The following is a 69,316-nucleotide window of genomic DNA, read 5'->3' as shown; positions in this document are numbered from 1 at the left end:
TGTGTTGTGTGTGTGTGCATGTGTATTCATAAGTGGAGAGACGTGGTGGGATGGGGATCGCGCCGCCCTCCCCGGCGTGGGTCCTCATCCCCTTGTGCGAGTGTAGGCGGCCTCGGTCCGGGGTGTCGGAGTTCCCGGGATTGACCGGGGCCGCCATGGCCGCAGGTGTCATGGGCGGGGGCCCATGGCACCATTGCACGCGGCCAGGTGTGTGGAGACGACGGCGGGCGTGATGACGTCGTCGGCTCCGATAAGGGCGGGGTGGGACTTAGTATTGTTGTGGGGAGGCTTCACCTCCCCACGAGATGGGCGATTCTTTTGTCGCATGGCGGCATTTTGGCGGGCCGTGGCGACGAATATGGCACGACCCCATAGCCCGCCATGCCGCCGAGGGTGGGCATCACCGAGGGGTTTTAGTGGGTACGAATCCCACACTACCCCCGCTCCTCCCCCGGGGAGTGGGGGCGTCTTTCGAAGATTTCCCCTCGTAAAAAAAAAAAAAAAAAAAAGGTTAGGTTAGGTGGCGGACGAAGTGGTGGCGGACGAACTGGTGCCGGGGTGGCACAAGTCGGATCTCCCACCTCCACGTGGTGTTCGCTGGGATAGAGGCACTCTACGCTCTTCGGAAGTCAATTGCTTCGGCGATTGGCTTCCCAAGGGTGAGGGCCTCTATGCTAACGGGAGAACGGCGGGTCCCCACTGGGGGGCCTATGCTCACACCGTAAGCCTGTAGTCATGTTTTGCAGGAACGGGGAGCTTGCCTTAACCGGCTGGCTCGCGAGGAGTAAACCTCTATAAAAAATCCGCTGTGTGGTTCGCGGGGCGGAATACGGCCACGGTATCCCCTGCCTTGCGGTATGAGTCCGCATAAAAGGGGTGCTCCCGTCGTCTTCAAGTAGGCCCGATGAAGCGCGAGGCGATGCCGGCGGGGTCTCCGGACCCTGGTAGGGCCTCCCAAGCCGGCAAGGCTCAAGCTGAGGGGTGAAAACGGGGGCGGCGGGGGCGAGTGAGGACGCCTGAAATTAAGGTGTACAGGCAACCGTGCCGAGAATTGCGTGGCCGCCCAGGCGTAAAACAGGGCGGTCTCGAACGGTTCCCTCGGGGGTACCTGCCGGCCCCCCCGAGTATTCAACGGCTTCCCCGGGTATGGCGGCTCTGCCCGGGGTGACCTCCCTTCCGACCCCTCTCGTGGGACTCGATATGGATTGTCTACAAAAACTCAAAACACAAGCTGTGGCAGACAGCGTTAAAAACGGCCAAAAAGGAGAAGCTGTGAAGGGAGAGGCTAAAGGCAATGAGAAGTGCGCGGCGGTTACCACCAACCTGCCAGTAGTGCGTTGCACCGATATTTTGAAGACACCGGTGAAAATTGTAAGAAGTGTGTCCTTGCCTAGGATTGAAGCAGAGGCGGGCACGACACAAGGGCCCCCAACATCGGAGAATACTCCCCGCAACTCGGGTGGAGAGTCGTCTGGGTCCGAGTGGAGGACCACAAGGCGTGCCAGTGCGATCACCCGGAGGCTGGAGAGAGGTGCGCGGGAGAGGTCCGCAGTAAGGATCGGAGACGGCGTGGAGGTGTCTGTCGTCCCGAAGATTAAGGCGCGATCCGCGAGGAGGAGCAGGAATGACGATGAAGAAGAGGATTCGGGCTCCGACTCGTCGATCATCTCGGTGGATACGACGCCCACCACCAGGGTCCGAGTCGAAAGAAGGGGAAGACCCCCCACGACGGGGGAGTATGTGGGGATGGCGCAGGCGCAAGAGCGCCTCAACGAGGCCAAGAGGAGGTCGCTGGAGCTCGACAGGGAGCTCAGGGCGTTTGACACGTCCGTCCCACCACCGGAGCCCAGCAAGGGTAGCAAACCCATAGTTGAGGTGGTGGAGTTGTCGCGGGAGGCTCGTCGCCTGCCGTCTGCGGACCTCTACGCCGAGATGCTCAAACGGGCTGATGAGATCAGAAGAGTGGCCGCGCATTCGCAGCACTTGAAGGGGACATCCGTCCGGTGTCTGCGTGTAGCGACGAATGTGATCGAGGCGTACGCGACCGAGCTCGCGAAGCGGCCTACGTCCAGTGAGGCGGACCAGCGCACGGACGGGGACGTAGTGATGGAGGCCCTCAGGAGGCAGCTGCGCGAAGCTGAGGAGCAGCGGAAACAGATGGCCGCGGAATTGGCTGCTCTGAAGAAGCAGATCGCGGAGTTGCGGAAGGAGTCGCTTGGTCCCGCGGCACCGACGCTCAGAAGGAGGGCGGGAACTAGAAGGCGTCTGTCGTCGTCTTCCTCGGAGCGTGAGGACGCGAAGAGGCGGCAAATAAGCGCCGTAGGAGCGGAAGCGCCCACACCGACGGCTTCTGATGCTGTGCCGGCGGAGGAACACCCACCAACGCCGCCGCCACCCCCGACTGAAATCGAGATGGGGGAACAATCGACGGAGAAGCAGCGGGAGCCACTGGAGGCGACTATAGCGGCGGAGCCGAAGATGGTCGAAAGGAGGCCAGTGGCGGCCGACGGACCCACAAGGAAGATGCCAGAAGCGGGCCTGGAAACGGTGGTGGCCACCCTCATCCAAAGGGTAGAGGAGCTGACCGCGGAAGTCAGAGGAGGAAAGGCCGGTAAGGCCCAGCTCGCCGCGGGCAGGGAAGGCCAAGCCAAACAAGCAAAACCACCATCGAGAAGATCTTCGGTGGCGCGTAAGTCCGCGACGCGCTCCAGCCAGGAGGAGGGCCCGGCAAAACCGCCTCCCGCACCAGCCCCAACAGCGGATACGTGGGCGACGGTGGTGGGGAGAAAAGTAAGGCGAAAAGAGAGTAAGGCACAAGCTGCCGGAAAAGAGGGGCCAAAGAAAGGATCGGCACAACAGACCGCTGGCAAGACGGCGGGAAAGAACGTGGGAGGAGCATCTGCCAGGCCGGCAGCAGCGGCGAAGAATGGCAAACCCAAACTGCCAAGGTCGCCGAGGGCAGCCGCCGTAACCCTAACTGTGATGCCTGGAGGCGACACAACATACGCCCAGGTAATCAAAAAGGCCATGGAAACGGTCGATAGGAAGCAGCTGGAAGAGCTACAGATCAAGGAGTTCCGTATACGTAAAGCGGCGACAGGAGGATTGATACTGGGAATACCCGGCGAGGAGTCGAAGACAAAGGCACAAAAACTGGCCAACAAATTAAGGGGAGCCTTTGATGAGGCGAAAGTCAGGGTGGCCAACCCAGTTCAAATGGCAGAAATTCGCCTGCTTGGGCTCGACGATTCGATTGAGCCCGGCAATGTCGCGGAGGCGTTGGCCACACTGGGAGGAGTTGGACCAGAAGAAGTAAAGGTTGGAAACATCAAGAGGTCCCCTAGGGCTATGGGGACTGTGTGGGTGAAATGCCCTGTTGCAGTGGCCAGGAAGGCCGAAGCCTCTAAAAGAATCACCATTGGCTGGTCATCTGCGAGAGTCGACGTGCTGGAGGCGAGGCCGAAGCATTGCTTCCGGTGTCTACAAAAAGGACACGTTGCGGCCCAGTGCGACAGCGAAGTCGTCAGGAAAGGGCGGTGTTTTGCATGTGGGGCCACGGACCACATTGCAGCGCTGTGTACGGCCAAACTTAATTGCCCGCTTTGCTCGGACCTGGGCAGGCCGGCGGCGCACAGGTTGGGCACGGCGGACTGTGCGCCCGCCCCGACTAAAAAGAAGAAGGGAGGCGGTAACAACGCACAAGAAAAGGGGGGAGCTTCCGGTAATGCTCCGACGGGGGCGATCAACGCGAACCCGGACGTGGAAAGGGCTCAACCTGAGCCGCAGCAAGAGGACGCCATGGAGGTGGCTGGGGAGGTTGTCGCGTGATGGGGCCACTGAGCCCCGTATTACAAGCTAATGTGAACCACTCGGCGGGGGCGCAGGACCTACTGCTCCACACCCTCGCCGAGTGGGATTGTCCGTTGGGGGTGGTAGCGGAGCCCTACCGTGTCCCGGACCAGCCTTACTGGTTCGCGGATGCGGGGGGCTCCGACGCGACTATCGCGATAGTGGTGAGGGCTAAGCCGGGGTCACCCCCCTGTTCCGCAATAGCCGCGGGGCGGGGGGCTGTGGCCGTTAAGTGGGGTGAAACAGCGGTGGTGGGCGTCTATGCACCGCCTCGTTGGCCTCTCGCCGAGTTCGAGGAAGTTTTGGAGAGGGTGGGACAAATAGTCTCGCAATGTCCCTCCCAACGCGTACTCATTATGGGGGATTTTAATGCGCATGCGCGCGAATGGGGGTCCTCCAGAACGGACGCGAGAGGCGAGGCGACCCTGGATTGGGCGGCGGCATACGGCCTCCTGTTGGTTAACAGGGGCCAGGTGAGCACGTGCGTGCGGCCCCAGGGGGAGTCCATTGTGGATCTCACGTGGGCTTCCCCTGCGGTCGCGCGTACCGTCGCGAGCTGGCGGGTGGCGGAGGAAGTAGAGACATTGAGCGACCACCTTTACATTAGAGTAGATTTCTCCTCCGACACCCGGTGCCGCCGGAGTAGACGCCCACCGCCGTGCAGGTGGGCGCTGAGGAGGCTCGACACGGATTATTTGGAGGCTGCTGCCCGCGTGGCTTGCTGGCCGGCTTCTCCGGTCAGGGAGGTCGCGGACGTCGAGGGTGAAGCTGAGTGGCTCCGGGACACAGTGCAGGGAATCTGCGACGTGGCGATGCCCCGGGCCACTCCTCACCCGCGTCGGGCCGCATACTGGTGGACGCCGGAGATAGCCTCGCTCCGCGATGCGTGTCTCCCTAGGCGCCGCCAGTATCAGCGTGCCCGACGTAGACGCAACCGCGACCCTGCGCGGGAGCAGCACCTCTGGGATGAGTATAGAGGCGCGGTGATCGCCTACCGTACGGCGATTCGGGAGTCCAAGGACCGGTCCTGGGACGAGTTCCTCGGCTCTCTGGAGCGGGATCGGTGGGGGCGCCCATACAAATTAGTTATGGGCAAGTTACGACCGTGGGCCCCCCCGATAACCGAGAGCCTCGATCCCCAGACACTGGAGCGCGTCGTGGAGCGACTTTTTCCGGGAGATGACAATCCCCCGGCGCGCTCTGGGTCGTCGGCCCACCTTCAGTGGACCGACGATATGGGGGTCTCCGAGGGGGAGCTCGTCGATGCCGTCAGGCGGGCTAGTGCCCGGAATACGGCTCCGGGTCCTGACGGCATACCGGGCCGGGTCTGGTCCTTGGTGCTGCCATTTTTAGGGGACAGGGTGTTGAGCCTCTTTAGCGCCTGCCTGCGAGAGGGAAAATTTCCAAGGATTTGGAAATCGGGGCGGCTGGTCCTCTTGAAGAAAGAGGGCAAGAAGGATGGGGATCCTTCTGCGTACCGGCCGATCGTGTTGCTCGATGTCATCGGAAAGGTCTTTGAACGTATAATTGCGTCACGTTTGGTAGGGCACCTCTCCGGAGATGGTCCGGACGTGGCCGACTGCCAATTCGGTTTTCGACAGGGGAGAAGTACGGTGGATGCGATCAACAGAGTCCGCACCATCGCGCAGTCGGTCACGTCCAGGGGCGGGGTGGCGATCGCGATATCTCTGGATATCGTGAACGCCTTTAACACCCTGCCCCACCGAGTGATTTTAGAGGGGTTAGAGAGGCTTAACGTGCCTCCTTTGTTAACAAGGATACTCGGGGACTATCTCCGCGAGAGGTCCATTCACTGCACCGATCGGTCGGGCGCTTTGAGGACTTGGGGGGTTCAGCGGGGCGTGCCCCAGGGATCGGCAGTCGGGCCGTTCCTGTGGCTCGTGGGGTACGACCCCGCTCTGTGCGCCCCGTTGCCGCCGGGGGTGTTTATTACTTGTTTTGCTGACGATACGCACATACTGGCAACGGGGCGTACATGGGAGAGGACCAGCCGCCTCGCGGAGTTGGCAGCCTCGGTGGTTGTTTCCGCGATCCGGGGGCTCGGGTTGGAGGTGGCTCCCCACAAAACCGAGGTGATGGCCTTCTGCCACACACGTGGGGACCCGCCTCCGGCCGGATCTCTGATCCGGGTAGACGGGGTCGAGGTCCAGATCGGGTCCGAGATGCGCTATCTCGGACTCCGACTGGACAGCCACTGGAAGTTCGATGGCCACTTCGACGCGTTGGCCCCCAGGTTGGAGCGGGTTGCGGGCGCGTTGGCGCGCCTATTGCCCAACCTGAGGGGTCCGAGCGAGAAGGTGCGTCGACTCTATATGGGGGTCGTGCGGAGTATGGCCCTGTACGGCGCCCCTGTTTGGGCTGCCGACCTGGCCGTCAGCCGCCACTCGCAGGGTGTTCTGCGAAGAGTGGAACGGCGGCTGGCGATCAGGGTGGCGATGGGCTACCGCACGATCTCGTATGAGTCGGCGATGGTCCTGGCAGGTGTAATTCCCTGGAAGTTCCAGGCGGAGGTGGAGGCGGACGTGCACCGGCACCGAAGCGCCCTCCGTCGGGTCGGGGATGTAGAGGGTATCCTGTCAGGGCCCAGCGTCGAAGAGGTCAGGCTCCAGGCCCGACGCGTTGCTGTCTCCCGCTGGCGCGCGGAACTCTATGCCAGCGGGGCCGCGGGGAAGCGCGCGGTCGGGGCGATCCTTCCACACCTGGAACAGTGGATGGATCGCGGCCACGGGCGACTCTCGTTCCGGCTCACACAGGTGCTGACTGGGCATGGGTGTTTTGCCCAGTACCTGTGCCGGATCGGCAGGGAGCAGTCGCCGGGCTGCCACCACTGCGGTGTAGGGCCGGATACGGTGGAACACACCGTCGAGGAATGCCCAGCGTGGGCATGGCCTCGGCACTATTTGGAGTGCGAGGTCGGTGTGAACGTGAGCGTGAATGTGCTTGTTGAGAGAATGTTACATAGTGAGAACGAGTGGAAGGCCGTCGTCTCCTTCAGTGAGACAGTTATGTCCCTGAAGGAGGCGGCGGAGCGTGAACGGCAGCGTCGCGCTGGGGTGACTGATAGTCGTGTGTTGAGGAGGAGAAGGCGACCGGGGAATCCGGACCCGGTTTCCCGGGCGCCCTCCTGAGTGTAGTGGGGCGGCGCGGCTTCTCCGCGTCGCCCGCGTGTGAATGAGTGACTGAGTGAATGGGAATGTATGGGTGTGTGCGTGTGATGGGTGTGCATGTTTAGATTTAAGTCGTGGGTTGTGGAGCTGCGGGGCGGCGTCGACCTCCTCGACGCCGGTTAGCCGCCCTCCAGATTTTGGGGTATGACCGCTCTGGGGTGGGTTTTCCGGACTTACTTACCTCGGGGTGGGTCATGGCCGCAGGGGTCATGGGCGGGGGCCCATGACTCCATTGCACGCGGCCGCGGGGTCGAGTCGACGGCGGGCGTGATGACGTCGTCGACTCGGAAATTTGGGGGTTGGTTTTTATTCTGGTGGTGTGGGGGGCTTCTCCCCCCACACGAGTTGTGCGCTAATAGCGCAAATCGGCTGGCGGGTGGTGGCGCCGTTTTGTGCGTCGGGTCCCATCACCCGTCAAAGCCGTAGAGGGTGGGCATCACCGAGGGGTTTTAGTCAGTAGGAATCTGACACTACCCCCGCTCCTCCCCCGGGGAGTGGGGGTGTCTATGAAGATTTCCCCTCGTAAAAAAAAAAAAAAAAAAAAAAAAAAAAAAAAAGCGGACGAAGTGGTGCCGGGGTGGCACAAGTCGGATCTCCCACCTCCACGTGGTGTTCGCTGGGATAGAGGCACTCTACGCTCTTCGGAAGTCAATTGCTTCAGCGATTGGCTTCCCAAGGGTGAGGGCCTCTATGCTAACGGGAGAACGGCGGGTCCCCAGTGGGGGGCCTATGCTCACACCGTAAGCCTGTGGTCATGTTTTGCAGGAACGGGGAGCTTGCCTTAACCGGCTGGCTCGCGAGGAGTAAACCTCTATAAAAAATCCGCTGTGTGGTTCGCGGGGCGGAATACGGCCACGGTATCCCCTGCCTTGCGGTATGAGTCCGCATAAAAGGGGTGCTCCCGTCGTCTTCAAGTAGGCCCGATGAAGCGCGAGGCGATGCCGGCGGGGTCTTCGGACCCTGGTAGGGCCTCCCAAGCCGGCAAGGCTCAAGCTGAGGGGTGAAAACGGGGGCGGCGGGGGCGAGTGAGGACGCCTGAAATTAAGGTGTACAGGCAACCGTGCCGAGAATTGCGTGGCCGCCCAGGCGTAAAACAGGGCGGTCTCGAACGGTTCCCTCGGGGGTACCTGCCGGCCCCCCCGAGTATTCAACGGCTTCCCCGGGTATGGCGGCTCTGCCCGGGGCGACTTCCCTTCCGACCCCTCTCGTGGGATCAAGTATGTATTGTTCTTCTTTCACAAAAAACTCAGCTGTGGCCGACAGCTTTAAAAACGGCCACAAAAACGAGCAGAGCGAGGAGAAGAGGAGAGAGGCGGAGGACAAGGGGAGGAATTCGGCGGTGACCACCAATCTGCCGATAGTGCGCTGTACCGACATATTAAAAACGCCGGTAAAGATAATAAGAAGCGTGTCCTTGCCTCGCATGGAGGCCGGAGATTCGGGCGAAACACCCAAGCCCACAGCCGAGGAGAAGACCCCTTGCAACTCCGGCGGCGAGTCCAGTGGCTCCGAATGGAGAACCACCAGGCGCACGAGGGAAACCGGTCTACGGGCCGAGAGAGGGGCTAGAGAGAGGTCAGCGGTGCGGATAGGAGATGGCGTTGAGATGACTGCCGTCCCCAAGACCAAAGCACGAGCCGTGAGAAGACGCCGGAGAGACGAAGAGGACGAGGATTCGGGGTCCGACTCGTCGGTCATGTCGGTGGATACGACGCCGATGACCAGTGGCCGGATTGAAAGGAGGGGAAGACCCCCCACGACGGGGGAGTATGTGCGTCTCGCAGAAGCACAAGAGCGCCTCAACGAGGCTAAGAGGAGGTCGCTGGAGCTCGACACGGAGCTCAGGGCGTTTGATGCGTCTGTCCCACCACCGGGGCCCAGCAAGGGAAGTAAACCCATTGTTGAGGTGGTGGATTTGTCGCGGGAAGCACGTCGGCTGCCGTCTGCGGACCTCTACGCCGAGATGCTCAAACGGGCAGATGAGATCAGGAGAGTGGCCGCGCATTCGCAGCACTTGAAGGGGACATCCGTCCGGTGTCTGCGTGTAGCGACGAATGTTATCGAGGCGTACGCGACCGAGCTCGCGAAGCGGCCTACGTCGAGTGAGGCGGACCAGCGCACGGACGGAGACGTAGTGATGGAGGCCCTCAGGAGGCAGCTGCGCGAAGCTGAAGAGCAGCGGAAGCAGATGGCCGCGGAGTTGGCTGCTTTGAAGAGGCAGATCGTGGAGTTGCAGAAGGAGTCTCTTGGTCCCGCTGCACCGGCGCTCAGAAGGAGGGCGGGAACCAGAAGGCGTCTGTCGTCGTCTTCCTCGGAGCGCGAGGACGCGAAGAGGCGGCAAATAAGCGCCGTAGGAGCGGGTGCGCCCACGCCGACGGCTGCCGATGCTGTGCCGGCGGGGGAACGCCCACCAACGCCGCCGCCACCCCCGACTGAAATCGAGATGGGGGAACAATCGACGGAGAAGCAGAGGGAGCCACTGGAGCCGACTATAGCGGCGGAGCCGAAGATGGTCGAAAGGAGGCCAGTGGCGGCCGACGGACCCACAAGAAAGAGGCCAGAAGCGGGCCTGGAAACGGTGGTCGCCACCCTCATCCAAAGGGTAGAGGAGCTGACCGCGGAAGTAAGAGGAGTTAAGGCCGGTAAGGCCCAGGCTGCGCCGGGCAAGGAGATACATGCCAAACAGGCCAAACCACCCTCGAGGAGGTCTTCCGCAGCGCGTAAGCCCGCGACGCGCCCCAGCCAGGAAGGGGCACCGACCAACCCGCCTCCCCCACCAGCACCAGCCCCGGCAGCTGAGACTTGGGCGACTGTTGTGGGCCGCAAGGCAAGGAGAGAGGCGCGGAAACCACAAGCTGCCGAAAAGGGGAAGCCAGCCAGCGGACTGACGCAACCGTCCGCCGGTAGGACAGCAAAGAGGAATGCCGGAACTGCGCCAGCCAAGTCGGCAGCGGCAACGAAGCCAAGAGTGCCTCGACCGCCGAGGACGGCGGCCGTCACTTTGACGGTGTTGCCTGGAGGCGAGACAACATACTCGCAAGTAATTAAAACGGCGATGCAGGCAGTCAACAAGGAGGAGCTGAAGAAGTTGGAGATCAACGAGTTCAGAATCCGCAAAGCAGCTACAGGTGGATTGATCCTCGGCATCCCCGGGGAACAATCGAGAGGAAAGGCCGAGAAGTTGGCGGAAAAGTTGAAGTCCGCTTTCGACGAGAAAGAGGTGAAAGTAGCCAGCCCGGTCCAGACGGCGGAAATACGCTTACTTGGGCTCGACGATTCCATCGAGTCCAAGGACGTGGCGGAGGCACTGGCCACATTGGGAGCAGTTAGACCCGAAGATGTTAAAGTGGGTAATATCAAGAGGTCTCCTAGGGCTATGGGCACCGTGTGGGTGAAATGCCCGGTTGCAGTGGCCAGGAAGGCCGAAGCCTCCAGAAGAATCACCATTGGCTGGTCATCCGCGAGAGTCGACGTGCTGGAGGCGAGGCCGAAACATTGTTTCCGTTGCCTGCAGAGGGGACATGTGGCGGCACAATGCGATAGTGACGTCATAAGGAAGGGGCGGTGCTTCGCATGCGGAGGCACAGATCATATTGCGGCGGCGTGCTCGGCAAAACTCAACTGCCCACTCTGCTCGGACCTGGGTAGGCCGGCGGCGCACAGGTTGGGCACAGCGGATTGCGCGCCGGCCCCATCCAAGAAGAAGAAGAAGGAGAGCGGAAACGTTCGAATCGCAGGGGAAGCTTCGGGGATTACACAAACGAAAACGGCTGACGCGAGCGCGGACGCGAGCGCGAACACGGAGACGCCTCAACCTGAGGCGCAACGCGAAGACGCCATGGAGGTGGCTGGGGAAGTTACTGCGTGATGGGGCCATTGAGCCCTATACTCCAGGCAAATGTGAACCACTCGGCGGGGGCGCAGGACCTACTGCTCCACACCCTCGCCGAGTGGGATTGTCCGCTTGGGGTGGTAGCGGAGCCCTACCGTGTCCCGGACCGGCCTCACTGGTTCGCGGATGCGGGGGGCTCCGACGCGACTATCGCGATAGTGGTGCGGGCTAAACCGGGGTCACCCCCCTGTTCCGCAATAGCCGCGGGGCGGGGGGCTGTGGCCGTGAAGTGGGGTGAAACAGCGGTGGTGGGTGTCTACGCACCGCCTCGTTGGCCTCTCGCCGAGTTCGAGGATGTTTTGGAGAGGGTGGGGCAAATTGTTTCACAATGCCCCTCCCGACGCGTTCTAATTATGGGGGATTTCAATGCGCATGCGCGCGAATGGGGGTCCTCCAGAACGGACGCGAGAGGCGAGGCGACCCTGGATTGGGCGGCGGCACACGGCCTCCTGTTGGTTAACAGGGGCCAGGTGAGCGCGTGCGTGCGGCCCCAGGGGGAATCCATTGTGGATCTCACGTGGGCTTCCCCTGCGGTCGCGCGTACCGTCGCGAGCTGGCGGGTGGCGGAGGAGGTTGAAACATTAAGCGATCACCTCTACATTAGATTAGATTTCTCCTCCGACACCCGGTGCCGCCGGAGTAGACGCCCACCGCCGTGCAGGTGGGCGTTGAAGAGGCTCGACACGGATTATTTGGAGGCTGCTGCCCGCGTGGCTTGCTGGCCGGCTTCTCCGGTCAGGGAGGTCGCGGACGTCGAGGGTGAAGCTGAGTGGCTCCGGGACACAGTGCAGGGCATCTGCGACGTGGCGATGCCCCGGGCCACTCCTCACCCGCGCCGGGCCGCATACTGGTGGACGCCGGAGATCGCATCGCTTCGCGATGCGTGTCTCCCTAGGCGCCGCCAGTATCAGCGTGCCCGACGTAGACGCAACCGCGACCCTGCGCGGGAGCAGCACCTCTGGGAGGAATACCGGGGGGCTGTGGTCGCCTACCGTACGGCGATTCGGGAGTCCAAGGACCGGTCCTGGGACGAGTTCCTCGGCTCTCTGGAGCGGGATCGGTGGGGGCGCCCATATAAATTAGTTATGGGCAAGTTACGGCCGTGGGCCCCCCCGATAACCGAGAGCCTCGATCCCCAGACACTGGAGCGCGTCGTGGAGCGACTTTTTCCGGGAGATGACAATCCCCCGGCGCGCTCTGGGTCGTCGGCCCACCTTCAGTGGACCGACGATATGGGGGTCTCCGAGGGGGAGCTCGTCGATGCCGTCAGGCGGGCTAGTGCCCGGAATACGGCTCCGGGTCCTGACGGCATACCGGGCCGGGTCTGGTCCTTGGTGCTGCCATTTTTAGGGGACAGAGTGTTGAGCCTCTTTAGCGCCTGCCTGCGAGAGGGAAAATTTCCATCTATATGGAAGTCGGGGCGGCTGGTCCTCCTTAAGAAAGAGGGGAAGAAGGATGGGGATCCTTCGGCGTACCGGCCGATCGTGCTGCTCGATGTCATCGGAAAGGTCTTTGAACGTATAATTGCGTCACGTTTGGTAGGGCACCTCTCCGGAGATGGTCCGGACGTGGCCGACTGCCAGTTCGGTTTTCGACGGGGCAGAAGTACGGTGGACGCGATCAACAGGGTCCGCGCAATCGCGCAGTCGGTCACGTCCAGGGGCGGGGTGGCGATTGCGATATCTCTGGATATCGTGAACGCCTTCAACACCCTGCCCCACCGAGTGATAATGGAGGGTCTCGAGAGGCTTAACGTGCCTCCTTTGTTAACGCGGATACTCGGGGACTATCTCCGGGAGAGGTCCATTCATTGCACGGATCGGTCGGGCGCTTTGCGCACGTGGGGAGTTGAGCGGGGCGTGCCCCAGGGATCGGCAGTCGGGCCGTTCCTGTGGCTCGTGGGGTACGACCCCGCTCTGTGCGCCTCGTTGCCACCGGGAGTGTTTCTTACTTGTTTCGCCGACGATACCCATATATTGGCAACGGGGCGTACATGGGAGAGGACCAGCCGCCTCGCGGAGTTGGCAGCCTCGGTGGTTGTTTCCGCGATCCGGGGGCTCGGGTTGGAGGTGGCTCCCCACAAAACCGAGGTGATGGCCTTCTGCCACACACGTGGGGACCCGCCTCCGGCCGGATCTCTGATCCGGGTAGACGGGGTCGATGTCCAGATCGGGTCCGAGATGCGCTATCTCGGACTCCGACTGGACAGCCACTGGAAGTTCGATGGCCACTTCGACGCGTTGGCCCCCAGGTTGGAGCGGGTTGCGGGCGCGTTGGCGCGCCTATTGCCCAACCTGAGGGGTCCGAGCGAGAAGGTGCGTCGACTCTATATGGGGGTCGTGCGGAGTATGGCCCTGTACGGCGCCCCAGTTTGGGCTGCCGACCTGGCCGTCAGCCGCCACTCGCAGGGTGTTCTGCGAAGAGTGGAACGGCGGCTGGCGATCAGGGTGGTGATGGGCTACCGCACGATCTCGTATGAGTCGGCGATGGTCCTGGCAGGTGTAATTCCCTGGAAGTTCCAGGCGGAGGTGGAGGCGGACGTGTACCGGCACCGAAGCGCCCTCCGTCGGGTCGGGGATGTAGAGGGTATCCTGTCAGGGCCCAGCGTCGAAGAGGTCAGGCTCCAGGCCCGACGCGTTGCTGTCTCCCGCTGGCGCGCGGAACTTTATGCCAGCGGGGCCGCGGAGAAGCGCGCTGTCGGGGCGATCCTTCCACACCTGGAACAGTGGATGGGTCGCGGCCACGGGCGACTCTCGTTCCGGCTCACACAGGTGCTGACTGGGCATGGGTGTTTTGCCCAGTACCTGTGCCGGATCGGCAGGGAGCGGTCATCGGGCTGCCACCATTGTGGGGTGGGCCCAGATACCGTAGAACATACGGTAGAGGAGTGTCCGGCCTGGGCGTGGCCGCGACACTACCTCGTGTGCGAGGTGGGTGTGAATGTTAGCGTGAACGTGCTTGTTGAGAGAATGTTGAGTAGTGAGAACGAGTGGAAGGCCGTCGTCTCCTTCAGCGAGACGGTTATGTCCCTGAAGGAGGCGGCGGAGCGTGAACGGCAGCGTCGCGCTGGGGTGCCTGATAGCCGTGTGTTGAGGAGGAGAAGGCGACCGGGGAATCCGGACCCGGTTTCCCGGGCGCCCTCCTGAGTGTAGTGGGGCGGCGCGGCTTCTCCGCGTCGCCCGCGTGTGAATGAGTGACTGAGTGAATGTGTATGTATGTGTGTGGGTGCGTGTGATGAGTGCATATATTTAGAGTTAAGTCGCGAGTGGTGGAGCGGCGGGGCGGCGTCGACCTCCTCGACGCCGGTTAGCCGCCCTCCAGATTTTAGGGGAATGACCGCTCTGGGGTGGGTTTTCCGGATTTACTTACCTCGGGGTGGGTCATGGCCGCAGGGGTCATGGGCGGGGGCCCATGACTCCATTGCACGCGGCCGCGGGGTCGAGTCGACGGCGGGCGTGATGACGTCGTCGACTCGGATAATGGGGGTTGGGTATTATTCTTGTGGTGTGGGGGGCTTCTCCTCCCACACGAGAGGTGCACGATAACGTGCAAGTCGGCTGGCGGGTGGTGGCGCCGTTTTGTGCGTCGGGTCCCATCACCCGTCAAAGCCGTAGAGGGTGGGCATCACCGAGGGGTTTTAGTGAGTAGGAATCTCACACTACCCCCGCTCCTCCCCCGGGGAGTGGGGGTGTCTATGAAGATTTCCCCTCGTAAAAAAAAAAAAAAAAAAAAAAAGGTTAGGTTAGGTTGACGCCTGAAATTAAGGTGTACAGGCAACCGTGCCGAGAATTGCGTGGCCGCCCAGGCGTAAAACAGGGCGGTCTCGAACGGTTCCCTCGGGGGTACCTGCCGGCCCCCCCGAGTATTCAACGGCTTCCCCGGGTAAGGCGGCTCTGCCCGGGGCGACCTTCCTTCCGACCACTCTCGTGGGACTTAGTATGGAGTGTTCATTTTCTTTTTCTAAAGCTGTGGGGGGCAGCTTAAAACCCAGCCAAACGCATGACGAGGAGAGGCAAGAGGAGAAGGCCCGTAACACCGGGAAGGAGGGTGCTATCGGAACGAACTTACCGGTAGTCAGATGTGTGGACATACTGGCTCCGCCCAAAACGGCCAGTATGACAAACCTGAGCGCAAGTACCAGCTCAGAGGCGCCAGGGACGTCGCGATCGGAGGACGCGGCACAAGAGACGGGATGGATGACGACGAGGAGATCGAGTCGCCTAAGCAGGGCATCGTCGGACGCCAGCGATGTGGGTCGCGAACGGTTAGGCACCACGGAGACACAGCCGATAGCGAAGGAGAGGATACCCATCCCGAGGAGGAGAGTCCTGAATGAAGAGGGGGACAGTGATTCGGACTCCTCAGTCATATCGGTAGATAGTACGCCGATCATGAATGACAGCAGGAGCTCTCGCGGAAGAGGTCGGCCGCCTACGACTGGCGATTACGTTCGCCTGGCCGAGGCCAAGGAGCGCCTGGCGGAAGCCAAGAGAAGGGAACTTGAGCTGGACAAGGAGCTCGGGGCTTATGACACGTCCCGACCTGTGCCACCGCCAAGCAAGGGCAGCAAACCCATCCCTGAGGTGGAGGATGTAATGAGGGAGGTGAGGCACCTGACGACGGTCGACCTGCAGGCCGAGCTACTCAGGTACACTGACCTCATACGTAGAGTCGCCAGGGGCTCTACAAATTTAAAGGGCACGAGCGTCCGCCAGCTGCGGATATCGTCAAACTACATAGAGGGATTGACGACCGAGCTGGCGAAGCGGCGAGATGTGGGGGAGGGCAGGACCGAAGAGGCTGCTCTGGAGCCCCCAATAACACGCACGTCAGCGGCGCTCACGCGCACTACAGAAGAGGATGAGAAAGAGCAGCTCAAAAGGCAACTGAGAGCTGCTCAAGAGGAGAGAACGAAAATGGCCGAAGACCTGGCGGCGCTCCGACTTGAGGTGGAGCGACTTAAGGGGACAACGCCTAGCGTAGCACCACCCCAGGAAGAAAGGAGGACCGGAGCTGTGAGGAGGACGCGCAGGAGGCTTCTTTCGTCCTCCGAATCAGAGAGAGAAGATGCGAAGAGGAGGTTGGTGGTAGAAACCAACAGTCCGCCACGGGTTTTAATGAGCCCGACGGAGGCGGTTGAAGGAGCTCCAGCGATGGAGATAGAGCAGCCGCAATCTATGAGTGAGGCTGAACCGTTGGACACGGTGGCGGACCCGGTTCGCGAGGAGGCGAGGCCGGTGGAGCCTCCACGAGAGAGGAAGCCGTCAATTGAAGAGACGGCCGCCATTATAGCTAGGGAGGCGGAGAGGAGCGACGACCGAGGATCGGGGCTGGAGTTGGTCGTAGCTCAACTGATGAAGAAGGTGGAGGAGTTGTCGGCAGAGCTGAAGGCAGCAGCGAGGAGGCCGACCAGTACCAGCGCACAACGCAGGGCCCAGCCCAAGCCGGCGCCGCGGCCAAAGGCGGCACCAAGGACGGCCAACGTTGGAGCAGAGGCGACGAGAAGAGCGGCACCGCGCGTACAGGCTGCTGCCCCCCACCCAAAGGCCACTACGCAGGGGGAGCTATGGACCACGGTCCTGGGCCGGAAGGCCAGACAGCAGGCCAAAAAGGAGGGGCAGCAAGGGAAAGCTTCCGCTCCCACAGCGAGGAAGCCAACCAACCGGCCTCCGGCGGCTCCGGGGGCGACGGGGGTTAGAGCAGTGCAACCAGTGCCCAAGAAGAGGGTCAGGGTTCCGCGCCCGCCGAGAACAGCTGCCGTAACGTTGACAGTGGCACCTGGGGGTCAAACCACGTACTCCCAGGTGCTAAAGAAGGCGAGGGAATCAGTCGCCCCCAAGGAGCTTGCAGAAATGGGGATCGACGAGATTAAAATAAGAAAGGCGGCCACAGGGGGATTAGTATTAGGAATCCCTGGGGAAGAAGGAAAGACCAAGGCCGCGAACTTGGCAGGAAGATTAAGGGAAGTCTTCGGGGAGTCAGATGTGAAGGTGGCAAACCCGATCAAGACAACTGAGTTGCGTCTACTGAATTTAGACGACTCAATAGAGAGAGAGGAGGTCGCAGAAGTTTTGGCCAGGCTAGGGGACTGCTCGCCCCAAGAAATTAAAGTCGGGGAGATAAGGAGGTCCCGAAACTCCATGGGGACCGTGTGGGTCAGATGCCCGCTGCAGACAGCGAAGAAGGCGGAGGCAGCGGGACGTATCAGGATCGGGTGGACGTCGGCGCGGGTCGAGATATTAGCGGCCCGCCCGATGCACTGTTTCCGCTGCCTCCAGAAGGGGCACACGGCGGCGCAGTGCGGCGAGGCGGTCATCCGTTCCGGACGCTGCTACGCATGCGGAGAGGGGGGGCACAAAGCCGCAGAGTGCGGTAACAAGCTAAAGTGCCCCCTCTGTAGCGACCTCGGGAGGCCGGACGCGCATCGTCTAGGAGCGGCTGGGTGTGCCCCCAAACCGCCGAGAAGGAAGAACGCAGCTGCACCAGAAAAAGAGAAGGCGAAAGCTGCTAGTACAGCAAGAGAAGAGAGAAGGGATATCGAGCCTGGAAGAGAAGAGGGGAGGGCGCAAATAGCCACCGGGGAAGCCACAACAAAAGAGGCCATACAGGCTGATGGAAGCGCCATGGAGGTGGCTGTTGAAGGACATCAGTGATGGGGCCATTGAGCCCCATTCTGCAAGGAAACGCGAACCACTCGGCGAGGGCCCAGGACGTCTTCCTGCACACCCTCGCCGAGTGGAATTGTTCGATCGGGATCGTGGCGGAGCCCTACCGCGTCCCGGACCAGCCTAACTGGTTCGCGGACGCGGAGGGCCGCGGAGCACTTGTCGCGATAGTGTCGCGTGGGGCATCCGGCTCCCCCCCCTGTACCGCGATTGCAGCGGGTAGGGGAGCCGTCGCGGTTCGATGGGGGGATGTAGCGGTGGTGGGCGTTTACGCGCCACCCAGCTGGCCTCTCGCAGAGTACGAGGAGTTGTTGGACAGGGTGGGGCAGTTAGCGTCGCGTTGCCCCACCCAGCGCGTTCTGGTCCTCGGGGACTTCAACGCGAAGGCTCGCGAATGGGGTTCCCCGAGGACCGACGCGAGAGGGCAGGTAACCCTGGATTGGGCGGCGGCGCAAGGGCTCCTGTTGCTCAACAGGGGCTCGGCGAGCACATGCGTGCGGCCTCAGGGAGAGTCTGTGGTGGACTTGTCCTGGGGCTCCCCTGCGGTCGCGCGCATGGTTGCGAGCTGGCGGGTGGAGGAGGAGACTGAAACATTAAGCGATCATCTCTTTATTAGGATAAAGTTCTCCTCCGAAATCCGGCGCCGCCGGGGTGGACGCCCACCGCCGAAAAGATGGGCGCTGGGGAGGCTAGATCAGGATATGATGGTGGCTGCGGCCCTCGCGGTTAGCTGGCCGGCTTCTCCGGCTGGGGAGGTCGCGGACGTCGAGGGCGAGGCTCAGTGGTTCCGGGGCACCATGCAGGATATCTGCGACGTAGCGATGCCCCGGGCCACCCCTTGCCCGCGTCGGGCGGCGTACTGGTGGACGGGGGAGATAGCGCAATTGCGCGAAGCATGTCTCCCATTGCGTCGCCAGTATTTGCGCGCCCGACGGAGACGCAACCGCGACCCCGCGAGGGAGCAGCAACTTTGGGGCTGCTACCGGGAGGGGGTAGCGGCTTACAAGAAAGCCATCAGGGAGTCCAAGGATCGAGCCTGGGACGAGTTCCTCGGCTCTCTTGAGCGGGACCGGTGGGGGCGGCCATATAAGTTAGTTATGGGTAAACTTGGGCCATACGCCCCGCCGGTTACGGAGAGCCTCGACCCCCAGCTACTGGAGCGCGTCGTGGAAACTTTATTTCCGCGCGACGAAAATCCACCGACGCGCTCCGGGTCGTCGGCCCACCTTCAGTGGACCGACGATATGGGGGTTTCGGACGAGGAGCTCGTTTATGCCGTCAAGAGGGTCAGTGCTCGCAACACTGCACCAGGCCCTGACGGCATCCCGGGCCGGGCTTGGGCCTTGGCACTCCCATTTTTGGGAGATAGATTGAGATGCCTCTTCAGCGCCTGTCTGAAGTTAGGGAAGTTTCCGGATTTGTGGAAGCGGGGACGGCTGGTCCTCTTAAAAAAGGAGGGGCGACCCGAAGGGGAGCCCTCGGCGTACCGGCCGATCGTTTTGTTGGATGTAGTGGGTAAGATCCTAGAAACGATAATCGCAAAGAGATTGACGGATCACCTCTCCCGGGATGGTCCTGACGTGGCCGACTGGCAGTTTGGTTTTCGACAAGGGAGGAGCACTATAGATGCCATTCAGAGGGTTAGGAACATCGCCCAGTCGGCCACGTCAAGGGGCGGGGTGGCGATCGCTATATCGTTAGATATAGTGAACGCGTTCAACACCCTGCCCCATAGGACGATAATGGAAGGCCTTGAAAGGCACCGGGTCCCCCCGGTAGTTAGTAATATCATAGGGGACTATCTCCGGGAGAGGTCGATCGAGTGTGTAGATCGGTCGGGCGCCATTAGGGTTTGGAAAGTCGAGCGGGGCGTGCCCCAGGGTGCGGTACTCGGACCGCACCTGTGGATCGTGGGGTACGACCCCGCTCTGAGGGCCCCACTGCCACCTGGTTTATTCATTACTTGCTTTGCGGACGACACGCATATCTTGGCAGTGGGGCGAGACTGGTCGAGGACCAGCCGTCTCGCCGAGTTGGGTGCAGCGGTGGTCGTTGCCGAGATTCGGGCGCTCGGGCTGGAGGTGGCTCCCCACAAAACAGAGGCCATGGCCTTCTGCCATAGGCGTGGGGACCGCCCTCCGCCCGGAGCGTTGGTCCGGGTAGGCGGGGCCGATGTCCAGATCGGGTCCGAGATGAGATATCTCGGGCTCCGGCTGGACAGCCACTGGAGCTTCGTGCCCCACTTCGACGCGTTGGCCCCCAGGTTGGAGCGTGTTGCGGGCGCGTTGGCGCGCCTATTGCCCAACCTGCGGGGTCCTAGTGAGAAGGTGCGCCGGCTCTATATGGGGGTCGTGCGGAGTATGGCCCTATACGGCGCCCCTGTTTGGGCTGCCGACCTGGCTGCCAGTCGCCACTCGCAAGGTGTTTTGCGCAAAGTGGAACGGCGGCTGGCGGTCAGGGTGGTGATGGGTTACCGCACGGTCTCCTACGAGTCGGCTATGGTTCTGGCTGGGGTAATTCCCTGGCGATATCAGGCCGAGGTAGAGGCAGCGGTGTACAGATACCGCTGCACCCTCCGAGAGGAGGGCATAGTAGAGGGTGCCCAGCCAGGACCCAGCGTCGAAGAGGTGCGGCTCCAGGCCCGACGCGCTGCTGTCTCCCGCTGGAAGGATGAGTTATCCTCCAGCGGGGCCGTGGGGAAGCGCGCTGTCGGGGCGGTCCATCCGCGGCTAGAGCAGTGGATGGACCGCGGTCACGGGCGGCTTTCGTTCCGGATCACGCAGGTGCTCACCGGGCATGGTTGCTTCGGGGAGTACCTGTGCCGGATCGGAAGGCAACGATCACCGGAGTGTTTCGAGTGTGGAGCGGGGCGAGACGACGCCCAGCATGTGTTGGGGAGGTGTCCTGCCTTTGCGCTGCAGAGGCACCTCCTGGAGTGCGAGTTAGAATGCGACGCTGCGTGCATGGGTGATGTGATAGAGAAAATGTTAAAGAGTGACGAGGCGTGGAAGGCCGTCGCCTCCTTCTGCGAGACGGTGATCTCGCGGAAGGAGGAGGCGGAGCGTGAGAGAGAGAGACGTGGTATGGCAGTGAGAAGAGTGAGAGGGAGAGGGCGACCCGCTTCTCGGGCGCCCTCCTGAGGGTAGTGGGCGGCGTGGCTTCTCCGCGTCGCCCGCACGGTGTGAACGGTGGGGTGATTGAGTGTGCGTGAGTGGGTGTGAGTGTGTGTTGTGTGTTGTGTGTGTGTGCATGTGTATTTATTTATAAGTGGAGAGACGTGGTGGGATGGGGATCGCGCCGCCCTCCCCGGCGTCGGCCCTCATCCCCTTGTGCGAGTGTAGGCGGTCTCGGTCCGGGGTGTCGGAGTTCCCGGGATTGACCGAGGCCGCCATGGCCGCAGGTGTCATGGGCGGGGGCCCATGGCACCATTGCACGCGGCCAGGTGTGTGGAGACGACGGCGGGCGTGATGACGTCGTCGGCTCCGATAAGGGTGGGGTGGGACTTATTGTTGTGGGGAGGCTTCTCCTCCCCACGAGATGGGCGATTGTTTTGTCGCATGGCGGCATTTTGGCGGGCCGTGGCGACGAATATGGCACGATCCCATAGCCCGCCATGCCGCCGAGGGTGGGCATCACCGAGGGGTTTTAGTGGGTACGAATCCCACACTACCCCCGCTCCTCCCCCGGGGAGTGGGGGCGTCTTTCGAAGATTTCCCCTCGTAAAAAAAAAAAAAAAAAAAAAAAAAAAAAAGGTTAGGTTAGGTTAGGTTAGGTTGGGGTGGCGGACGAACTGGTGCCGGGGTGGCACAAGTCGGATCTCCCACCTCCACGTGGTGTTCGCTGGGATAGAGGAACTGCGCCTTCGGCAGTCGATCACTTCGGTGATTGGCTGCCCAAGGCCGAGGGCCTCTATGCTAACGGGAGAACGGCGGGTCCCCCAGTTTGGGGGGCTCATGCTCACACCGTAAGCCTGTGGTCATGTTTCGCAGGAACGGGGGGGCTTGCCTTAACCGGCTGGCCCCGCGAGGAGTAAACCTCTATAAAAAATCCGCTGTGTGGTCGCGGGGCGGAATACGGCCACGGTATCCCCTGCCTGAGGTATGAGTCCTCATAAAAGGGGGTCGCTCCTGAAGTAGGTCCGATGATGTGTCGAGGCTATGTCGGCGGGGTCTTCGGACTCTGGCAGGTACTACCATGCCGGACAGGCTCGCACGGAGGATCGAAAAGGGGGCGATTGGGGTTCGGGGGGTCGTCCCAAACAAAGGTGTGCAGGCAACCGTGCCGAGAGTTGCGTGGCTGCCGGGACGTTAAACTGGGCAGTCTCTAACGGTTCCCTCGGGGGCACCTGCCGATCCCCCCGAGTAGCTAGGCTTCCCCGGGTATGGCGGCTCTGCCCGGGGTGACATTATTTCCGACCATTCTCGTGGGACGCATATGGAGAATTCAAAACATCTTTCAACCGTTGGGGCCGGCAACGTTAAAACCGGCCAACCAGGGAAGAGCGGCTTGGAAGAGGAGAAACGGAATAAGGGGGCAGAGAAACTCCTGACATCGGTGGTGTCAATACCGGTGGTCAGGTGCAGCACGCCGGCACCGTCCTTCGGCCGGCTTAGCCGCACTAGGGACGTCATTGACAAGATCGCCCCAGGCGACGGATGCGGAAGTAGTGCAGGGCAAACTCCCTGCACTACGGACTCAGAGCCGTATAATGATAAGGACATCCAGGCCAGGAGAACACAGGCCGAGAAGAGGGAGCGTATGGAGGCCGGGCCATCAGGGTCCTTGGGAACTTTCGCGGTTCCCCCCGCCCCCAAACGAAGATCGGCGTCTAGAAGTATGCCCGTCATTGACGATGACAGCGACTCTGACGTCTCTGAGGTGTCTATAGACGTGGAATGGACCGACAGGATCGCATCGCCACGAGTGGAGAGGAGAGGCCGCCCACCTAGTACTGGAGAGTACGTGGGTCTTGCCGCGGCAAAGGAGCGCCACAACCAAGCGCTCCGCGAGGAGATCAAGCTCCTGAAGGAGAAGCAGGCCCTGGACCCCAGCACGGAAGTCCCACAGCCGTGCAAGGGCTCACGACCGCTTCCTGACCCCTACGACATCAGGAGGGAAGCGAGAAGCCTGCCGACTGCGGATCTGGCGGCAGAGATCCTCCGGTACGCGGACCACGTTCGACGGGTAGCGGCTGCGTCCCGAAATCTTAAAGGGACGTCCGTCAGGGACCTGAGAGTGTCCGCGAACTCCATTGAGGCCTATGCGGTGGAGTTGGGCAAGAGGCCCCACTCGGAGGGCAATGAAGCCCAACAGGTGGAAGACCTCAGAGGAGAGCTGGCGGCTGCTAACGCCGAGAAGATTCGTCTCCGGAGAGACATGGAGAAACTCCGCAAGGAAACCGATGAGATGCGGGAGGAATTGGCGCACCTTCGCAGGGAGGTAGTGGAGAGGGCCACTCCAGTTTTCTGCCCCCCCTCTCCATCCCGCCCGATGGAGTCGGAGACACCTCCACGTAAAAGGAGGGCTAGCCCACCCTCTCCCCCTAATGGAGAGGATACGTTGAAGAGGAGGGCGACGGAGGTGGACGCGCCATCCCCACCCCCACCAACACCGCCGAGCACACGCGGCCGGGGAGAGGAACAACCGGCTCCCGCTCAAGTGGAGCAAAGGGTTGTAGAACAGCCCTGGAGGGCTGAAATGGAGCACATGTCGAGCCTGATCGCCGGTTTGGCCGCTACGGTAACGGGGCTCGCTGAGGAAGTGCGACGCGGACGAAACCAGGAGACCACGTGCCCGCGTGAGGTCCCCTCACGGGGACGAAGAGGAGAGAGGGATCCAGCACCTGCTCAACAACGAGAGATGCGGGATGAGCCGCCAACAACGGCAAGAGCACCTCCGGCCCCGGAGACCTGGGCTAGGGTGGTCGGCCGGAAAGCCAAAAGGGCCGAGAGGAGCAAACAGACGGCGTCTGCAGCATGTGGACCTGCTCCATCCACAGCTGCGACCAAAAAGGCGCCTCAAAGTAGGAAGGCCGCACCTAAAAAGGTGCAGGTGCCGAGGGCCCCGCCCATGGCCGCTCTCACGTTGACGGTCCTGCCAGGTGGGAAGTCAACGTACACCGAGGCTATGAAGAAGGCGATGGCGACAGTGCCAAGCGCTGAGATCCGGCAGATCGGGATCGAGGAGCTGAAAGTTAAGAAGTCGGCCACCGGGGGTCTCATCCTGGGAGTCCCGGGCCCCGGTGGTCGCGAAAAGGTGGCAGAGTTGCTCCGCCGGCTGAAGCCGGCCTTTGAGGGCACGGATGTCCGTTTCCACCAGCCCACGAGGACGGTGGAAATGAGGGTCCTGGGGTTGGACGACGCGGCTACCAGCGAGGGAGTTCAGGAGGCCTTAGCCGAGATTGGCGGATGCTCGCCTGAAGAAATCCAGGTCGGGCCCATCAGGCGGACACCTAGGAGCCTGGGAACACTGTGGTTGAGGTGTTCCCTGGAGGTGGGCCGCAAGATCGAGGCGGTAGGGAAGGTCAGGGTCGGTTGGACCCACGCGAGAGTGGTGGTCCTCCCGCATAGACCGATGCATTGTTTTAAATGCCTACATCGGGGACACGCAGCGGCGCAATGCAGCCGCGAAGAGGACAGGTCCCGCCTGTGCTATAAGTGCGGGGAAGATGGCCATGTGGCAAAAAGTTGTAACGCCGGGAAGTTAGAATGCCCGCTCTGCCGCGACCTAGACCGGCCGGCGGACCACCGCCTGGGGGCTCGCGGGTGCGCCCCAAAACCACGACGCTCGCCGGCAAGGATGGTCCAGCCACGAAAGGACCCGAGGAAGAAGGACGCTGGTCGCGGCCGTCCCAGGAGGGACAAGAAGGTGTAATCCACCGGGATTGCACCATTCGGGGAGTGTCTGGCGGGTACCAGTCCAGCTGTGGCTGGCTGGTGCCCGTCAGGGCCGCAGGGGTTCCGAGCGGGGGCTCGGGGCCCCAACCAAAGCGGCCGGGGGCGAGTCGGCTGCGGCGTGGTTCCGTGGCCGACTCGGTGCACTAGGCACAGGGGTGGGAACTATTCCAGAATAGTTTCGAGGCGAGGCGCCTTCTGCGCCAGCGGGGACGGCCGAGGTTGCAGGTAGATAATGATCGCCTCGGCCGTCCACACCGACGGGGTGGGAACCACCGAGGGGTTTTAGTGAGTAGGAATCTCACACTACCCCCGCTCCTCCCCCGGGGAGTGGGGGTGTCTATGAAGATTTCCCCTCGTAAAAAAAAAAAAAAAAAAAAAAAAAAAAAAAAGGTTAGGTTGGGGTCGTGCGGCGGACGAACTGGTGCCGGGGTGGCACAAGTCGGATCTCCCACCTCCACGTGGTGTTCGCTGGGATAGAGGAACTGCGCCTTCGGCAGTCGATCGCTTCGGTGGTTGGCTGCCCAAGGCCGAGGGCCTCTATGCTAACGGGAGAACGGCGGGTCCCCAGTGGGGGGCCTATGCTCACACCGTAAGCCTGTAGTCATGTTTTGCAGGAACGGGGAGCTTGCCTTAACCGGCTGGCTCGCGAGGAGTAAACCTCTATAAAAAATCCGCTGTGTGGTTCGCGGGGCGGAATACGGCCACGGTATCCCCTGCCTTGCGGTATGAGTCCGCATAAAAGGGGTGCTCCCGTCGTCTTTAAGTAGTCCCTGTGAGGCGTGAGGCGATGCCGGCGGGGTCTTCGGACCCTGGTAGGGCCTCCCAAGCCGGCAAGGCTTACGCTGAGGGGCGAAAACGGGGGCGGCGGGGGCGAGTGAGGACGCCTGAAATTAAGGTGTACAGGCAACCGTGCTGAGAATTGCGTGGCCGCCCAGGCGTAAAACAGGGCGGTCTCGAACGGTTCCCTCGGGGGTACCTGCCGGCCCCCCCGAGTATTCAACGGCTTCCCCGGGTAAGGCGGCTCTGCCCGGGGTGACTTCTTTTCCGACCCCACTCGTGGGACGAATCATGGATATTTCAAATTCTTACACAAAACAAGCTGTGGTGGGCAGCTCAAAACCCAGCAAAACCTTGGAGGAGCAGCAGGAGGAGAAGCCCAGAAATGTCGGGATGGACGGCGCCGCCGGAAAAGCGATGCCGGTGGTGAGGTGCGTAGATATATTGGCCCCGCCAAGAACGGCCAATACAACAGAACGGAGAGCAAGCACCAGCTCGGAAGCGCCAGGGCCGGCGCGAGAAGAGGACGCACTGTCAGAGACGGGTTGGCTGACGACTAGGAGGTCAGCGCGCCTCAGCGGAGCGTCGTTGGAGGCCGGCGACGTAGGCCGTGAGCAGCCGGGTACCGTTGAGGTTCTACCGAGGGCACAACAGAGGACACCGATCCCGAGGAAGAGGGTCCTTAATGAAGATGGCGACAGTGACTCAGACTCCTCAGTCATCTCTGTCGAGGGTACGCCGTCCAGGAGTGATAGCCGGGGCTCCCGGGGAAGAGGTCGGCCGCCAACGACCGGCGACTATATTCGCCTGGCTGAAGCCAAAGAACGGTTGGCGGAGGCGAAGAGGATGGAGCTTGAGCTCGACAAAGAGCTCGGGGCTTACGACCCGTCCCGACCTGTGCCACGTCCAAGCAAGGGCAGCAAGCCCATCCCGGAGGTGGAGGACGTAATGAGGGAGGTCAGGCACCTGACGACGGTGGACCTGCAGGCGGAGCTGCTCAGGTACACGGACCTCATCCGTCGAGTGGCAAGAGGCTCCACAAACTTAAAGGGGACGAGCGTCCGCCAGTTACGGATATCCTCAAATTATATAGAAGGATTGACGACTGAGCTGGCGAAGCGGCGGGACGTTGGAGAAGGCAGGACGGAGGAGACTGCCACGGAACCCCCAAGAACACGGGCGTCAGGGGCGCTCACGCTCACGGCTCAGGCCGAAGAAAATGAGCAGCTCAAGAGGCAGCTCAGAGCTGCTCAAGAAGAGCAAAAGAAGATGGCGGAAGACTTGGCGGCGCTTCGCCTGGAGGTGGAGCGCCTGAAGAATACACCGGCCGGTGGGGCGCCACCCCCGGCTGAGAGAAGACTGGAACCGGCAAGAAGAACGCGCCGGAGAGTACTTTCGTCATCCGAATCGGAACGGGAGGATGTAAAGAGGAGGATGGTGGCGAAAAGTAATAGCCCTCCGCCGGAACTCATTGGCCCGGTGGAGGCTATGGAAGATTCTCCTGCACCGATGCTGGAAACGGTGGAATTGCGGTCGGTAGCAGAAGGGACGACGGTGGACCCGGTCCCGATGCCGCATCGGGAAGAGAGGACGGAAGAGGCCCCCCAAGCAAGGAAGAAGTCAAGAGAGGAGACGGCGCCAGTACAGGTCAGTCCGCGGGAGCAGAGCGAAGCCCCCGCGACGGGACTGGAGACGGTGGTGGCGCACCTCGTGCGGAAAGTAGAAGAGCTCTCCGCGCAACTAAGGGGAGGGACAAAGGAGAGGGCGGCCAGCAAGAGCGCCCAACAGAAGGCCCAGCCAAAGCCGCAACCGCGGGCGGCGCCAAGGAGGGCTAGGACATTCGCGGAGGCCGCCGGGAGTGCGGCTGCGACCAAGGTCGCACCAGTTGCTCCCCCGGCACCTGCCGCACAGTCGGGGGAGTTATGGACTACGGTCCTCGGCCGCAAGGCTAAGAAGGAGGCCAGAAAGGCCGAACAGCCTAACGCCAAGGCAGGGGCTGGCCGCCAACAAGCGACGAAGAGGACGGCGCAGGCAGCGCCGAAGAACAACGCGGCCCAGAAGAGGCTGACGGCGCCGAGGCCACCCAGGATGGCGGCGGTCACGCTGACGGTGGCCGCGGGAGCGGAGACGACGTATGCGCAGACCCTCCTGAAGGCAAGGGAGAAGGTCGATCTTGAAAGTATCGGCATCACAGACATCAAGGTGCGCAAAGCCTTCACCGGCGGTATATTGATTGGTGTGCCAGGCGAGGAGGGCCGCAAGAAGGCCACGGCGCTTGCGGAGAAACTGAGGGCGACCTTCACTGATGGACAGGTGAGGGTGGCCTGCCCAGTAAAGACGGGAGAAGTCAGGCTACTGGGGTTAGACGACTCCATCACTCCGGAAGACGTGGCCGAGGCCATGGCAAGGACCGGGGAGTGCCAGGCCAACGAAATAAAAGTTGGCGAAATAAACAGAGCAGGGAATAGAATGGGAACGGTATGGGCCCGTTGCCCGCTGGTAGCTCTGAAGAAGATCGAGACAGCGGGCCGCCTGCGGATCGGCTGGTCATCGGCGAGAGTGGAGGTACTGCAGAGCAGGGCGATGCGGTGCTATCGCTGCCTGCAAAAAGGCCACACTGCACAGCAGTGCACTGAAGAAGAGGATCGCTCTACGCGCTGCTACGCGTGCGGCGAGAAAAACCACAGGGCGGCGAACTGCAAAAACAAGTTGAAATGCCCCCTGTGCAGTGATTTGGGCAGGCCACATGAGCACCGCTTGGGAGCAGCAAGCTGCGCCCCTGCGCCCAAAAAGAAAAAGACGCAGGCGCAGCCAGAAGAGAAGACGAAGGAGCAGCGGACAACGCAACCAGGCGAAAAAACCATGGAGGTGGTTATTGAAGCCGAGAAGTGATGGGGCCATTGAGCCCCCTAATTCAAGCAAATGTGAACCACTCGGCGAGGGCGCAGGACCTCCTGCTACATACCCTCGCCGAGTGGGGTTGCGGATTGGGGGTGATTTCGGAACCATATCGGGTTCCCGAGGCCGCGAATTGGTTCGCGGATGGGGAGGGACGGGACGCGACGGTCGCCGTTGTTTACCGTGGGCAACCCGGCTCCCCGCCTTGCTCCAAAATCGCAGCGGGGAGGGGAGCCGTCGCGGTTCGGTGGGGGGAATTGGTGGTGGTGGGCGTTTATGCCCCGCCTCGTTGGCCCCTCGCAGAATTTGAGGAGATGTTGGATCGGGTGGGACAAGTAGTGTCGCGTTGTCCCACCCAACGCGTGTTGGTGCTCGGGGACTTCAATGCCAAGGCCAGGCAGTGGGGGTCTCCGGGTACCGACGCGAGGGGAGAGGCGGCCCTCGATTGGGCGGCGGCACGAGAGCTCCTGCTTTTAAACAGGGGCTCAGTGAGCACGTGCGTGCGGCCCCAGGGGGAGTCCATCGTGGATCTCACGTGGGCTTCCCCTGCGGCTGCGCGCGACGTCGCGAGCTGGCGGGTGGTGGAGGAGATGGAGACCCTGAGCGATCATCGCTACATCAGGGTCGACTTCTCCTCCGACACCCCGTGTCGCCGTGGCCGACGCCCACCACCGAAGAGGTGGGCGCTGAAGCGGCTGGACAAAGATATGTTGGTGGCTGCTGCCGTCGCGGCTAGCTGGCCGGCTTCTCCGGCCGGACAGGTCGCGGACGTCGAGGGTGAGGCCAGGTGGTTCCGGGACACCGTGCAGGACATCTGCAGTGTGGGGATGCCCCGGGCCACCCCTCGCCCCCGCCGGGGCGCGTATTGGTGGACGCCGGAGATCGCTTCGCTTCGCGAGGCGTGTCTCCCAAGGCGCCGCCAATGCCTGCGTGCCCGGCGGAGGCGTAACCGCGACCCCGCGGCGGAGCAAGTTCTGTGGAGCGACTACCGTGACGCGGTGGTCGCTGTGCAGACAGCCATCAGGGAGTCCAAGGACCGGTCCTGGGACGAGTTCCTCGGCTCTCTGGAGCGGGATCGGTGGGGGCGCCCTTATAAATTAGTGATGGGGAAATTGAGACCGTGGGCCCCCCCGATAACGGAGAGCCTCGACCCCCAGACACTGGGGCGCGTCGTGGAAACGTTGTTTCCGTGGGATGATAGTCCCTCGACGCGCTCCGGGTCGCCGGCCCACCTTCAGTGGACCGACGATATGGGGGTCTCCGAGGGGGAACTCGTCGATGCCGTCAGACGGGCAAGTGCCCGGAATACAGCTCCGGGTCCTGACGGCATACCGGGCCGGGTCTGGGCCTTGGTGCTCCCGTATTTGGGAGAGAGGTTAGCCAGCCTCTTCAGCGCCTGCCTCAGAGAAGGAAAATTCCCGACGATATGGAAGGCGGGGCGGCTGGTCCTTTTAAAGAAAGAGGGAAAGCCCGACGGGGAACCGGGGTCGTACCGGCCGATCGTCCTTTTAGATGTGGTGGGAAAAATCTTTGAACGGGTGATCGCGAACAGGCTTGTTGCGCACCTCTCCGGAGATGGTCCGGACGTGGCCGACAGTCAGTTTGGTTTTCGCCGGGGAAGAAGCACGGTAGACGCGATACAAAGGGTGCGTAGGATTGCGGAGTCGGCCACGTCCAGGGGCGGGGTAGCGATCGGGATATCGCTAGATATTGTAAACGCGTTTAACACCCTGCCCCACCGAGTAATCGAAGAAGGATTGGAGAGGCTAAGTGTGCCTCCTGTAATAGCGGCCATTATCGGGGACTATCTCCGGGGGAGGACGATACATTGTGTCGATCGGTCCGGTACGGAGAGATCGTGGAGTGTAAGGCGGGGCGTACCTCAGGGATCGGGGTTAGGCCCGTTCCTGTGGATCGTGGGGTACGACCCCGTCTTGTCGGCCCCGTTGCCACCGGGACTGCACCTTACGTGCTTTGCCGACGATACGCACATTTTGGCAACGGGGCTCGACTGGGGTAGGACCAGCCGTCTCGCCGAGTTGGGAGCCTCGGTGGTTGTTTCAGCCATCCGGGGGCTCGGGCTGGAGGTGGCCCCCCACAAAACGGAGGTGATGGCCTTCTGCCACACACGTGGGGGGAAACCTCCGGCCGGAGCTCTGGTCCGGGTTAACGGAGTCGAGGTTCAGATCGGGTCCGAGATGAGATATCTCGGGCTCCGACTGGACAGCCACTGGAGCTTCGATGGCCACTTCGACGCTCTGGCCCCCAGGTTGGGCCGCGTTGCGGACGCGTTGGCGCGTCTTTTACCCAACCTGAGGGGACCAAGCGAGAAGGTTCGCCGGCTTTACATGGGGGGTCGTGCGGAGTATGGCCCTGTACGGCGCCCCAGTTTGGGCGGCCGACCTGGGAGCCAGCCGTCACGCGCAGGGTGTTCTGCGGCGTGTGGAACGGCGGCTGGCGACCAGGGTGGTTATGGGGTACCGCACGATTTCCTGGGAGTCGGCGATGGTTCTGGCGGGTGTAATCCCCTGGAAGTACCAGGCGGAGGTGGAGGCGGAGGTGTATCGGCACCGATGCGCCCTCCGTCTGGACGGGGAACTTCAGGGTGGCCCGCCGGAACCAAGCGTCGAGGAGGTCAGGCTCCAGGCCCGCCGTGACGCTGTCTCCCGCTGGCGCGCGGAGCTCATTGCCAGCGGGGCCGCGGAGAAGCGCGCGGTCGGGGCGATCCTTCCACGCCTCGAACAGTGGATGGATCGCGGTCACGGGCGGCTCTCGTTCCGGATCACGCAGGTGCTGACCGGGCACGGGTGCTTCGGTTGGTACCGGCGCTGGATCGGTAGGGAGCAATCGCCGGGGTGCTATGAGTGCGGAGTGGGTGTGACGGACACCGCCCAGCATACGCTGGGCGAGTGTCCGGCGTATGCGTGGCCTCGGCACTTCTTGCAGTGCGAGGTAGGTGTGGACGTGAGTGTGAGTGCGCTTGTGGAGAGTATGTTGAAGAGTGAATGTGCATGGAATGCAGTGGCCGCTTTTTGTGAGACAGTAATGTCTCACAAAGAGCAGGCGGAGCGAGAGAGGGAGCGGCGCGGGGAGGTCGCGAGTAGGAGGAGACGCAGGCCGGGAATTTCGGGTCCGGCCGCCCGGCCTGACACCTGAGGTTAGTGGGGCGGCGCGGCCTCCCCGCGTCGCCCGCGGTCCATCGGACCGCATCGTCTGAATGGGTGGGAGAGAATGGTCGGGAGTGAATGGGTTGTGTGAATGTGGAGAATGAATGGGTGCGTGTGCGAATGGATATGAGAGGAGTGCGAATATTGTAAAGTATATTGTGATGTGTGAGTGGTGCGTGCTACTATTTGTGTATTTATTTATAGTGTGCGTGTGAGAGATGGGGTGACGGGGCTGTCGTCCTCCCCGGCGACAGCTTCCGTCCCAATATTTTCGGGATTTGGCGGACTTCCGTCCGGGGTCCCGAATGCCCCGTTTGACGGGGTCCGCCATGGCCGCAGGTGCCACGGGTCGGGGGACCCGTGGCACCATTGCACGCGGCCGAGGGGTGAGCCGACGGCGACCGTGGTGACGTGGTCGGCTCAAAACGGGGGTGGGTTTTGATTGAGGGGGAGCTTCTCTCCCCCTCCGAGAAGGGCGCCATCAGCGCATAACGGGGGTGAGTCGCGGAGCCGGAGGAGGATCCCGTGGCTCACCTACCCGTCGGGGTGGTCACCACCGAGGGGTTTTAGTGGGTATGAATCCCACACTACCCCCGCTCCTCCCCCGGGGAGTGGGGGCGTCTTTCGAAGATTTCCCCTCGTAAAAAAAAAAAAAAAAAAAAAAAAAAAAAAAGGTTGGGGTCGTGCGGCGGACGAACTGGTGCCGGGGTGGCACAAGTCGGATCTCCCACCTCCACGTGGTGTTCGCTGGGATAGAGGAACTGCGCCTTCGGTAGTCGATCACTACGGTGGTTGGCTACCCAAGGCCGAGGGCCTCTATGCTAACGGGAGAACGGCGGGTCCCCAGTGGGGGGCCTATGCTCACACCGTAAGCCTGTAGTCATGTTTTGCAGGAACGGGGAGCTTGCCTTAACCGGCTGGCTCGCGAGGAGTAAACCTCTATAAAAAATCCGCTGTGTGGTTCGCGGGGCGGAATACGGCCACGGTATCCCCTGCCTTGCGGTATGAGTCCGCATAAAAGGGGTGCTCCCGTCGTCTTTAAGTAGTCCCGGTGAGGCGTGAGGCGATGCCGGCGGGGTCTCCGGACCCTGGTAGGGCCTCCCAAGCCGGCAAGGCTTACGCTGAGGGGTGAAAACGGAGGCGGCGGGGGCGAGCGAGGACGCCTGAAATTAAGGTGTACAGGCAACCGTGCCGAGAATTGCGTGGCCGCCCAGGCGTAAAACAGGGCGGTCTCGAACGGTTCCCTCGGGGGTACCTGCCGGCCCCCCCGAGTATTCAACGGCTTCCCCGGGTAAGGCGGCTCTGCCCGGGGCGACATCCCTTCCGACCACACTCGTGGGATTCAATATGGATACATGCTCAAATACAAAAACCAAACAAGATGTGGCCGCCATCTTTAAAAGCGGCCAACCAGGAGAAGAGGAGAGCTGTAGGAGGAGGGATGAGTGCCCCGCACTAAGCATTCCGGTGGTGCGGTGCACGGAGGTGCTTAAGCAGCACTCCATCAGGGTCGTGGGTGCAGAAGACCGGCCCAGAGAAGAAGACACTTGCTGCACTAAGACCGCCGCAGCAACAAGGAAAATTAAGAAGGAGCCGATGACCGAGAGATCTGGGTCGGAGTCGTCGGGGGCTGCCCGTCCCATGACAACGCGGGCGAAGAGGAGGGCATCGGAGACGGAGCGTGCAGCGCGGAGCAGCCCGGCTCTGGTCCAAGAAGAGGAGACTGCCCCGGTGAGGATGCAGGCGAGGAGGAGGACTGCGGCCAATGATTCCGATGGATATGATTCGGACTCTTCCATCGTGTCCATCGAGTTCGTCAGGACTAGTCAGGGAGGGGAGCCCGAGCGAAGAGGGCGCCCCCCGACCACAGGAGAGTATGTGAAATTGGCGGCTGCTAAAGAGAAGCTCAATGAAGCGAAGAGGCGAGAGCTGGAGCTTGATAGAGAGCTCGGCGCCTACGACCTGGGAAGGCCGGTGCCCCGACCGAGCAAGGGCAGCAAGCCCATACCGGATGTGGAGGAGGTGCTGGGTCAGGTGAGGCACCTCACCACGACAGACATCCAGGCGGAGTTGGTGCGATACACCAACCTCATCCGAAGGGTAGCGGCCGGGTCGTCCAACCTCAAGGGGACGAGCATTCGCCAGCTCCGTGTCTCTACTAACTATATAGAGGGACTAACCACGGAGCTGGCGAAGAGGCAGGCGGCCGAGGGCACCGGGAGGAGAGGCCCATTCGGCCGACACGGGCGTCGGTGCAGACACCCCGCCCGACGACGGAGGACGACGAAAAGGAGCAATTGAAGAGTCTCCTAAAGGCCGCCGAAGAGGACAGAAGAAGGATGGCCGCGGATTTGGCGGCCCTTCGGCTAGAGGTTGAAAGGCTTAAGGGCGCGACGGCCGTGGTGGTGCCATCTCCCCCCGCACAGCGGGAGACGGTGACCAGGAGGACCCGAAGGAGGGTACTGTCCTCATCCACCGAATCGGAAAGAGACGACATTAAGAGGAGGCTGGTGGTGCACACCAGCAGCCCCCCGCTGGAGCTAGTGTCACCGGTGGAGGCGGTGGATGAGACACCGGAGGCAAATATGGACGTTGAGGAGCCGCGACAACCGCAGGAGACGAGACCTGTGGAGGCAGCCCCCCGGGTCCCACCGATGGGAGGAGAGAAGAAGTTACAGGAGAAGGCACAGGGGGAGAGGATGGGCACCCCCACCCCTGGGAGTGGCTTGGAGATTGTGGTAGCGCAGCTACTCCAGAGGGTGGAGGATTTGACGGCCGAGTTGAGGGGCAGGAAAAATGAAAGGGCGGGCAGCACCAGCGCACCGCGCAAAGCCCCGCCTAAGCCCAAACCCAGGGCGGCCCCAGGATCGGCCGGGGTACGTCTCGAGGCCGCGAGGAGGGCGGCACCGATCGTTGCTTTGCCGGTGGCCCCCTCCTCGACCGCTGCGCCACCGCAACAACGGGAAGAGTTATGGACCACGGTCCTAGGCCGCAAGGCGAAACAGGCGGCGAAGAAGGAGGCGCAGCGCGCGGTGGGCCCCGCCCAAGGGGCGAAGAAGACGGCAAGCAGGCCATCGGTGGCCCCAAGGTCGACGAGGCCGCCGGCTGCTAAGCCCAATGAGAAGAGGAGGGTTAGGGTCCCGCGTCAACCGAGGACAGCGGCGGTGACCCTGACAGTGGCACCTGGGAGTGGGTCCACATACTCCCAGGTGCTGAAGAAGGCACGAGAGGCGATCCCCCCACAGCAGCTGACGGAGATGGGGATCGCCGAGGTGAAAATTCGTAAGGCGGCCACCGGGGGTCTCGTGCTCGGGATTCCCGGCCAGGAAAATAAAGCCAAGGCAGCCAACTTAGCCGGTAAGCTGAGGGAGGTGTTCCGGGACACTGAAGTTAGAGTTGCTAACCCGATAAAAACGGCGGAGATCCGGCTACTCAACCTGGACGACTCCATCGAGAGGCAAGAAGTGGCCCAGGTCCTGGCGGAGCTAGGAGAGTGCTCCGCCGAAGAGATAAAGGTCGGCGAAATAAGGAGGGGGCGCAACGCTTTAGGGACCGTCTGGGTCCGGTGTCCCCTTACAGTCGCTAGGAAGGCGGAGGCAGCGGGACGCGTACGCATCGGTTGGATCTCGGCCAGGGTCGAAGTACTAGCGACCCGGCCGATGCATTGTTACCGCTGCCTCCAAAAGGGGCACACGGCCCAGCAATGCGGAGAAGAAGCAGATAGATCCACGCGATGCTATGCATGTGGCGAGGGGGGGCACAGGGCCGCCAACTGCAGCAACAAGATTCGGTGCCCCCTCTGCAGCGACCTGGGACGACCAAGCGCGCACCGCCTTGGGTCGGCGGGGTGCGCTCCGCCAGCGAGAAGGAGGAAGACGGCTGTGGCAGCAAAAGAGGCCGCCGCACCTGAAACAGGAAAAGAGCAAGTTAGTCAGAAGCAAAATGAACAGCCAGTCACGAAGGGCGCAGCGGATCAGCCAGCAGGCCAAGCGAAGCAGAGCGCCATGGAGGTGGCGGACGAGGCAGATTAGTGATGGGGCCATTGAGCCCCATACTACAAGGAAACGCGAACCACTCGGCGGGGGCCCAGGACGTCTTCCTGCACACCCTCGCCGAGTGGGACTGTACGTTGGGGGTGATAGCGGAGCCCTACCGCGTCCCGGACCAGCCTCACTGGTTCGCGGACGCGGAGGGCCGCAACGCGACGATCGCGATCGTTTGGCGCGCGAAGTCCGGCTCTCCCCCCTGTACCGCGATTGCAGCGGGAAGGGGAGCCGTTGCAGTTAGATGGGGGGATGTAGCGGTGGTGGGCGTCTACGCACCACCCAGCTGGCCTCTCGCAGAGTACGAGGAGTTGTTGGATAGGGTGGGGCAGTTAGCGTCGCGTTGCCCCACCCAACGCGTTCTGGTCCTCGGGGACTTCAACGCGAAGGCTCGCGAGTGGGGCTCCCCGAGGACCGACGTGAGAGGCCAGGTAACCCTGGATTGGGCGGCGGCGCAAGGGCTCCTGTTGCTCAACAGGGGCTCGGCGAGCACATGCGTGCGGCCTCAGGGAGAGTCTGTGGTGGACTTGTCCTGGGGCTCCCCTGCGGTCGCGCGCATGGTTGCGAGCTGGCGGGTCGAGGAGGAGACTGAAACTTTAAGTGATCATCTCTTTATTAGGATAAAGTTCTCCTCCGAAACCCGGCGCCGCCGGGGTGGACGCCCACCGCCGAAAAGATGGGCGCTGAGGAGGCTAGATCAGGATATGATGGTGGCTGCGGCCCTCGCGGTTAGCTGGCCGGCTTCTCCGGCTGGGGAGGTCGCGGACGTCGAGGGCGAGGCACAGTGGTTCCGGGGCACCATGCAGGATATCTGCGACGTAGCGATGCCCCGGGCCACCCCTTGCCCGCGTCGGGCGGCGTACTGGTGGACGGGGGAGATAGCGCAGCTGCGCGAGGCATGTCTCCCACTGCGTCGCCGGTATTTGCGCGCCCGACGGAGACGGAACCGCGACCCCGCGAGGGAGCAGCAACTTTGGGGCTGCTACTGGGAGGGGGTAGCGGCGTACAAGAAAGCCATCAGGGAGTCCAAGGATCGAGCCTGGGACGAGTTCCTCGGCTCTCTTGAGCGGGACCGGTGGGGGCGGCCATATAAGTTAGTTATGGGAAAACTTCGGCCATACGCCCCGCCGGTTACGGAGAGCCTCGACCCCCAGCTACTGGAGCGCGTCGTGGAAACTTTATTTCCGCGAGACGACGATCCACCGGCGCGCTCCGGGTCGTCGGCCCACCTTCAGTGGACCGACGATATGGGGGTCTCGGATGAGGAGCTCGTCTATGCCGTCAAAAGGGTCAGTGCTCGTAACACTGCACCAGGCCCTGACGGCATCCCGGGCCGGGCTTGGGCCTTGGCACTCCCATTTTTGGGTGACCGACTCAGGGGCCTCTTCAGCGCCTGTCTGAAGAAGGGGACGTTTCCCCAATTGTGGAAGCGGGGACGGCTGGTCCTCCTAAAGAAGGAGGGCAAACCCGAAGGGGAGCCCTCGGCGTACCGGCCGATCATTTTGTTAGATGTGGTGGGCAAAATATTTGAAACTATCATTGCGCGTAGGCTCACCGATCACCTCTCCGGAGATGGTCCCGACGTGGCCGACTGGCAGTTCGGCTTTAGAAAGGGTAGAGGCACGATTGACGCGATACAGCGTGTCAGAGATATCGCCCAGTCGGCCACGTCAAGGGGCGGGGTGGCGATTGCTATATCGTTAGATATAGTGAACGCGTTCAACACCCTGCCCCATAAAGCGATTGTAGAGGGACTCGAAAGACACCGGGTCCCACCGGTGACCAGTAATATAATACAGGACTATCTCCGGGAGAGGTCGATCGAGTGTGTGGATCGGTCGGGCGCCACTAGGGTATGGAAGGTGGAGCGGGGCGTGCCCCAGGGTGCGGTACTCGGACCGCACCTGTGGATCGTGGGGTACGACCCCGCTCTGAGGGCCCCACTGCCACCGGGTCTATTTTTAACGTGTTTTGCGGACGATACGCATATCTTGGCAGTGGGGCGAGATTGGTTGAGGACCAGCCGTCTCGCGGAGTTAGGTGCGGCGGTGGTCGTTGCCGAGATCCGGGCGCTCGGGCTGGAGGTGGCTCCCCACAAAACAGAGGCCATGGCCTTCTGCCATAGGCGTGGGGACCGCCCTCCGCCCGGAGCGTTGGTCCGGGTAGGCGGGGCCGATGTCCAGATCGGGTCCGAGATGAGATATCTCGGGCTCCGGCTGGACAGCCACTGGAGCTTCGTGCCCCACTTCGACGCGTTGGCCCCCAGGTTGGAGCGTGTTGCGGGCGCGTTGGCGCGCCTATTGCCCAACCTGCGGGGCCCTAGTGAGAAGGTGCGCCGGCTCTATATGGGGGTCGTGCGGAGTATGGCCCTATACGGCGCCCCTGTTTGGGCTGCCGACCTGGCTGCCAGTCGCCACTCGCAAGGTGTTTTGCGAAAAGTGGAACGGCGGCTGGCAGTCAGGGTGGTGATGGGGTACCGCACGGTCTCCTACGAGTCGGCTATGGTCCTGGCTGGGGTAATTCCCTGGCGATATCAGGCACAGGTTGAGGCATCGGTATATAGGTACCGGTGTAACCTCCGCGCGGAGGGGGTAGTAGAGGGTGCCCAGCCAGGACCCAGCGTCGAAGAGGTGCGGCTCCAGGCCCGACGCGCTGCTGTCTCCCGCTGGAAGGATGAGTTATCCTCCAGCGGGGCCGTGGGGAAGCGCGCTGTCGGGGCGGTCCATCCGCGGCTGGAGCAGTGGATGGACCGCGGTCACGGGCGGCTTTCGTTCCGGATCACGCAGGTGCTCACCGGGCATGGTTGCTTCGGGGAGTACCTGTGCCGGATCGGAAGGCAACGATCACCAGAGTGTTACGAGTGTGGGGCTGGGCGCGATGACGCCCAGCATGTGTTGGGGAGGTGTCCTGCCTTTGCGCTGCAAAGGCACCTCCTGGAGTGCGAGATTGAATGCGACGCTGCGTGCATGGGTGATGTGATTGAGAAAATGTTGAAGAGTGACGAGGCGTGGAAGGCCGTCGCCTCCTTCTGCGAGACGGTGATCTCGCGGAAGGAGGAGGCGGAGCGTGAGAGAGAGAGACGTGGTATGACAGTGAGAAGAGTGAGAGGGAGAGGGCGACCCGCTTCTCGGGCGCCCTCTTGAGGGTAGTGGGCGGCGTGGCTTCTCCGCGTCGCCCGCACGGTGTGAACGGTGGGGTGATTGAGTGTGCGTGAGTGGGTGTGAGTGTGTGCTGTGTGTTGTGTGTGTGTGCATGTGTATTTATAAGTGGAGAGACGTGGTGGGATGGGGATCGCGCCGCCCTCCCCGGCGTCGGTCCTCATCCCCTTGTGCGAGTGTAGGCGGTCTCGGTCCGGGGTGTCGGAGTTCCCGGGATTGACCGAGGCCGCCATGGTCGCAGGTGTCATGGGCGGGGGCCCATGGCACCATTGCACGCGGCCAGGTGTGTGGAGACGACGGCGGGCGTGATGACGTCGTCGGCTCCGATAAGGGTGGGGTGGGATATAGTTTGTTGCGGGGAGGCTTCTCCTCCCCACGAGAAGGGCGATTAGTATGTCGCATGGCGGCATTTTGGCGGGCCGTGGCGACGAATATGGCACGATCCCATAGCCCGCCATGCCGCCGAGGGTGGGCATCACCGAGGGGTTTTAGTGAGTAGGAATCTCACACTACCCCCGCTCCTCCCCCGAGGAGTGGGGGTGTCTATGAAGATTTCCCCTCGTAAAAAAAAAAAAAAAAAAAAAAAGGTTGGGGTCGTGCGCTCACCGGGCATGGCGCTCACCGGGCATGGTTGCTTCGGGGAGTACCTGTGCCGGATCGGAAGGCAACGATCACCGGAGTGTTTCGAGTGTGGAGCGGGGCGAGACGACGCCCAGCATGTGTTGGGGAGGTGTCCTGCCTTTGCGCTGCAGAGGCACCTCCTGGAGTGCGAGTTAGAATGCGACGCTGCGTGCATGGGTGATGTGATTGAGAAAATGTTAAAGAGTGACGAGGCGTGGAAGGCCGTCGCCTCCTTCTGCGAGACGGTGATCTCGCGGAAGGAGGAGGCGGAGCGTGAGAGAGAGAGACGTGGTATGGCAGTGAGAAGAGTGAGAGGGAGAGGGCGACCCGCTTCTCGGGCGCCCTCTTGAGGGTAGTGGGCGGCGCGGCTTCTCCGCGTCGCCCGCACGGCATGAACGGTGGGGTGATTGAGTGTGCGTGAGTGGGTGTGAGTGTGTGTGTTGTGTGTTGTGTGTGTGTGCATGTGTATTCTAAGTTGAGAGGAGTGGTGGGATGGGGATCGCGCCGCCCTCCCCGGCGTCGGTCCTCATCCCCTTGTGCGAGTGTAGGCGGTCTCGGTCCGGGGTGTCGGAGTTCCCGGGATTGACCGAGGCCGCCATGGCCGCAGGTGTCATGGGCGGGGGCCCATGGCACCATTGCACGCGGCCAGGTGTGTGGAGACGACGGCGGGCGTGATGACGTCGTCGGCTCCGATAAGGGCGGGGTGGGACATAGTTTGTTGTGGGGAGGCTTCTCCTCCCCACGAGGAGCGCGATGGTATTGTCGCATGGCGGCATTTTGGCGGGCCGTGGCGACGAATATGGCACGATCCCATAGCCCGCCATGCCGCCGAGGGTGGGCATCACCGAGGGGTTTTAGTGGGTACGAATCCCACACTACCCCCGCTCCTCCCCCGGGGAGTGGGGGCGTCTTTCGAAGATTTCCCCTCGTAAAAAAAAAAAAAAAAAAAAAAAAAAAAAAAAAAAAAAGGTTGGGGTCGTGCGGAGTATGGCCCTATACGGCGCCCCTGTTTGGGCTGCCGACCTGGCTGCCAGTCGCCACTCGCAAGGTGTTTTGCGAAAAGTGGAACGGCGGCTGGCAGTCAGGGTGGTGATGGGGTACCGCACGGTCTCCTACGAGTCGGCTATGGTCCTGGCTGGGGTAATTCCCTGGCGATATCAGGCACAGGTTGAGGCATCGGTATATAGGTACCGGTGTAACCTCCGCGCGGAGGGGGTAGTAGAGGGTGCCCAGCCAGGACCCAGCGTCGAAGAGGTGCGGCTCCAGGCCCGACGCGCTGCTGTCTCCCGCTGGAAGGATGAGTTATCCTCCAGCGGGGCCGTGGGGAAGCGCGCTGTCGGGGCGGTCCATCCGCGGCTGGAGCAGTGGATGGACCGCGGTCACGGGCGGCTTTCGTTCCGGATCACGCAGGTGCTCACCGGGCATGGTTGCTTCGGGGAGTACCTGTGCCGGATCGGAAGGCAACGATCACCAGAGTGTTACGAGTGTGGGGCTGGGCGCGATGACGCCCAGCATGTGTTGGGGAGGTGTCCTGCCTTTGCGCTGCAAAGGCACCTCCTGGAGTGCGAGATTGAATGCGACGCTGCGTGCATGGGTGATGTGATTGAGAAAATGTTGAAGAGTGACGAGGCGTGGAAGGCCGTCGCCTCCTTCTGCGAGACGGTGATCTCGCGGAAGGAGGAGGCGGAGCGTGAGAGAGAGAGACGTGGTATGACAGTGAGAAGAGTGAGAGGGAGAGGGCGACCCGCTTCTCGGGCGCCCTCTTGAGGGTAGTGGGCGGCGTGGCTTCTCCGCGTCGCCCGCACGGTGTGAACGGTGGGGTGATTGAGTGTGCGTGAGTGGGTGTGAGTGTGTGCTGTGTGTTGTGTGTGTGTGCATGTGTATTTATAAGTGGAGAGACGTGGTGGGATGGGGATCGCGCCGCCCTCCCCGGCGTCGGTCCTCATCCCCTTGTGCGAGTGTAGGCGGTCTCGGTCCGGGGTGTCGGAGTTCCCGGGATTGACCGAGGCCGCCATGGTCGCAGGTGTCATGGGCGGGGGCCCATGGCACCATTGCACGCGGCCAGGTGTGTGGAGACGACGGCGGGCGTGATGACGTCGTCGGCTCCGATAAGGGTGGGGTGGGATATAGTTTGTTGCGGGGAGGCTTCTCCTCCCCACGAGAAGGGCGATTAGTATGTCGCATGGCGGCATTTTGGCGGGCCGTGGCGACGAATATGGCACGATCCCATAGCCCGCCATGCCGCCGAGGGTGGGCATCACCGAGGGGTTTTAGTGAGTAGGAATCTCACACTACCCCCGCTCCTCCCCCGAGGAGTGGGGGTGTCTATGAAGATTTCCCCTCGTAAAAAAAAAAAAAAAAAAAAAAAAAAGGTTAGGTTAGGTTAGGTTAGGTTAGGTTAGGTTGGCGGTCGTCCCAAACTAAGGTGTGCAGGCAACCGTGCCGAGAGTTGCATGGCTGCCGGGACGTTAAACTGGGCAGTCTCTAACGGTTCCCTCGGGGGCACCTGCCGATCCCCCCGAGTAGCTAGGCTTCCCCGGGTATGGCGGCTCTGCCCGGGGTGACTTCATTTCCGACCATACTCGTGGGACCAGTATGGCAGATCTCAATTCAAACAAACCAAGCGTTGTGGCCGGCAACTCAAAAACCGGCCAACCAAGGGAGACGGCGTTGGGCGAAGGACAGAAGAGGAAGGAGGCGGGACAACTGAGTTCCATCGTCTCGATACCGGTTGTGCGGTGCAGTACACCGGCACCAACAGTCGGGCGATTGAGTCGCACTCGCGACGTAATCGATAAGATCCCCAAAGGGGACGGGTGTGGAAGCAGCGCCGAACAGACGCCGTGCAGCACCGACTCGGAGAGACCGGATACAGCAAACGAGATGTTTGCAAGGCAGATGTGGACGGAGAAGCGCCGTCAGCAGCAGGCGGGTACGTTTGTGGCTCCCCCTGCTCCAAAACGACGCCCATCGTCGCGGAGCGGCCGCGTCGCTGAGGAAGACAGCGACAGCGATATTTCTGATATCTCCATCGACGTGGACTGGTCGGTGAGAAGCGGATCACCGCGCGTGGAAAGGAGAGGGCGCCCGCCAAGCACTGGCGACTACGTCGGCTTGGCGGCGGCGAAAGAGCGCCATAATCAAGCCCTCCGCGAAGAATTGGAGCTCCTAAGGGAGCGGCATGCTTTGGACCCTAGCACGGAGGTCCCACAGCCGTGCAGGTCCTCCAAGCCATTGCCAGAGCTGTTTGACCTCATGAGGGAGGCGAAGAGGCTACCTTGCCCGGACTTGGTAGCGCAGATGCTCAAGAACGCGGATAACGTTCGGCGAGTGGCGGCGGCATCCCGAAACCTAAAGGGAACAGCCGTTAGGGACTTGAGGGTATGCGCCAATACCATCCAGGCGTACGCCGTCGAACTCGGTAAGAGGCCGGAATCCGAGGGGAGCGACGCTCTCCAGATCAGCGAGCTGCGGCAGGCGCTAGCTATGGCGGAAATGGATAAGGAGCGTCGGCAGAAGGACGTAGACAGTCTCCGCAAGGAGACCGAAGAAATGAAGAGGCAGATCGAGGATCTGAGGACACAACTGATGGAGAGGGCAACTCCGGTGGCTATTTGCCCCCCCTCCCCGCCACGTCCGATGGAGCCGGACCCGACGCCCCCTCGGAAGAGGAGAGCGAGCCAGTGCTCTTCCCCGATAGAGGAAGAGCAATTGAAGAGGAGGGCGACGGAGGCTGAGGCCCTAGTCCAGCCAACACCACCGGAGTCCCTCGCCGAAGTGGAGCCGGTACTTCCAGTAGTGGAAGAAGGAAGAGAAGAGGAGCCGCCAAGGAGCAAGGAGGTCGAACACCTGACCAACCTCGTGACTACCTTGGCGGCCACGGTGAGGGACCTCACCGAAGAGGTTCGGGGCAGGAAAGCCCAGGAGGCCGCCCGACCTCAGGAGGCACCCCCGCGGGGCAGAAGTGGAAGACGGAGGGACGTTACTCTAGCGCCACCACCGATCAGGCCGCAGGAGCAGCCGAAGAGGACGACAGGCCCCCAGGAAACATGGGCGACAGTAGTCGGCCGAAGAGCCAAGAGGGCTGAGAAGAGGAACGCGGCAGCGGAGACTGGACAAGCCGCACCGACCGCATCGGCGACCAACCAGGCTAAAAAGCCCAAGGCGCCGAAGAAGAAGACCCCACCGAAGAAGGTGCAGGTGCCGAGGGTCCCGCAGATGGCAGCTCTCACCCTTACCATCCCTAAGGGTGGGAGCACCACGTACAGCGAGGCCATGAGGAAGGCGGTGGCGACTGTCCCCTCCGACCAAATCCAGGAGTTGGGAATCACGGAGTTCAAGGTGAAGAAATCCGTGACAGGAGGAATGATCCTGGGAGTCCCAGGCCCTGACGGGCAGAAGAAGGTAGCCGAGTTACTCCGGCGCCTACAGCCGGCGTTCGAGGGCTCGGAGGTGCGGTTCCGGCAGCCCACAAGGACTGTGGAGATGAGGGTTCTCGGGCTGGACGACGCCGCAACAGAGGAGGAAGTTAAGGCCGCCCTGGCCGAGATAGGCAACTGCTCACCTGATGACATTCAGGTTGGGCAAATACGGAGGACACCCAGGAGTCTGGGGACCCTCTGGTTCAGGTGCCCCCTAGATGCAGGGAGGGCAATAGAGGATGTAGGCAAGGTCCGCGTGGGGTGGACGTCGGCCAGGATCGTTGTGCTGCCTCGCAGAGCAATGCACTGTTTCAAGTGCCTGCACAAGGGGCATGCAGCCGTGATGTGTGACCAAGAGCAGGACAGATCACACAACTGTTATAAGTGCGGCGAAGAGGGGCACACCGCTAAAGAGTGTAATGCGGAGAAGACTACATGCCCGCTATGTCGCGATCTGGGCCGCCCGGCCGACCATCGCTTAGGAGCCCGCGGGTGTGCTCCTAAGCCCAGGAGACCCGTTAAGCCGGCAAAAGAGAAGGAGACGCCCAGTCGCGGCCGTCCTCGTAAGGAGGATAGGAGGGTGTAGTCCCACGGGGCTGCACCGTTCGGGGAGTTGTCTGGCAGACACCTAACCAGCATCCACGGCAGGTGTCTGTCAGGGCCGCAGGGGCTTCGAGCGGGGGCTCGGAGTCCCACTGAAAGCGGCCGGGGGCGAGTCGGCTGCGGCGTGGTTACGTGGCCGACTCGGTGCATTAGGCACAGGGGTGGGAACTATTCCTGAATAGTTTCGAGGCGAGGCGCCTTCTGCGCCAGCGGGGACGGCCGAGGTTGCAAGTAGATGATGATCGCCTCGGTCGTCCACACCGATGGGGTGGGAACCACCGAGGGGTTTTAGTCAGTAGGAATCTGACACTACCCCCGCTCCTCCCCCGGGGAGTGGGGGTGTCTATGAAGATTTCCCCTCGTAAAAAAAAAAAAAAAAAAAAAAAAAAAAAAAGGTTGGCGGTCGTCCCAAACTAAGGTGTGCAGGCAACCGTGCCGAGAGTTGCATGGCTGCCGGGACGTTAAACTGGGCAGTCTCTAACGGTTCCCTCGGGGGCACCTGCCGATCCCCCCGAGTAGCTAGGCTTCCCCGGGTATGGCGGCTCTGCCCGGGGTGACGTTCTTTCCGACCATACTCGTGGGATCAGTATGGCAGACCTGAATTCAAAAAAACCAAACGTTGTGGCCGGCAACTCAAAAACCGGTCAAACAAGGGAGACGGCTTTGGGCGAGGAGAAGAAGCAGATCGGGGCGGGACAACTCCAGTCCATCGTGTCAATTCCGGTGGTGAGGTGCAGTACCCCGGCACCGTCAATCGGGCGTTTAAGTCGCACCCGCGACGTTATTGATAAGATCCCCAAAGGGGACGGGTGTGGTAGTAGTGCGGAGCAGACACCCTGCACTACGGACTCCGATCACCACTACACCGAGAACGAGAAGTTTGCGAGGAGGAAATGGGAGGAGAGGAAACGCCAGCAACAGGCTGGAACCTTCCTTGCCCCTGCCCCCAAGCGACGGCCATTGTCGCGAACCAGCCGCGCGGCCGAGGACGACAGCGATTCGGACATCTCGGAAGTGTCCATAGATATCGATTGGACCGAGAGGAGCGGCTCTCCTCGGGTAGAGCGAAGAGGACGCCCGCCAAGTACCGGCGAGTACGTCGGTTTGGCGGCGGCTAAGGAGCGCCATAATAAGGCGCTTCGAGAAGAATTGGAGCTCCTTAGAGAGCGGCACGCCTTGGACCCGACAACGGAGGTCCCACCGCCGTCCAGGTCATCCGCGCCATTACCAGAGGTGTTCGATCTGATGATGGAGGCGAAGCGGCTACCCCGCCCAGATTTGGTAGCCGAGATGCTGAGGTACGCGGACAGTGTCCGGCGTGTGGCGGCGGCTTCCCGCAACTTAAAGGGTACCTCCGTCCGTGACTTGCGTGTATCGGCCAATGCGATACAAGCATATGCCGTAGAGCTTGGCAAGAGGCCAGAGTCGGAGGGCAGCGATGCCGTGCAGATCACGGAGCTGCGGCAGGCGCTGGCCATGTCAGAAATGAACAAGGAGCGCCTGCAGAAGAACGTGGAAAGTCTCCGAAAGGAGACAGAAGAAATGAAGAGGCAGATCGAAGATCTGCGAACGCAGCTGATGGAGAGGGCAACTCCGGTGGCTATATGCCCCCCCTCTTCATCACGTCCGATTGAGACGGAGCCGACGCCTCCACGGAAGAGGAGAGCAAGTCAGTGCTCTTCCCCGATCGAGGAGGAGCAATTGAAGAGGAGGGCGACGGAGGCAGAGGCGCAGCCCCTGCCAGTAACTCCAGAGCCCTGCATTGAGGTGGAGCCGGTTCTTCCGCCAGTGGAAGAACGAAGAGAAGAAGTGCCACCAAGGAACAGGGAGGTCGAACATCTGACCAATCTTGTGACCACATTGGCGGCGACGGTGAAGGACCTTGCGGAGGAGGTCCGGCGCGGGAAGGGCCAGGCGACCGCCCGACCCCAACAGGCTCCCTCACAGGGACGAAGAGGAGAGAGGAGGGACGCTACTCCAGCGCCACCACAGACAAGGCAGCAGCGCATGCAGCCGAAGACGGCAACAGCCCCCGCCTCGGAGACCTGGGCGACCGTGGTCGGCCGAAAGGCGAAGAGGATGCAGAGGCAGCAGACGGCGGCCGTGGCAGGTGAAGCCACGCCGACCGCAGCGGCGACTAGTCGGCCTACGACGAAGAAGCCGCAGAAGAAGAAACCTGCACCCAAGAAGGTACAAGTGCCGAGGGTCCCTCAGATGGCTGCCCTAACTTTAACCATCCCGAAAGGTGGGAAAACAACCTATTCTGAGGCGATGAAGAAAGCCGTGGAGACGGTCCCCTCCACGGAAATTCAAGAGATCGGGATCACAGAGTTCAAGGTGAAAAAGTCGGCCACCGGGGGCATGATCCTGGGAGTCCCAGGCCCCGGTGGACAGGCCAAAGTGAAAGAACTCCTCCGTCGGCTCAAGCCGGCGTTCGAAGGTTCGGAGGTGAAGTTCCACCAGCCCACCAGGAGCGTGGACATGCGCGTCCTCGGGCTGGATGATGCGGCGACGAGCGAAGATGTCCAGAAGGCTCTGGCCGAGATTGGCGAGTGTCCACCTGGTGATATCCAGGTTGGACAAATCAAGCGGACGCCCAGGAGTCTGGGGACCCTCTGGGTGAGGTGTCCCCTCGAAACCGGACGCAAGATTGAGGAAGCCGGCAAAGTCAGGGTGGGATGGACCTCGGCGAGGATTGTAGTGCTGCCACATCGCCCTATGCATTGCTTCAAGTGCCTGCATAGGGGGCATGCCGCCGCATTGTGCGACCAACAAGAAGATCGGTCGCACAAATGCTACAAATGCGGAGAGGAAGGACACGTCGCAAAGACCTGTAGTGCGGAGAAGAGTCAGTGCCCGTTATGCCGCGATTTGGGCCGACCGGCGGATCACAGACTGGGAGCCCGCGGGTGCGCTCCCAAACCAAGAAGACGTCCGACGCCGGCACAGAAGACGCCTAATCGCGGCCGTCCTCAACAGGAGGACAGGAGGGTGTAGTCCCACGGGGCTGCACCGTTCGGGGAGTTGTCTGGCAGACACCTAACCAGCATCCACGGCAGGTGTCTGTCAGGGCCGCAGGGGCTTCGAGCGGGGGCTCGAAGTCCCGCTGAAAGCGGCCGGGGGCGCGTCGGCTGCGGCGTGGTTACGTGGCCGACTCGGTGCATTAGGCACAGGGGTGGGAATCATTCCTGAATGATTTCGAGGCGCGGCGCCTTAGCGCCAGCGGGGACGGCCGAGTTTGCAAGTAGATAGTGATCGCCTCGGTCGTCCATACCGACAGGGTGGGAACCACCGAGGGGTTTTAGTCAGTAGGAATCTGACACTACCCCCGCTCCTCCCCCGGGGAGTGGGGGTGTCTATGAAGATTTCCCCTCGTAAAAAAAAAAAAAAAAAAAAAAAAAAGGTTAGGTTGGCGGGGCGGACGAACTGGTGCCGGGGTGGCACAAGTCGGATCTCCCACCTCCACGTGGTGTTCGCTGGGATAGAGGAACTGCGCCTTCGGTAGTCGATCACTTCGGTGGTTGGCTACCCAAGGCCGAGGGCCTCTATGCTAACGGGAGAACGGCGGGTCCCCAGTGGGGGGCCTATGCTCACACCGTAAGCCTGTGGTCACGTTTCGCAGGAACGGGGGGGCTTGCCTTAACCGGCTGGCCCCGCGAGGAGTAAACCTCTATAAAAAATCCGCTGTGTGGTCGCGGGGCGGAATACGGCCACGGTATCCCCTGCCTGAGGTATGAGTCCTCATAAAAGGGGGTCGCTCCTGAAGTAGTTCCTATGATGTGCGAGGCTACGCCGGCGGGGTTTCCGGACCCTGGCAGGTACTACCATGCCGGACAGGTTCGCACGGAGGATCGAAAAGGGGGCGATTGGGGTTCGGGGGGTCGTCCCAAACTAAGGTGTGCAGGCAACCGTGCCGAGAGTTGCATGGCTGCCGGGACGTTAAACTGGGCAGTCTCTAACGGTTCCCTCGGGGGCACCTGCCGATCCCCCCGAGTAGCTAGGCTTCCCCGGGTATGGCGGCTCTGCCCGGGGTGACTTCACTTCCGACCATGCTCGTGGGATTAGTATGGCAGAATCGACTTTCAAAACTTCAACGGTTGTGGCCGGCAACTCAAAAACCGGCCAATCCAGGGAGGCGTCGTTGGACAAGGAGAAGAAGCAGATCGGGGCGGGACAACTTCAGTCCATTGTATCGATACCAGTGGTGAGGTGCAGTACCCCGGCACCGTCAATCGGGCGTCTCAGTCGCACTCGCGACGTAATCGACAAGATCCCCAAAGGGGACGGGTGTGGTAGTAGTGCAGACCAGACACCCTGCACTACGGACTCCGAAATCCACTACACCGAGAATGAGAAGTTTGCGAGGAGGAAATGGGAGGAGAAGAAACGCCAGCAGCAGGCTGGAACCTTTCTCGCCCCCGCCCCCAAGCGGCGGCCAGTGTCACGAAGCAGCCGCGCGGCCGAGGAGGACAGCGACTCGGACGTCTCGGAAGTGTCCATAGACATCGATTGGACCGAGAGGAGCGCCTCTCCTCGGGTGGAGCGAAGAGGACGTCCGCCAAGCACGGGCGAGTACGTCGGCTTGGCGGCGGCCAAGGAGCGCCACAACAAGGCGCTCCGAGAAGAGTTGGAGCTCTTAAGGGAGCGACACGCCTTGGACCCGACAACGGAAGTCCCACCGCCGTCCAGGTCCTCAGCGCCATTACCCGAAGTGTTCGACCTTATGATGGAGGCGAAGCGGCTGCCCCGCCCAGACTTGGTGGCCGAGATGTTGAGATACGCGGACAGCGTCCGGCGTGTGGCGGCGGCTTCCCGCAACCTAAAGGGTACCGCCGTCCGAGACTTGCGCGTATCGGCTAATGCGATTCAAGCATATGCCGTAGAGCTTGGCAAGAGGCCGGAGTCGGAGGGCAGCGATGCTCTTCAGATCACTGAGCTGCGGCAGGCGCTGGCCATGTCAGAAATGAACAAGGAGCGCCTGCAGAAGAACGTGGAAAGTCTCCGAAAGGAGACAGAAGAAATGAAGAGGCAGATCGAGGATCTGAGGACACAGTTGATGGAGAGGGCAACTCCGGTGGCTATCTGCCCCCCCTCTCCATCACGTCCGATTGAGACGGAGCCGACGCCCCCTCGGAAGAGGAGAGCAAGCCAGTGCTCTTCCCCGATAGAGGAAGAGCAATTGAAGAGGAGGGCGACGGAGGCAGCGGCGCAGCCCCTGCCAATAACACCGGAGCCCTGCATCGAGGTGGAGCCGGTTCTTCCGCCAGTGGAAGAACGAAGAGAGGAAGTGTCGCCAAGGAGCAAGGAGGTCGAGCACCTGACCAATCTTGTTACCACCTTGGCGGCGACGGTGAAGGACCTTGCGGAGGAGGTCCGGCGTGGGAAGGGCCAGGAGACCACCCGACCCCACGAGGCCCCCTCGCAGGGACGAAGAGGACCGAGGGAGGTCACTCCAGCGCCACACCGAGCAAGGAGGGACGAGCAGCCGAAGACGGCAACAGCCCCAGCCCCGGAGACCTGGGCAACCGTGGTCGGCCGAAGGGCAAAGAGGGCTCAGAGGAAGGAGGCGGCGGCGGCAGCAGGGAAACAAGCTGCACCGACCGCAGCGGCGACTAGTCGACCCGCAAAAAAGCCGCCGAAGAAGAGAACCGCACCCAAGAAGTTGCAAGTGCCGAAAGTCCCTCAGATGGCCGCTCTCACTCTGACCATCCCGAAGGGTGGGAAAATGAGCTACACTGAGGCGATGAAGAAAGCGGTGGAGACGGTCCCCTCCACTGAGATCCAGGAGATTGGCATAGCAGAGTTCAAGGTGAAGAAATCGGCCACCGGGGGCATGATTCTGGGAGTCCCAGGACCCGGTGGTCAGGCCAAGGTGAAAGAACTCCTCCGTCGTCTGCAGCCGGCGTTCGAGGGCTCGGAGGTTAAGTTCCACCAGCCCGCTAGGACCGTCGACATGCGCGTCCTCGGGCTGGACGACGCAGCTACGAGCGAAGACGTCCAGAAGGCTCTGGCCGAGATTGGCGAGTGTCCACCTGGTGATATCCAGGTTGGACAAATCAAGCGGACGCCCAGGAGTCTGGGGACCCTCTGGCTGAGGTGTCCCCTCGAAGTCGGACGCAAGATCGAGGAAGCCGGCAAAGTCAGGGTGGGATGGACCTCGGCGAGGGTAGTGGTGCTGCCCCACCGTCCAATGCACTGCTTCAAGTGTTTACGCAAGGGGCACGCAGCCGCATTGTGCGACCAAGAGCACGACAGGTCGCGCAAGTGCTATAGATGCGGAGAGGAAGGCCATACCGCAAAGGAATGCAGTGCTGAGAAGAGCCAGTGCCCGTTATGCCGCGATTTGGGTCGGCCGGCGGATCACAGACTGGGAGCCCGCGGGTGCGCTCCCAAGCCAAGGAGACGTCCGACGCCGGTACAGAAGACGCCCAATCGCGGCCGTCCTCAACAACAGGAGGACAGGAGGGTGTAGCCCCGCGGGGCTGCACCGTTCGGGGAGTCGTCTGGCAGACACCTAACCAGCATCCACGGCAGGTGTCTGTCAGGGCCGCAGGGGCTTCGAGCGGGGGCTCGAGGTCCCACTGAAAGCGGCCGGGGGCGAGTCGGCTGCGGCGTGGTTACGTGGCCGACTCGGTGCATTAGGCACAGGGGTGGGAACTATTCCTGATAGTTTCGAGGCGAGGCGCCTTCTGCGCCAGCGGGGACGGCCGAGGTTGCAAGTAGATAGTGATCGCCTCGGCCGTCCATACCGACGGGGTGGGAACCACCGAGGGGTTTTAGTCAGTAGGAATCTGACACTGCCCCCGCTCCTCCCCCGGGGAGTGGGGGCGTCTATGAAGATTTCCCCTCGTAAAAAAAAAAAAAAAAAAAAAAAAGGTTAGGTTGGCGGGGCGGCCCGCACCAAAAAAGGTGCAAGTGCCAAGGGTCCACGAGATGGCGGCCCTCACCTTGACCATCCCGAGAGGTGGAAAGACGTCGTACTCGGAGGCTATGAGGAAGGCGGTGGAGACTGTTCCCTCCACCGAAATCCAGGAGATGGGTATAACCGAGTTTAAGGTTTAGAAGTCGGCCACCGGGGGCATGATACTGGGAGTCCCAGGCCCCGGTGGACAGGAAAAAGTGAAGGAGCTCCTCCGTCGGCTGAAGCCGGCGTTCGAGGGCTCGGACGTCCAGTTCCGCCAGCCCGTAAGGACCGTGGAAATGCGTGTCCTCGGACTGGACGACGCGGCGACGAGCGAAGAAGTCCAAAAGGCTCTAGCCGAGATCGGAAAGTGCCCACCGGAGGAAATCCGCGTGGGCGACATCAAGAGGACGCCCAGGGCACTGGGAACGCTCTGGATGCGGTGCAGCCTGGAAACAGGAAAGAAGATTGAGGAAGTGGGGAAAGTCCGCGTGGGCTGGACGACGGCAAGGATAGTGGTGCTGCCCCGGCGTGCTATGCACTGCTATAAGTGCTTACATAAGGGGCACGCAGCCGCCATGTGCGACCAGGAGCACGATAGGTCGCACATGTGCTACAAGTGCGGCGAAGAAGGTCATACGGCAAAACAGTGCCCAGCCGAGGAAAGTAAATGCCCGCTATGCCGCGATCTGGACAGGCCGGCTAATCACCGACTGGGGGCGCGCGGGTGCGCCCCAAAACCAAGGCGCCCAGTCAAGCCGGCACAGAAGACGAATGCCGGTCGCGGCCGTCCTCAACAGGAGGACAGGAGGGTGTAGTCCCACGGGGCTGCACCGCTCGGGGAGTCGTCTGGCAGACACCTAACCAGCATCCACGGCAGGTGTCTGTCAGGGCCGCAGGGGCTTCGAGCGGGGGCTCGGAGTCCCACTGAAAGCGGCCGGGGGCGAGTCGGCTGCGGCGTGGTTACGTGGCCGACTCGGTGCATTAGGCACAGGGGTGGGAATCATTCCTGAAATGATTTCGAGGCGCGGCGCCTTAGCGCCAGCGGGGACGGCCGAGGTTGCAAGTAGATGATGATCGCCTCGGTCGTCCACACCGACGGGGTGGGAACCACCGAGGGGTTTTAGTCAGTAGGAATCTGACACTACCCCCGCTCCTCCCCCGAGGAGTGGGGGTGTCTATGAAGATTTCCCCTCGTAAAAAAAAAAAAAAAAAAAAAAGGTTGGCGGGGCGGACGAACTGGTGCCAGGGTGGCACAAGTCGGATCTCCCACCTCCACGTGGTGTTCGCTGGGATAGAGGCACTCTACGCTCTTCGAAAGTCAATTGCTTCGGCGATTGGCTTCCCAAGGGTGAGGGCCTCTATGCTAACGGGAGAACGGCGGGTCCCCAGTGGGGGGCCTATGCTCACACCGTAAGCCTGTAGTCATGTTTTGCAGGAACGGGGAGCTTGCCTTAACCGGCTGGCTCGCGAGGAGTAAACCTCTATAAAAAATCCGCTGTGTGGTTCGCGGGGCGGAATACGGCCACGGTATCCCCTGCCTTGCGGTATGAGTCCGCATAAAAGGGGTGCTCCCGTCGTCCTTAAGTAGTCCCTGTGAGGCGTGAGGCGATGCCGGCGGGGTCTTCGGACCCTGGTAGGGCCTCCCAAGCCGGCAAGGCTTACGCTGAGGGGTGAAAACGGGGGCGGCGGGGGCGAGTGAGGACGCCTGAAATTAAGGTGTACAGGCAACCGTGCCGAGAATTGCGTGGCCGCCCAGGCGTAAAACAGGGCGGTCTCGAACGGTTCCCTCGGGGGTACCTGCCGGCCCCCCCGAGTATTCAACGGCTTCCCCGGGTAAGGCGGCTCTGCCCGGGGTGACTTCTTTTCCGACCCCACTCGTGGGACGAATCATGGATATTTCAAATTCTTACACAAAACAAGCTGTGGTGGGCAGCTCAAAACCCAGCAAAACCTTGGAGGAGCAGCAGGAGGAGAAGCCCAGAAATGTCGGGATGGACGGCGCCGCCGGAAAAGCGATGCCGGTGGTGAGGTGCGTCGATATATTGGCCCCGCCAAGAACGGCCAATACAACAGAACAGAAAGCAAGCACCAGCTCGGAAGCAACTGGGCCGGCGCGAGAAGAGGACGCACTGTCGGAAACGGGTTGGATGACGACTAGGAGGTCGACGCGCCTCAGTAGAGCGTCGTCGGAGGCCAGCGACGTAGGCCGTGAGAGGCCGGGTACCGTTGAGGTTCTGCCGAGAGCACAACAGAGGACACCGATGCCGAGGAAGAGGGTCCTCAATGAAGATGGCGACAGTGACTCAGACTCCTCAGTCATCTCTGTCGAGGGTACGCCGTCCAGGAGTGATAGCCGGGGCTCCCGGGGAAGAGGTCGGCCACCAACGACCGGCGACTATATTCGCCTGGCTGAAGCCAAAGAACGGCTGGCGGAGGCGAAGAGGATGGAGCTTGAGCTCGACAAAGAGCTCGGGGCGTACGACACGTCCCGACCTGTGCCACGTCCAAGCAAGGGCAGCAAGCCCATCCCGGAGGTGGAGGACGTAATGAGGGAGGTGAGGCACCTGACGACGGTGGACCTGCAGGCGGAGCTGCTCAGGTACACGGACCTCATCCGTCGAGTCGCAAGAGGCTCGACAAATTTAAAGGGGACGAGCGTCCGCCAGTTACGGATATCCTCGAATTATATAGAGGGATTGACGACTGAGCTGGCGAAGCGGCGGGACGTCGGGGAAGGCAGGACGGAGGAGGCTGCCACGGAGCCCCCAAGAACACGAGCGTCAGGGGCGCTCACGCTCACGGCTCAGGCCGCAGAAAATGAGCAGCTCAAGAGGCAACTCAGAGCTGCTCAAGAAGAGCAAAAGAAGATGGCGGAAGACTTGGCGGCGCTTCGCCTGGAGGTGGAGCGCCTGAAGAAGACACCGGCCGGTGGGGCGCCACCCCCGGCCGAGAGAAAACTGGAACCGGCAAGAAGAACGCGCCGGAGAGTACTTTCGTCCTCCGAATCGGAACGGGAGGATGTAAAGAGGAGGATGGTGGCGAAAAGTAACAGCCCTCCGCCGGAACTCATTGGCCTGGTAGAGGCTATGGAAGATTCTCCTGCACCGATGCTGGAAACGGTGGAATTGCGGTCGGTAGCAGAAGGGACGACGGTGGACCCGGTCCCGACGCCGCATCGGGAAGAGAGGACGGAAGAGGCCCCCCAAGCAAGGAAGCCGTCAAGAGAGGAGACGGAGCCAGTACAAGTCCGTGCGCGGGAGAAGAGTGAAACGCCCGCGACGGGACTGGAGACGGTGGTGGCGCACCTCGTGCGGAAAGTAGAAGAGCTTTCCGCGCAACTAAGGGGAGGGACAAAGGAGAGGGCGGCCAGCAAGAGCGCCCAACAGAAGGCCCAGCCAAAGCCGCAACCGCGGGCGGCGCCAAGGAGGGCTAGGACATTCGCGGAGGCCGCCGGGAGTGCGGCTGCGACCAAGGTTGCACCGGTTGCTCCCCCGGCAGCCGCCACACCGTCGGGGGAGTTATGGACTACGGTCCTCGGCCGCAAGGCTAAGAAGGAGGCCAAAAAAGCTGAACAGCCAAATGCCAAGGCAGGGGCCAGCCGCCAACAGGTGGCGAAGAGGACGGCGCAGGTGGCGCCGAAGAACACCACGGGCCAGAAGAGGATGACGGCCCCGAGGCCACCCAGGATGGCGGCGGTCACGCTGACGGTGGCCGCGGGAGCGGAGACGACTTATGCGCAGACCCTCCTGAAGGCTAGAGAGACGGTCGATCTCGATAGCATAGGCATCTCAGAGATCAAGGTGCGCAAGGCCTTCACTGGCGGCATACTGATTGGTGTGCCAGGCGAGGAGGGCCGGAAAAAGGCCGCAGCGCTTGCGGAAAAACTGAAGGAGACCTTCACCGATGGGCAGGTGAGGGTGGCCTGCCCAGTGAAGACGGGAGAAGTCAGGCTACTGGGGTTAGACGACTCCATCACCCCAGAAGAAGTGGCCGCAGCCATGGCAAAGACTGGAGAGTGCCAGGCCAACGAGATAAAAGTCGGCGAAATAAACAGAGCAGGGAATAGAATGGGAACGGTATGGGCCCGTTGCCCGCTGGTAGCTCTGAAGAAGATCGAGACAGCGGGCCGCCTGCGGATCGGCTGGTCATCGGCGAGAGTGGAGGTACTGCAGAGCAGGGCGATGCGGTGCTATCGCTGCCTGCAAAAAGGCCACACTGCACAGCAGTGCACTGAAGAAGAGGATCGCTCTACACGCTGTTACGCGTGCGGCGAGGCAAACCACAGGGCGGCGAACTGCAGAAACAAATTGAAATGCCCCCTGTGCAGTGATTTGGGCAGGCCACACGAGCACCGCTTGGGAGCAGCAAGCTGCGCCCCTACGCCCAAAAAGAAAAAGACGCAGGCGCAGCCAGAAGAGAAGACGAAGGAGCAGCGGACAACGCAACGAGACGAGAGCACCATGGAGGTGGTGAATGCAGCCGCGAAGTGATGGGGCCATTGAGCCCCCTAATTCAAGCAAATGTGAACCACTCGGCGAGGGCGCAGGACCTCCTGCTCCATACCCTCGCCGAGTGGGGTTGCGGATTGGGGGTGATTTCGGAACCATATCGGGTTCCCGAGGCCGCGAACTGGTTCGCGGATGGGGAGGGACGGGACGCGACGGTCGCCGTTGTTTACCGTGGGCAACCCGGCTCCCCGCCTTGCTCCAAAATCGCAGCAGGGAGGGGAGCCGTCGCGGTTCGGTGGGGGGAATTGGTGGTGGTGGGCGTTTATGCCCCGCCTCGTTGGCCCCTCGCAGAATTTGAGGAGATGTTGGATAGGGTGGGACAAGTAGTGTCGCGTTGTCCCACCCAACGCGTGTTGGTGCTCGGGGACTTCAATGCCAAGGCCAGGCAGTGGGGGTCCACGGGTACCGACGCGAGGGGGGAGGCGGCCCTCGATTGGGCGGCGGCACGAGAGCTCCTGCTTTTGAACAGGGGCTCAGTGAGCACGTGCGTGCGGCCCCAGGGGGAGTCCATTGTGGATCTCACGTGGGCTTCCCCTGCGGCTGCGCGCGACGTCGCGAGCTGGCGGGTGGTGGAGGAGGTGGAGACCCTGAGCGATCATCGCTACATCAGGGTCGACTTCTCCTCCGACACCCCGTGTCGCCGTGGCCGACGCCCACCACCGAAGAGGTGGGCGCTGAAGCGGCTGGACAAAGATATGTTGGTGGCTGCTGCCGTCGCGGCTAGCTGGCCGGCTTCTCCGGCCGGACAGGTCGCGGACGTCGAGGGTGAGGCTAGGTGGTTCCGGGACACCGTGCAGGACATCTGCAGTGTGGGGATGCCCCGGGCCGCCCCTCGCCCCCGCCGGGGCGCGTATTGGTGGACGCCGGAGATCGCTTCGCTTCGCGAGGCGTGTCTCCCGAAGCGCCGCCAATGCCTGCGTGCCCGGCGGAGGCGTAACCGCGACCCCGCGGCGGAGCAAGTTCTGTGGAGCGACTACCGTGACGCGGTGGTCGCTGTGCAGACAGCCATCAGGGAGTCCAAGGACCGGTCCTGGGACGAGTTCCTCGGCTCTCTGGAGCGGGATCGGTGGGGGCGCCCTTATAAATTAGTGATGGGGAAATTGAGACCGTGGGCCCCCCCGATAACGGAGAGCCTCGACCCCCAGACACTGGGGCGCGTCGTGGAAACGTTGTTTCCGTGGGATGATAGTCCCTCGACGCGCTCCGGGTCGCCGGCCCACCTTCAGTGGACCGACGATATGGGGGTCTCCGAGGGGGAACTCGTCGATGCCGTCAGACGGGCAAGTGCCCGGAATACAGCTCCGGGTCCTGACGGCATACCGGGCCGGGTCTGGGCCTTGGTGCTCCCGTATTTGGGAGAGAGGTTAGCCAGCCTCTTCAGCGCCTGCCTCAGAGAAGGAAAATTCCCGACGATATGGAAGGCGGGGCGGCTGGTCCTTTTAAAGAAAGAGGGAAAGCCCGACGGGGAACCGGGGTCGTACCGGCCGATCGTCCTTTTAGATGTGGTGGGAAAAATCTTTGAACGGGTGATCGCGAACAGGCTTGTTGCGCACCTCTCCGGAGATGGTCCGGACGTGGCCGACAGTCAGTTTGGTTTTCGCCGGGGAAGAAGCACGGTAGACGCGATACAAAGGGTGCGTAGGATTGCGGAGTCGGCCACGTCCAGGGGCGGGGTAGCGATCGGGATATCGCTAGATATTGTAAACGCGTTTAACACCCTGCCCCACCGAGTAATCGAAGAAGGATTGGAGAGGCTAAGTGTGCCTCCTGTAATAGCGGCCATTATCGGGGACTATCTCCGGGGGAGGACGATACATTGTGTCGATCGGTCCGGTACGGAGAGATCGTGGAGTGTAAGGCGGGGCGTACCTCAGGGATCGGGGTTAGGCCCGTTCCTGTGGATCGTGGGGTACGACCCCGTCTTGTCGGCCCCGTTGCCACCTGGACTGCACCTTACGTGCTTTGCAGATGACACGCATATACTGGCAACGGGGCTCGACTGGAGTAGGACCAGCCGTCTCGCCGAGTTGGGAGCCTCGGTGGTTGTTTCAGCCATCCGGGGGCTCGGGCTGGAGGTGGCCCCCCACAAAACGGAGGTGATGGCCTTCTGCCACACACGTGGGGGGAGACCTCCGGCCGGAGCTCTGGTCCGGGTTAACGGAGTCGAGGTCCAGATCGGGTCCGAGATGAGATATCTCGGGCTCCGACTGGACAGCCACTGGAGCTTCGATGGCCACTTCGACGCTCTGGCCCCCAGGTTGGGCCGCGTTGCGGACGCGTTGGCGCGTCTCTTACCCAACCTGAGGGGACCAAGTGAGAAGGTTCGCCGGCTCTACATGGGGGTCGTGCGGAGTATGGCCCTGTACGGCGCCCCAGTTTGGGCGGCCGACCTGGGAGCCAGCCGTCACGCGCAGGGTGTTCTGCGGCGAGTGGAACGGCGGCTGGCGACCAGGGTGGTTATGGGGTACCGCACGATTTCCTGGGAGTCGGCGATGGTTCTGGCGGGTGTAATCCCCTGGAAGTACCAGGCGGAGGTGGAGGCGGAGGTGTATCGTCACCGATGCGCCCTCCGTCTGGACGGGGAACTTCGGGGTGGCCCGCCGGAACCAAGCGTCGAAGAGGTCAGGCTCCAGGCCCGCCGTGACGCTGTCTCCCGCTGGCGCGCGGAGCTTAGCGCCAGCGGGGCCGCGGGGAAGCGCGCGGTTGGGGCGATCCTTCCACGCCTCGAACAGTGGATGGATCGTGGTCACGGGCGGCTCTCGTTCCGGATCACGCAGGTGCTGACCGGGCACGGGAGCTTCGGTTGGTACCGGCGCTGGATCGGTAGGGAGCAATCGCCGGGGTGCTATGAGTGCGGAGTGGGTGTGACGGACACCGCCCAGCATACGCTGGGCGAGTGTCCGGCGTATGCATGGCCTCGGCACTTCTTGCAGTGCGAGGTAGGTGTGGATGTGAGTGTGAGTGCGCTTGTGGAGAGTATGTTGAAGAGTGAATGTGCATGGAATGCAGTGGCCGCTTTTTGTGAGACAGTAATGTCTCACAAAGAGCAGGCGGAGCGAGAGAGGGAGCGGCGCGGGGAGGTCGCTAGTAGGAGGAGACGCAGGCCGGGAATTTCGGGTCCGGCCGCCCGGCCTGACTCCTGAGGTTAGTGGGGCGGCGCGGCCTCCCCGCGTCGCCCGCGGTCCATCGGACCGCATCGTCTGAATGGGTGGGAGAGAATGAGCGCGAGTGAATGTGCTGTGTGAATGTGGAGCATGAATGGGTGTGTGTGCGAATGGATATGAGAGGAGTGTGAGTATTGTGAAATATATTGTAATGTGAGAGTGGTGCGTGCAACTGTGTATTTATTTTATAGTGTGCGTGTGTGAGATGGGGTGACGGGGCTGTCGTCCTCCCCGGCGACAGCTTCCGTCCCAATATTTTTCCGGGATTTGGCGGACTTCCGTCCGGGGTCCCGAATGCCCCGTTTGACGGGGTCCGCCATGGCCGCAGGTGTCACGGGTCGGGGGACCCGTGGCACCATTGCACGCGGCCGAGGGGTGAGCCGACGGCGACCGTGGTGGCGTGGTCGGCTCAAAACGGGGGTGGGGTTTTGATTGAGGGGGAGCTTCTCTCCCCCTCCGAGAAGGGCGCCTTTCGCGCATAACGGGGGTGAGTCGCGGAGCCGGAGGAGGATCCCGTGGCTCACCTACCCGTCGGGGTGGTCACCACCGAGGGGTTTTAGTGGGTACGAATCCCACACTACCCCCGCTCCTCCCCCGGGGAGTGGGGGCGTCTTTCGAAGATTTCCCCTCGTAAAAAAAAAAAAAAAAAAAAGGTTAGGTTGGCGGACGAACCGGTGCCGGGGTGGCACAAGTCGGATCTCCCACCTCCACGTGGTGTTCGCTGGGATAGAGGCACTCTACGCTCTTCGGAAGTCAATTGCTTCGGCGATTGGCTTCCCAAGGGTGAGGGCCTCTATGCTAACGGGAGAACGGCGGGTCCCCAGTGGGGGGCCTATGCTCACACCGTAAGCCTGTGGTCATGTTTCGCAGGAACGGGGGGGCTTGCCTTAACCGGCTGGCCCCGCGAGGAGTAAACCTCTATAAAAAATCCGCTGTGTGGTCGCGGGGCGGAATACGGCCACGGTATCCCCTGCCTGAGGTATGAGTCCTCATAAAAGGGGGTCGCTCCTGAAGTAGGTCCGATGATGTGTCGAGGCTATGTCGGCGGGGTCTTCGGACCCTGGCAGGTACTACCATGCCGGACAGGCTCGCACGGAGGATCGAAAAGGGGGCGATTGGGGTTCGGGGGGTCGTCCCAAACTAAGGTGTGCAGGCAACCGTGCCGAGAGTTGCGTGGCTGCCGGGACGTTAAACTGGGCAGTCTCTAACGGTTCCCTCGGGGGCACCTGCCGATCCCCCCGAGTAGCTAGGCTTCCCCGGGTATGGCGGCTCTGCCCGGGGTGACTTCATTTCCGACCATGCTCGTGGGACAAGTATGGAAGATTCTAAGACACAAAAACCCAACGTTGTGGCCGCCAACGCTAAAAGCGGCCAAACAGAAGAGAAGAAGCGGGTTCAGGAGAGGTCACCAAGGAATGAGGCGCTGAACATGCCAAGCACCAGCACAGGCATGCCCACAATAACAATACCGGTGGTGAGATGCAACACGCCCGCTCCGTCGGTCGGGCGTCTCAGCCGCACGCGTGACGTCATTGAAAGGATCCCCGACAAGGGGGATGGATGCGGCAGCAGCGCCGGTCAAACACCGTGCACTACGGACTCGGAGCCGACGTACGCCGAGCGTGAGAGATCCGCGAGGAAGAAATGGGCAGAGAAGAAACGCCGGCAGGAGGCTGGCACGTTCGTTGCACCTGCCCCCAAGCGACGCCCTTCTTCGAGAAGTAGTCGCCTCGTCGAGGAAGATAGTGACAGCGACATATCGGAGGTGTCGATTGACTTGGCGTGGTCCGAAAGGAGCGGCTCGCCGAGAGTCGAGCGAAGAGGACGCCCGCCAAGCACAGGCGAGTACGTCGGCTTGGCGGCGGCTAAGGAGCGCCATAACAAGGCGCTCCGAGAAGAGTTGGAGCTCTTACGGGAGCGACACGCCTTGGACCCGACAACGGAAGTCCCACCGCCGTCCAGGTCCTCCGCGCCATTGCCTGAAGTCTTCGACCTCATGATGGAGGCGAAGCGGCTACCCCGTCCGGACTTGGTAGCCGAGATGCTGAGGTACGCGGACAGCGTCCGGCGTGTGGCGGCGGCTTCCCGTAACTTAAAGGGAACGGCCGTCAGGGATTTGCGAGTGTCAGCCAACGCAATCCAAGCCTACGCCGTGGAGCTCGGCAAGAGGCCGGAGTCTGAGGGCAGCGACGCCATACAGATCACCGAGCTGCGGCAGGCACTGGCCATGTCGGAGATGAATAAGGAACGTCTCCAGAAGAACGTGGACAGTCTCCGTAAGGAGACCGAGGAGATGAAGAGACAGATGGAGGACCTGAGAACGCAGTTGATGGAGAGGGCAACTCCGGTGGCAATATGCCCCCCCTCCCCACAACGTCCGATGGAGCCGGACCCGACGCCTCCACGGAAGAGGAGAGCTAGTCAATGCTCTTCCCCGATAGAGGAAGAGCAATTGAAGAGGAGGGCTACGGAGGCAGAGGCCCCAGTCCAGCCAACACCACCGGAGTCCCTCGCCGAAGTGGAGCCGGTACTTCCAGTAGCGGAAGAAAGAAGAGAAGAGGAGCCGCCAAGGAGCAAGGAGGTCGAACACCTGACCAACCTTGTGACCACCTTGGCGGCGACGGTGAGGGACCTCACCGAAGAGGTTCGGGGCAGGAAAGCCCAGGAGGCCGCCCGACCTCGGGAGGTACCCCTGCGGGGAAGAAGTGGAAGACGGAGGGACGCTACTCCAGCGCCACCACCCATCAGGCCGCAGGAGCAGCCGAAGAGGACAACAGCCCCCCAGGAAACATGGGCGACAGTAGTCGGCCGAAAAACCAAGAGGGCTGAGAAGAGGAACGCGGCAGCGGCGGCGGGACAAGCCGCACCGACCGCATCGGCGACAAAACAGGCGCAAAAGCCCAAGGCGCCGAAGAAGAAGACCCCACCGAAGAAGGTGCAGGTGCCGAGGGTTCCGCAGATGGCAGCTCTCACCCTTACCATCCCTAGGGGTGGGAGCACCACGTATAGCGAGGCCATGAGGAAGGCGGTGGCAACAGTGCCCTCCGACCAGATTCAAGCGATAGGTATAACGGAGTTCAAGGTCAAGAAATCCGTTACAGGAGGCATGATCTTGGGAGTTCCGGGCCCGGACGGGCAGAAGAAGGTAGCCGAGCTACTCCGGCGCCTAAAGCCGGCGTTCGAAGGCTCGGAGGTGCGGTTCCAGCAGCCCACAAGGACGGTGGAGATGAGGGTCCTCGGGCTGGATGACGCCGCAACCAGCGAAGAAGTGCAGCGGGCCCTAGCCGAGATTGGGAAATGCCCACCGGAGGAAATCCGAGTGGGCGAAATCAAGAGGACACCCAGGAGCCTGGGCACTCTCTGGTTCAGGTGTAGCCTGGAAGCAGCCAAGAAATTAGAGGAAGTGGGCAAGGTACGAGTGGGATGGACCTCGGCCAGGATTGTCGTGCTGCCCCACAGAGCAATGCACTGTTACAAGTGTTTACAAAAGGGGCATGCAGCCGTTCTCTGTGATCAAGAGCAGGATAGATCACAGAAATGTTACAAGTGCGGCGAAGAGGGGCACACCGCCAAGGAGTGCAACGCAGAGAAGCCAACATGCCCGCTCTGCCGCGACCTGGGCCGGCCGGCCGATCACCGCTTGGGAGCCCGCGGGTGTGCTCCTAAGCCCAGGAGACCAGTGAAGCCGGCAAAGGAGAAGCAGCCCAGTCGCGGCCGTCCTCAACAGGACAGGAGGGTGTAGTCCCACGGGGCTGCGCCGTTCGGGGAGTTGTCTGGCAGACACCTAACCAGCATCCACGGCAGGTGTCTGTCAGGGCCGCAGGGGCTTCGAGCGGGGGCTCGGAGTCCCACTGAAAGCGGCCGGGGGCGAGTCGGCTGCGGCGTGGTTACGTGGCCGACTCGGTGCATTAGGCACAGGGGTGGGAATCATTCCTGAATGATTTCGAGGCGCGGCGCCTTAGCGCCAGCGGGGACGGCCGAGGTTGCAAGTAGATGATGATCGCCTCGGTCGTCCACACCGACGGGGTGGGAACCACCGAGGGGTTTTAGTCAGTAGGAATCTGACACTCCCCCCGCTCCTCCCCCGGGGAGTGGGGGTGTCTATGAAGATTTCCCCTCGTAAAAAAAAAAAAAAAAAAAAAAAAAAAGGTTAGGTCTCCCGCTGGCGCGCGGAACTTTATGCCAGCGGGGCCGCGGAGAAGCGCGCTGTCGGGGCGATCCTTCCACACCTGGAACAGTGGATGGATCGCGGCCACGGGCGACTCTCGTTCCGGCTCACACAGGTGCTGACTGGGCATGGGTGTTTTGCCCAGTACCTGTGCCGGATCGGCAGGGAGCATTCACCGGGCTGCCACCATTGTGGGGTGGGCCCAGATACTGTGGAACACACAGTAGAGGAGTGTCCGGCCTGGGCATGGCCGCGACACTACCTCGAGTGCGAGGTGGGTGTGAATGTAAGCGTGAATGTGCTTGTTGAGAGAATGTTACATAGTGAGAACGAGTGGAAGGCCGTCGTCTCCTTCAGTGAGACGGTTATGTCTCTGAAGGAGGCGGCGGAGCGTGAACGGCAGCGTCGCGCTGGGGTGCCTGATAGTCGTGTGTTAAGGAGGAGAAGGCGACCGGGGAATCCGGACCCGGTTTCCCGGGCGCCCTCCTGAGTGTAGTGGGGCGGCGCGGCTTCTCCGCGTCGCCCGCGTGTGACTGGGTGACTGAGTGAATGTGTATGTATGTGTGCGTGCGTGTGATGGGTGTGCATGTTTAGATTAAGTCGCGGGTTGTGGAGCTGCGGGGCGGCGTCGACCTCCTCGACGCCGGTTAGCCGCCCTCCAGATTTTGGGGTATGACCGCTCTGGGGTGGGTTTTCCGGACTTACTTACCTCGGGGTGGGTCATGGCCGCAGGGGTCATGGGCGGGGGCCCATGACTCCATTGCACGCGGCCGCGGGGTCGAGTCGACGGCGGGCGTGATGACGTCGTCGACTCGGAAATTTGGGGGTTGGGTATTATTTCTGTGGTGTGGGGGGCTTCTCCCCCCACACGAGTTGGGCGCTAATAGCGCAAATCGGCTGGCGGGTGGTGGCGCCGTTTTGTGCGTCGGGTCCCATCACCCGTCAAAGCCGTAGAGGGTGGGCATCACCGAGGGGTTTTAGTGAGTAGGAATCTCACACTACCCCCGCTCCTCCCCCGGGGAGTGGGGGTGTCTATGAAGATTTCCCCTCGTAAAAAAAAAAAAAAAAAAGGTTAGGTTAGGTTGGCGGGGCGGACGAACTGGTGCTGGGGTGGCACAAGTCGGATCTCCCACCTCCACGTGGTGTTCGCTGGGATAGAGGAACTGCGCCTTCGGTAGTCGATCGCTTCGGTGATTGGCTACCCAAGGCCGAGGGCCTCTATGCTAACGGGAGAACGGCGGGTCCCCAGTGGGGGGCCTATGCTCACACCGTAAGCCTGTAGTCATGTTTTGCAGGAACGGGGAGCTTGCCTTAACCGGCTGGCTCGCGAGGAGTAAACCTCTATAAAAAATCCGCTGTGTGGTTCGCGGGGCGGAATACGGCCACGGTATCCCCTGCCTTGCGGTATGAGTCCGCATAAAAGGGGTGCTCCCGTCGTCTTCAAGTAGGCCCGATGAAGCGCGAGGCGATGCCGGCGGGGTCTCCGGACCCTGGTAGGGCCTCCCAAGCCGGCAAGGCTCAAGCTGAGTGGTGAAAACGGGGGCGGCGGGGGCGAGTGAGGACGCCTGAAATTAAGGTGTACAGGCAACCGTGCCGAGAATTGCGTGGCCGCCCAGGCGTAAAACAGGGCGGTCTCGAACGGTTCCCTCGGGGGTACCTGCCGGCCCCCCCGAGTATTCAACGGCTTCCCCGGGTATGGCGGCTCTGCCCGGGGCGACTTCCCTTCCGACCCCTCTCGTGGGATCAAGTATGAATTGTTCTTCCTTTACCAAAAACTCAGCTGCGGCCGACAGCTCAAAAAACGGCCAAAAAAACGAGCGAAGCGAGGAGAAGAGGAGAGAGGCGGAGAACAAGGGGAGGTTTGCGGCGGTGCCGACCAATCTGCCGATAGTTCGCTGCACTGACGTTCTAAAAACGCCAGTGAAGATAGTCAGGAGTGTGTCCCTGCCCAAGATAGAAGTGCAGGCGGGCACAGCACAGGAGCCCCCAACCGCGGAGAGCACCCCCCGCAACTCGGGCGAAGAGTCATCGGGATCGGAGTGGAGGACAACGAGGCGTGCCAGGGAGAGCAGCCGCAGGATGGAGAGAGGTGCGCGGGAGAGGTCCGCGCTAAGAGTCGGGGACGGCGTGAAAGAGCCGGTCGCCCGAAAAACCACGGCGCGCGCCGCGCGGGGGCGCAGGATCGTGGATGAAGAGGGGGATTCGGGTTCCGACTCCTCGGTTATATCGGTGGATTGGAAGCAGACCGAGGCCCGGATTGAGAGGAGAGGAAGACCCCCTACCACGGGGGAGTACGTGAACCTGGCCCAGGCCCAGGAACGTCTCAACGAAGCGAAGAGACAGTCCTTGCTCCTGGACAGAGAGCTGCAGGTGTTCGATGAGAGGCTCCCGGCACCGGGACCCAGCAGGGGAAGCATGCCTCTGCCTGAGGTGGAGGATCTCTCGAGGGAGGCGAAGCGGCTACCCTCGGCCGATCTGGTCGCTGAGGTGTTGAAGAACGCCGAACTAATAAGAAGGGTGGCTAAGTGCTCACAAAACCTGAAGGGCACTAGCGTTCGGACCCTACGGGTCGCCTCCAACACCATTGAGGCGTACTCGGCCGAATTGGCCAAGAGGCCAGAAGGGGCCGGAACAAGGGATCCGGAGAGTAGGGACGAGGAGCTGGAAAGCCTGAAAAGGCGGCTCCGGGAGACAGAGGCTCAGCGTCGGCAGATGGCTGAAGAGCTGGCGACGCTGAAGAAGCAAATGGAGGAGTTGAGAGGGGGACCGGCGATTCCCGCCACCACCACCACAACCGACCCCGCTCACTCGGGGATGGGACGAAGAAAGCCGGGGACCAGGAGGAGGATATCCTCGTCCTCCTCGGAGCGCGAGCAGGCCAAGCGTAGGCACACCAGCGCTGTGGGGATGGATGGACCAGTGGTCGGTCCACCATCGGCGATCGAGGATACACCGCCGGCGCCGATGGAGGTCAACGTTGAAGAGGAGCGGACGGATGAGCCGTTAGGAACTCGGGAGCTGCCGAGGACGGCGGAACAGGAGGAGACCGGCTGTGAGCCGGAAATAAGGAGGGAAACTCCGATGGAGCTGCGACCGGGAAAGTTGGCGGAGACGGGGTTAGAATCCGTGGTGGCGGCCCTCATCCGCAAGGTGGATCAGCTCACTGCGGAAGTGAGGAAGGAGCGGGCCGGCACGTCGCACATCGGGCCCGGCAGACAGGGTCGATCGAAGGCGTCTTCAAGAGGACCGTCGGGGGCGCGCAAACAGTCGGCGCGCACAAACCAGGAGGCTAGACCTGCGAACCCGCCGCCTCCACCCCCCCCAACCGCCCCCACGGGGGACACTTGGGCGACGGTGTTGGGGCGCAAGGCGCGACGGGATCAGAAAAAGACCCAGCAGAGGGAGGCGGACAGGTCTGCGATGCAGACTCCGAAAGTCGGTAAGGGTGCGGCGGTGACCGGCCCCAACAAGCCGGCAGCGGCGGCAGCAAAGAAGCCGAAGGTGCCACGGCCGCCGCGGACAGCAGCGGTCACGTTAACTGTGATGCCTGGGGAGGACACTACGTATGCCCAGGTCATCAAAACCGCTATGGCGACAGTAGATAAGGACCAGCTGAAACAGCTGGAAATAAAGGAGTTTCGCCTAAGGAAGGCCGCTACAGGAGGACTCATCCTCGGGATTCCTGGAGAGGAATCGAAGATGAAGGCTGAGAAATTGGCCGAAAAGTTGAAGACGGCGTTTGACCAGACGAAAGTCAGGGTTGCTAACCCGGTCCAGATGGCAGAGATCCGCCTCCTCGGGCTCGATGACTCAATTGAGCCCAAGGACATCGCCGAGGCACTGGCCAAATTGGGGGGCGCAAGAAAAGAAGAAATCAAAGTGGGCAATATAAGGAGGTCCCCCACAACCATGGGGACCGTATGGGTGAAATGCCCGGTAGCGGTGGCCAGGAAGGCCGAAGCCTCAAGGAGGATTTGTATTGGGTGGTCGTCCGCGAGGGTGGACGTATTGGAAGCCAGGCCAAAACACTGCTTCCGGTGCCTGCAGAGGGGCCACGTGGCTGCGCAGTGCGACAGCGATGTCATCAGGAAGGGCCGGTGCTTTGCCTGCGGAGGAACCGACCATATAGCGGCTCAGTGCACCGGGAAACTTAATTGTCCCCTTTGCGCGGACCTGGGACGGCCAGCAGCCCATAGGCTGGGGACGGCGGACTGCGCGCCCGCCCCGTCAAAGAGGAAGAAGAGGGGCGGTAACAACACCGCACAAGAAAGGGGGGAAGCTTCCGGTACTGCTAAGACGGGGGCGATGAACGCAAACGTGGAAGTGGAAAGGGCTCAACCGGAGCCGCAGCAAGAGGAAGCCATGGAGGTGGCTGGGGAAGGGACCGCGTGATGGGGCCATTGAGCCCCATACTACAGTCAAATGTGAACCACTCGGCGGGGGCGCAGGACCTACTGCTCCACACCCTCGCCGAGTGGGACTGTTCTCTAGGGGTGGTAGCGGAGCCCTACCGTGTCCCGGACCAGCCTCACTGGTTCGCGGATGCGGGGGGCTCCGACGCGACAATCGCGATAATAGCGCGGGGTAAGCCGGGGTCACCCCCCTGTTCCGCAATAGCCGCGGGGCGGGGGGCGGTGGCCGTTAAGTGGGGGGAAACAGCGGTGGTGGGCGTTTACGCACCGCCTCGTTGGCCTCTCGCCGAGTTCGAGGACGTTTTGGAGAGGGTGGGCCAAATTGTATCGCAATGTCCCTCCCAACGCGTGATTATTATGGGAGATTTCAATGCGCATGCGCGCGAATGGGGGTCCTCCAGAACGGACGCGAGAGGCGAGGCGACCCTGGATTGGGCGGCGGCACACGGCCTCCTGTTGGTTAACAGGGGCCAGGTGAGCACGTGCGTGCGGCCCCAGGGGGAGTCCATTGTGGACCTCACGTGGGCTTCCCCTGCGGTCGCGCGTACCGTTGCGAGCTGGCGGGTGGCGGAGGAAGTAGAGACATTGAGCGACCACCTTTATATTAGAGTAGATTTCTCCTCCGACACCCGGTGCCGCCGGAGTAGACGCCCACCGCCGTGCAGGTGGGCGCTGAAGAGGCTCGACACGGATTATTTGGAGGCTGCTGCCCGCGTGGCTTGCTGGCCGGCTTCTCCGGTCAGGGAGGTCGCGGACGTCGAGGGTGAAGCTGAGTGGCTCCGGGACACAGTGCAGGGCATCTGCGACGTGGCGATGCCCCGGGCCACTCCTCACCCGCGTCGGGCCGCATACTGGTGGACGCCGGAGATCGCATCGCTTCGCGATGCGTGTCTCCCTAGGCGCCGCCAGTATCAGCGTGCCCGACGTAGACGCAACCGCGACCCTGCGCGGGAGCAGCTCCTATGGGGGGAATATAGGAGCGCGGTAATTGCCTATCGCACGGCAATTCGGGAGTCCAAGGATCGGGCCTGGGACGAGTTCCTCGGCTCTCTGGAGCGGGATCGGTGGGGGCGCCCATACAAATTAGTTATGGGCAAGTTACGACCGTGGGCCCCCCCGATAACCGAGAGCCTCGATCCCCAGACACTGGAGCGCGTCGTGGAGCGCCTTTTTCCGGGAGATGACAATCCCCCGGCGCGCTCTGGGTCGTCGGCCCACCTTCAGTGGACCGACGATATGGGGGTCTCTGAAGGGGAGCTCGTCGATGCCGTCAGGCGGGCAAGTGCCCGGAATACGGCTCCGGGTCCTGACGGCATACCGGGCCGGGTCTGGTCCTTGGTGCTGCCATTTTTAGGGGACAGGGTGTTGAGCCTCTTTAGCGCCTGCCTGCGAGAGGGAAAATTTCCATCTATATGGAAATCGGGGCGGCTGGTCCTCCTTAAGAAAGAGGGGAAGAAGGACGGTGATCCTTCCGCGTACCGGCCGATCGTGTTGCTAGATGTCATCGGAAAGATATTTGAGCGTATAATAGCGTCACGTTTGGTAGGGCACCTCTCCGGAGATGGTCCGGACGTGGCCGACTGCCAGTTCGGTTTTCGACAGGGGAGAAGTACGGTGGATGCGATAAACAGGGTCCGCACCATCGCGCAGTCGGTCACGTCCAGGGGCGGGGTGGCGATCGCGATATCTCTGGATATCGTGAACGCCTTCAACACCCTGCCCCACCGAGTGATTTTAGAGGGATTGGAGAGGCTAAATGTGCCTCCATTGCTAACGCGGATACTCGGGGACTATCTCCGCGAGAGGTCCATTCACTGCACCGATCGGTCGGGCGCTTTGAGGACTTGGGGGGTTGAGCGGGGCGTACCTCAGGGATCGGCAGTCGGGCCGTTCCTGTGGCTCGTGGGGTACGACCCCGCTCTGTGCGCCCCGTTGCCACCGGGAGTGTTTATCACATGCTTCGCCGACGACACGCATATATT

The 69,316-nt window shown here is 62.0% G+C and overlaps 1 protein-coding gene across 1 annotated transcript; it reads left to right on the top strand.

The window, feature by feature from the left end:
• The first annotated feature begins 35,365 nt into the window (after nucleotides 1-35,365).
• Nucleotides 35,366-36,108, top strand: LOC143264173 (uncharacterized). The gene is made up of 2 exons (XM_076530044.1): nucleotides 35,366-35,935; nucleotides 35,995-36,108. The coding sequence occupies exons 1-2, from the start codon at nucleotides 35,366-35,368 to the stop codon at nucleotides 36,106-36,108; spliced, it is 684 nt and encodes a 227-aa protein (XP_076386159.1).
• The last annotated feature ends 33,208 nt before the right edge of the window (nucleotides 36,109-69,316 follow it).

This window comes from Megachile rotundata, chromosome 1 (genome assembly GCF_050947335.1).
Source record: "Megachile rotundata isolate GNS110a chromosome 1, iyMegRotu1, whole genome shotgun sequence".
Classification (NCBI taxonomy): domain Eukaryota; kingdom Metazoa; phylum Arthropoda; class Insecta; order Hymenoptera; family Megachilidae; genus Megachile; species Megachile rotundata.
Note: the sequence above shows the minus strand (reverse complement) of the source record. Positions and strands in the feature narration are given on the sequence as shown.

Bases quoted from the DNA above. Each gene is read 5' to 3' on its own strand.
- LOC143264173 (XM_076530044.1), top strand. From the start codon at position 35,366: ATGGGGCCATTGAGCCCCATACTACAAGGAAACGCGAACCACTCGGCG. The intron at 35,936-35,994 runs GTTGCGAGCTGG...TCTCTTTATTAG, and splicing joins CCCCTGCGGTCGCGCGCATG to GATAAAGTTCTCCTCCGAAA.